The following is a 64,163-nucleotide window of genomic DNA, read 5'->3' as shown; positions in this document are numbered from 1 at the left end:
CTAAAATTTTAAGACTTTCTTTGGCCTTCTGATATTAAACAAATTATTTACAAACTGTGATCAGTAATTCGTGGATATTGGTAAAATGATACAATTTTTTTTGTTGTTGTTAAGGGCTTTCCATTAAAAATTGTAAAACAACTTTGTAAGGCTGTACAGGGCTGTAAACTACTTTGCTAATATACCATGGGATGCAGAGGAAGGAATAATAGACCTTTTTTTTTAAGGCTAAAGTTATCAATATTATAGATGCATTCCTTAAAATACATTATGATTTATACCCAAAGGATCCTTTCCCATTAAATACCACCTGAGTACTACAATTTTCAAAGTAAAAAAATAAACATGAATTCACCATAGTTATTTTAAAATAATTTAACTTACAGAATGTTGAGAAGTGTTACGCAGTAACAGTGCGACAAAAAGAACACACTTTCAAAACAAAATGTTTTCGCTAAATGCAGGGTCTAATTATGAAATTAATGTAAAACATTTACACCCATGGCAGAGTTTTAGGATACTCCCACGTGAAAAAAACTCTTGGTAGTATTTACTATGCAGTTACCACTTCAAGATGTGTGTGACTTCAATTAAATTCAACCTAGTATTTAAAAGACTCCATTACAATATGTTAATACAGCAGGAAGTCTTTAAAGACATTAAAATCTGTCGTATATAATCAAGTATTTATACGTCCCATACAAAAACCATAGTAGCTGCATACTCAGTGAATGCCACAACCTGAAATTCTAAAAAAAGAACATTGGTTAAAACAAACCTAAATCAATCTGAATAGTGTTGCCTGAATATTTAGAATATTCACAAAAATTCATATTGCTTCTTTCTAATGCCAAGAAAGAAGAGTATAAGAACTTCCTCCCAGAAGCCTAGACATTTTAATACATTTTCTATTTCAACTTACAATGAAACTTTAATCCTGAATCTTGATTTATCTAAATCAAAAATCTCACATTACGAACACAAGGAATGCCATAGGTAAGGCCACATCTTAATAAATTTATAATTTTTGGTTGAATATTTATTGAAAAAATCAGTCTAAGGCTTCTAAGAGTCAAGTTGCTTAAAAAAATAAAACAAATACACCAGTGTTTAAACTGAAGTTAAGGTTAAAAAAACTCATACACACACACACACACACACACACAGTAAGAACAGAAAAATAGAATGCTTTGCTACAAAAATCCCACTTAATATATTTTAGCACAAAAATGTCTAATATACACTGGATAAGCGTGCATTTACGTACATACAACTAGGGGAAACATTTACAGAGGGCTACGGGATGCAAATGAACTTAATGAGTAATAAAAACCAGTTGTTATCTGTAAAACAGAGAATCTCAATACTGTATTCTCAGTCAAGAATTAGAACATAAACTTCCTCTTAAGCTGAAGCTTAAAACACAAAATTGGAGGCATTTTAGAAAATACAGAAAATGCAATGATCATTCAGGTATGAAAACCAAAATGTCGAGAGCACTCCAACAGAAAAGTCTTGTAATGCATCTCATTGTATAAAACAGTATGTATTTAGATTGGCACAGTTAAATACATAAGGGAAAGAGAAAGTCTTTGCCCTTTCCACAATTTTCCTTCACTATAAAATATTATACAACATTCATTAAAACCTCCATGTTTATTTTAACAACTGACCTGAAACTAGTAAAAAATAAAGCAATATTCTCCACAGGAGAATTAAATGAAAATAGTATCTTAAGCTACAAGTTATCTGTGTATTCCAAATTGTCATTAACTGCTTAAGAACATTCTAGGTAAAAGGACCATTAAATGGGCTAAACTACGATCAAAAGCCACTGCAACTTACTCCAAACCTTATGAAAATTGACAAAAAAAACACACATCTGCAAATTTACACTGGAATATGCTTTCCACAACATAGTTCCTTTAACCAAAAGCAGCACTTTCAATCCAAAGTGTTGCCTCAGAAGCAGTACCATTCAGGTACTGTATCACTCATCTGTTTAACTTTACTACTGGCTGAAAGGAATGTGACTGTATAGCACTAATAAATGCTATGTTTTAAAATTCAACTCGTTTGTTTTCATATCCACTACAGTTATTAACTAAGGAAAAAATGAAAAGGTCTCTGAGACACTGTTTTTGGTGTCTATGCAAGGATTTATCTCTTTGGATTGTTTTTACAGATTAAAAAAAGGAAGAGTTTTCAAATAACATCAACGCATAAACAACTGAAGGGGGTATGAAGAACAAAACAAGGCTTGCAATTTTCACCTTTACTGCTATACATTCACGTGTTATCAGGTAGAGAAGGACTTTGCAAAATTACTTGGTCAAACCAAGAAGTTATTTCCTTCTGACAACACTTAAAATAACGGATTAGCAGCAAACAAATCTAGTACACTCACACTGTCTGCAACAAAAGTCATGTAATGAGATCAGCCAAGCAAGGAGAAGAGTGATATAGAAGGAGCAATTAAAAGGTTCCATTGATAAAAAATGAAAAGGTAAATAAAAGATTTAATTAGTATAAAATTTCCAGTTTCATTTCAAGCGCAGTTAGATTTTTGTGATTCCATTTTTAAACTGTTCAAAGAAAATTTTATTTTCATGGACATTTTACTTACCTTTTAACCCTTTACTATTAACTAATTTCTCTTGTAATATTTATATGTCCATACTTCTTCGCATTAGGGCATTGTAGTCAAAATATTAAAAAGCCAAGAAATGACAAAACAATATACAGAAAACAGGAAAATTTTGATACAACTCTAAAATAATGTTAAAAAAGCAACCGCATTTTCAACAAAATGCTTTAAAAAATCATTTCTGAAAGCGAACAGTTCTGATAAACATCAACGATCCCACACACAGATACTTCAAACACAAAATATTTTAAAATAAAACTGGCAGTGATATGGGTAATTCAAAACAGCTAATTTTGTCAGAAGTGGTTTGATAGCAGACAAGATGAAAGTGAAGAACAGCAGTGGAAATTTCTGGAGGGTTTCTACAGTTGCACATAACATAGTATCTAGGGTATTTTAACACTTTAAGCATTGTCCTAGAATTTGGGTACTCTGTAACAACCAATGTGTATTAACAGAAGATCTCTCAAAGATAATCAGATCTTAAAAACAAATTAACGTGCTCAAGAATTTTAAGTCAAATTTCTGAAGTAGTGATTTCAAATTACATTCCCATAAAAACACCTAATCAAGTTGACACCCTGCCTCTGCCAATTTTGCAATCAAGAACACATGCTAGTCAGGTGCTTTTAAAGTGGGCCTATATGTAAGGCAGGTTTGAAAAAAATCTTTGATTAAGTAACTATAGCATGAATCAATACGCTGCATGAATATACATAGTATTCCTTAAACTGTGCAGACACGGTTTATCTGTAATTTCCCATTACAAATACTGGGGAATACAACCGAATGTTAACGAACATCACATCCTTCAAAAATTTATACCAATTGGAAAATATAAGGCTCTCTTTACTCACATTTACCTGCTGCAGGGCTGTATTTACACTGACTATGGCTTAAGAAATAAACCATAAGATCAATAAAAACAGCAAGTAATTGTAGCATCAAATCAGAATTGTCAAAATTTCTTCAATGTTAGCGGTTCACAATTAAGTGTTTCGGTACATCTGTGTTGTAATTAACCTGCATTACACATCAAATATGTACAGGTTTTTACTTATGTGTTAAAACCTCTGTTTTTTTGACCCCTTACACATTGACTAGATTGCTATGTCTGTCAAATCTCTATTTTTACAAGTTTACATACCATTCAGCAAAGTCACAAGCTAACTAGGTAAAAACAGCTAGAAAAGCAGAATATATAAATATTAAATATCCATGTAATCACCTATTCTAATATCAAAATCAAGGGCAAAAGACAATTACTATGTTTAATTCACTGAACGCAAGATTAGATTGAGGCATATCCAAAAACGCTATTGCAATGCTTTAAAGGACAGTAAAAATGTTGTCATAGTAACATTATCTTTAGATATTGCTGAACACAAGACTTTCCCTGAGGTGTAAACATCAAATAACTTGAACAGCTTTACACATCAGCCCCATTAAACAGTTTATTACAACACTACATCTATTGTAATCAAAGTGATGCTGTTTACAGACATTATCATATAAACATTTTTAACAAGAACAAACTACTACAAAAACAAGCATTTACTTGACTTTTCTTCCAATTGCTTGCACATCATAATGGCCAAATGTATATAACCAGTAATAAAGTTGCAAAAGCTATAACTTTTTAAATCACACAGGTTTCCTTCAAATAAAACAGTTAAGCAACATAAAAAATAAAAGTAGAGCTACTGGTTACCATTTATGCAGATTTGCTTTATTCAGATCTATTCCTGTTCATTTTATCCATGAATCCTTACAGGTTCAGTTCAATCACAAGAAGCAAACTGCTGGACAAGCGTCATTTTTCCCCCATGAAGACTGTTTTGTCTTGGAAGGTGATCCTCTTCCTTCAGCTGTAATGTGTCAAAATTTGTGATGTAGATTTTGCTATTCCCCAAAATACACAGAAAAACGCTGGCTTAACTATACATACACAAGTCGTGCATCTACTTCACTGTTATGTATTCTAACACAAAATAAGAATTAACTGAAACAGTAGCTGCCTTTGTGGTGGTGAAATGTTCCAATTTACCTGATGATTAAACTGAGACATTCTGATTTCATTCTTCTTAAATATTATTGCCTTATAAATTTAATGACTGAAGCAGTAATGAAAATATAGCAGCTACTGTTTCTGTGATGATGGAAACATTCATAAGTCATTTTCTAAAATATGCATACTACAAAAATAAATGGAAAATGCTTGGATGATTTTAATGTAAATATTTTTCATTCACCCACATATCAAGTCTATAAACTCATTTAACAATTAAATGCTGAACTAAATATAAAATGCAAAATTATTTTACAAATTAATTTATTTAACAGCATACAGGAACTTCTGCAAGTATTATAAATCAAATGGTTTACAAAATTTGTAAGTAAGATTTATAAATAGAGTATGGACATTTAAATTAATGACATCCACGTACAAATCTTTAGACGTAATACAAATTTAAAACATTTACTTTACTTTTACTCTATTCCACCTATATAGAAATACCTAACGTAGTATTATAAACTAACCAAAACAAGCTAAGTGGGAATCTACAATGATAAAGTTCATTTAAAACTCACATAAAAGAAAAAAAATAGAATAAAGTTGATAAACTAAAATTTAAAGAATACATATATATGCAAACTTCAGGTAGAGGTTCACAAGAAACATTCAATTAACTTGGATATAAGTAACCACTGAAACAGTCGGTAATGAAAGTATAAATGACAAGAAACCACTTCAATAATAAAGTGATTTAAGAGTCAAGAGGGCAGAAGGTTTTTTAAAATTTTTTTTCAGTTTGAACATGTTCATAGGGCACAGTTTAGTGATATTTTGAAATAAAAATAACTGAAAAATACTTTTTGCTCTACAATTAAGAGTTACTTCTGCCACTGCTATAAATTTTTCTATTATGTCCTTTCCTAGGTTGTATCTTAAGAGCATCAGTACATATATGCATTCACACTGCCTAGCAGTAATAACTTAAAATTTTAAAACTGCAAAAGAAAAAAAAATACAATCCAGACTTCTCTTTTATATATATAGTTTCTATATGCCTGTATCTTTCAGATAACTTCAGCCATTACTATTGTTATCTTTTATTGCATCTTCATCTTATGTTGATGAAGCTATTTAGTGAAACTATTTAATGGGAAAAAATATAAAATGGCAGCTTTCAAATGTTTTATTTTTATTATCTGCACTACACTATTAAAAAACAGGTTTATGTATTAGAGAGAGACAAGGCATATGTTCTAATCTGAAATAATAATTACTGGGAAATTAATAAATCTAACTGCAAAAGAATGCTATCTCCCTAAATTTTCTGTTGCGCTGGAAGGGATAAAAAGTCATTAAGAGGGAAAAACTATTTAAAGTCATAGCAAAACAAAAATATTCAACTCTTCCATAAAACATATCACATACACTGCATCTTTGTATCATTATCACTCCAGTGGAGAATTATACTATTTTTATATAGAGAATCCCATTTGTAAAATTGCAACACACATCTTTTCCCAGGACTAATGCACTCTTTTGTTTGATTATACTTTATAGATAGATCTTTTCTATTAATGAATCTAATTTTCACCATACAGACATAAAATATGGGGGATAGTCTAGCAGTTTTTATTTCTATTTCTAAACACTTTACATTTTATGCACTTGGAAATACAAATTTTACAGTCTTAAACGAAAGTGAATTTGAAGGCAATACAACCCATTTCCAATAATCCAATTCCATATTATACTCTCAAATGTCTAAGTAGGCAACTACATCAACAAAGATATCAAAAAGAAGCTTAAAAGTGACAAATACATTCAACGTCCATGTTTTCAATGTATCATTTGGTAAAATCTAATGTCAAAGCCACACAATTACTTGCTTTAGCTATTAATTATAAAAGAAAGGCCTATGTAAACAGATGTTAAAACAACTAAGATGATAAATGGAATCTACACCTTTTTAATAAAGTCTGTAAACTAAAGTGAGCACTAAGTAAAATTTCAACACACAGAGAAGTACTTGTATTTTAAGATACTATATCAAGCCATTATTAACAACTCAAATTATAACTGTTTCTGTTAGAAATTTATCTATGCACATTTGTTAGAATTAGTATTTTAAATTCATGGTAAATTCATCTTTTAAGATTTAAATAAATACTTGATAGGGCACTTTTATAGATTTTCACATTAATATACTGAATTAAAAGGATTCTCATAATTTTAGAGATGCACTACTAACTCAACGAAATAAAATTCACTTTTCTCTATCTGAAAATTTCTCCTTAATAAGAGGAATGGAAATGAGGTGGGCAAGAGAAATAATTATCTACATATGAGTTAACTCTAAAATCAAAATTCCTTCTTGTGTTGACTAGAACATATTACATAAAAACAATTCTAGTTATTGTAGATATTTACAAGAAGTTCTTGCTACCAAAACATTTCATATTTTCATCTCTCTACCTCTGTACATAGTACTTACCTCATTTTAAGTAAAGCATTTTATTACTCTATAAAACACATACATAATTGCTCTTACAACCCAGTAAAATAGAAATAAACTTAATCACATTCAAAGAAAAATGAGGTTTGTTCCCAAAAGATTTACAAAATGAACATCTCAAAATAACCTGTTATTTATAATTCATGGAGAGTCAAAACATGCTACCACAAATTCATAAAATTTGGATAGCATAAATGGCACCCTTACCCCTTTTTGGTTGTTAGGTTTCTTTAAACAACGTTAACTAAATATTCATTCAAGACAGAATTTACTCAAAACAATCTATTTTACAAACTAAAACAATGGTAGTAAATTTAACACTGAGATGACGGTGAGAGAGCAAGATGACTCACACTGGCATTGAATTTTTTTTTCAACAGGGAACATTAATCATTTGTAAACAAAACTATATTCTTAAACCACAGTGAGCAAAACACACTATACATCCATTCAAGGGATCACTTCCTACTCCCTCTTGTAACTTCAATTAAGTCAGCTGTGTAGTGAGACAGGTTTTGTGAATACTCAAAGTAAGAAAAATCAGAGCTAAAGCAATGAAAGCTAGCATACATATCCAGATGAAGCAGAGCAGTTAGGATACATGGGAAAACAAGGAAACAGGGCTGGGAGCTATAACGCAGACCTCACATAACCTAACAGCTGCAGAAACAATTTTAAAATCTTATTATAACCAGTATCATTCACCAGGTAATTAAGAGAATTTAATTTTCACATAAGCCTCAAAGCAACACTAAGAAGAAAATGAAACATCTTTAACATGTAAGAATTTTTTTTATTCTTTTGGCTTTTTTTTTTTTTCAAAATTAACACAAAGCTAATAAGCTGAATACGCAATGCAAAGCATCCTAAATCTTGGGCAATAACAAAATCTAAGATCCTAAGATCATGATATTTAAGGTAGGAAAAAAGTAATCAGACTAGACTGGGCACGGTGGCTCACGCCTGTAATCAATCCCAGCACTTTGGGAGGCAGAGATGGGTGGATCACCTGACGTCGGGAGTTCGAGACCAGCCTGACCAACATGGAGAAACCCCATCTCTACTAAAACTACAAAATTAGCCGGGCGTGGTGGCACATGCCTGTAATCCTAGCTACTCCGGAGGCTAAGGCAGGAGAATTGCTTGAACCCAGGAGGTGAAGGTTGTGGTGAGCTGAGATTGTGCCACTGCACTCTAGACTGGGCAACAAGAGCAAGACTGCATCTCAAAAAAAAAAAAAAAAAAAGTAATCAGATAGCAAAGGCAAGTTATTTAATCCAGACCCCATACCCAATGCTTAAAAATTGTCATGGATAATGATTTGAGAATTGTAAAACCTCATAAAATAGAGAGAGGAAAAGCCTGAATAAAGAGTATTTTAAAAAAACACAATTTGGTTTCAGTAAACAAAGAAAAGCTGAATTGTTAACACAAATTTGCTGAGTAGGGATGTTCCAAAGAAGTGACAAGAGGAACGTAACCTTTTAAGTAACTCAACTATGAAACTAAAATTATTTCAGTAAAAAAATGTACAATCGTAAAGCACCGAACTACTTTTATTTTGCTCAGAGTGGTCTGAGAATAGAGGTAGAAATTACAGAATATGAAGCACAACGTATTTACATACTGAAATTTACAATATTGGTATTTTCTCATTAAAATATTATCTATTTGAACTTAGATATTGAATACTTTTAGAAAAACCAATACATTTTAAAATGAGAGAATGCAATTAACATTACCAACAGTTCAAACACAAAAAAAAATTAAGATGGGACAGACATTAACAGCTTGCCAAGATCATTACGTTTCCAGTTAAAAAGTTAAGAACTTGCCCTTTTAGCCATTCGTCATCACTTTAATAGATTACATTAGTATTTTATTTGTATACAGCCTTACTAGTGACATTCACTTTAGCTTTCAAATCACTCAGTCCATTTGGTCCATTTAAGATTTACATGAAAGCTCAAAAGGACTCATATTTTAAAACTTCTAAAAAGGTCAACAGACCTTATTATGATGGTGATCAAATTTGCAGATAGCTTTTGTTTTAAAGTTTTACTTGAATATATTTAATCCCAGTCCCCACCCCTTTATTCAAGTCTACATCCACAATACTGTTTGATATAGCAAACGTACAATAATCCAGGATAACAGAATTTTTTGCACTAGAAATGCTTATGTAAAATTTTTCTTGGATGAAGGCACATACAGTATTACAACTCAATTCTGATTAATGTACAAACAAAACATGGAAATTCTGGTATGGTACATCAGTGATTAAGAAAAATGTCAACAATAGTTTGCACATTAGGAATTTGTAGTTAATGTCTGAATGTAATGAAACTCAAGTCATGATATATTTAGGTGTACCCATTACTAGAATGTAATGTTAGCTAACTCAAATAAGATTAACAATGGACTTTGTTTACTTGGTTGACTATGCTAGTTTTACTAAAACCAGTAGAAACTGTAATTAGTTAACTTTGGGCTTAAATTGGTTTAGAGGCCCCTTGATGGGCACATCCAATTTTGTAGATGAATTCAAGTTTCATTATCATGCCTTTACTAACTAACAAGAAGCTTGCTGATAACTTATAAAGTCCAAAAAAATAGGTAACTTACAGAATCTGTGCCTTTCTATAATGGAAATGACTGACATAGACAAGCATTTCAACTAATAACCCAGTCACAATCCAGTTTAAGCAACTGATGGATATTGAGAATTTTTTCATTAAGATGGGATCAGATGTATTTAACTCAGGGGGAAAAAGTGCTACATCTTTAAAATTTAGTGTTTAGATTTACATAATACAACATTCAATTTTTACATTCAAAAACAATATCAATTTCAATAAGCTTAGTTTTAAAAGTAAAAGATTTTTTTGCCTCACATTAAAAGAATGTTTTGAGATTTATATTAAATTTTGTAATACATGGAAAACTACAAATTAAAGTTTTGATATTCAATCTGCATATTCAAAATGCAAAGTATCAAAACCAGCCTTTTAACTTAAAAAGCCCTTAAAATTGTAAATAGTGTAGGAGCTTATATCTGTGTTCCATAAAAATAGCATGCTTATTTTCTAGGCATTTAAGGACCTCATTTGCATATCTGTTATGGTTAAAGAAATTGGTATTCTGTCACAGAATTACATACACTTGATAAAACCTTTAATTTTGCCCATAACAATTTAAATACTAACAATTACCATGACTGAATTTTCAGTAAGTTTCCCATGATTACTGAAAATAATCACATAAAGAGTATTTACCTATGAGGGGTTTGTTTAGCCTTAATTTAATTTGAATATGCCAACCAACATATAAAGAAAAAATATTTTAATTTACAGAATAACCTTTGTGTCACATGCATAAGCCTTATAGTGCCCTCCCCCAGCTCTTCACATGAATAAATGCTATTAACAAATATAAAAAATAAAATTACATGTGAAAATGAAGCATAAACAGACAACTCTTCCCACTTTATGAAAAATGTACACAAGAAATAGTTTTAAAATACAGAAAAAAAGACAATGATTATGATTTATGAATGAAACATCAAAGAAAATTATTTCAAGGTATTCTAAACTTGGGTATATGGCTTGACACAATTTAAAATTTTTAGATATAAATCAGTGCACCCTAAACCCATTTTAATTGATTAACTTTTACATCTTCTTTGCAAATTAAAGGATACTGTTTCTTTTAAAAACAAAAAGCAGATGTCAGGATAGTGTCTCTTCTAAAAAAAAATTTTTTTTTTTTTTAAAGGAAAAGTCTCTTTGAATGTTGAGAAAACACCCTCCTGTATTATAAACTATTATTGTGTTAGATTTTCTCATAAATTTTTAGGGACAAATAAAACTAGTTCAAAAATAGTAACTTTCCATTTATTTTTAAAAATCCAAACACATAATATATATGTGAAATAACTCCCTGTGTTTTGTATTTTAAATTGCATGCAACCTACGTATGTGATACAAGAATCCCAATTTTTAGATTTTAGAAGTACACAATGAGTCCTCTTGATTATTTCCTTGCTTTGTTAAGACCATTAACTATTTGAAACCTGAAAGTGATAACTCAGCAATAAAATATTCATAAGATAAAGGGTCAAAATTTTTACCTGTCATTACTTACCTATAATTTGTTTCAGATGTTTCCAGAAGAGTAAATTCACAAGTAGTTGGACCATTTAAAATGTAGGTATATACTGCATAAACAGTAGCCTTGGAGTTATAGTTACTGTTAAGAATACACACACATTTAACAGGAACAAGGAATACCCACCTTCTAACGATGACGATATTCGCGCTCTCGGTCACGCTCTCGGTCACGGTCTCGGTCACGATCCCGGTGCCTCTCTCGTTCTCTGCTTCTCTCTCTATAATAATCGTCATGACGGTCTCTACTACGGGATTTATGACGTCGACTCTTTTCTCGTGATCTACTATGGTCCCTCTCTCTTGATCGTTCACGTCTTCTAAAAAAAATTACTGGATTAACGCTCTCCATAATTAAATAGCTTAAAAATATTCAATTTTTTGATGTCTAAAAAAACTTAGGCAGCAAAAATTCTTTGTAAATCTGGTTTAAACTTACTATCCTGAGCTGCCAATAACGACTTACCAACTCACCAGTAAGCATGAATCAGAAATTTCACTATTAAAAACATTAACAAAAAAATCAGCAACCAGACACATCACAGAAATGCATCACATCATCTATTTAAACTAGCAGCCTAAAACAGACGTGTAGTATTTACTGAATGCACAAATACAAAGGTAAAGGGAAAATTTCAAAGCACTCGTGTTTCAAGCTAAAGAACATCTACAATATGGTTTTTTTAGATATAAAAGTCATGAAATCACAACACACAATGGGGCTTAAAAACATGAATATGACAACCTCTTAACATATGGTTCATGAGCAGCATCCAACACAAAGAAACTTTCTAATACGCATGTTATATTCAGGGGAGGAGAAGAGGCATGGGAGAGGGCTAACAATTATGACCAGTAGCAAGAATAGATACAGTATTCACATTGTATTTAATAAGTAGAAATGTTTCATGAACTGCCATTTTTTAAAAACAAATAATTTAACCAAAGCTTACTACCCAAAAGACTTCTATAAATTCTGCTAAATTCACAGTAAGGAAATAATAACTGTCTACGAAATAATATTTATGTCTTGTATTTCTGCACCAGACAGCTAAGCTTAGCAAACATTAGGTGCTAAAATCCTTGATCAAGGCCTAAGTTATTACTTTGTTTTTTCAAGATAGGGTCTCTCTCTCTCTGTCACCCAGGCTGGAGTGCAGGGACATGATCACAGTTCATTTCATCCTCGACCTCTGAGGCTCAAGCAACCCTCCCACCACAGCCTCCCAAGTAGCTGGGACTATAGGCATGCACCACCAGGCCCAGATATTTTTTAAATTTTTTTGTAGAAAAACTCCCTATGTTGCCAAGGCTGGTCTCAAACTCCTGGGGCTCACATGATCCTCCTGCCTTGGTCTCCCAAAGTGTTGGGATTTAAAAATTATTACTTTGGACTTCAAAACTTAAAAATATGATACAAGATAACTATATCTATGACAAATTTGTTTAGACACAAAGATTCTTACACCGGGTCAAAAAGGTAATAATTACAAAACTGGGGACCATGTCAAAGGCAAGCTCTTTTCTCTTAAAGATTACTACCAGATAGAGTACACTAAAGACATATCTAAGAATACCAAGTGAAGATTAAAGGTCTGCCTTTCAAAAATATATAAAATTTCAAAGTTAGCAGCAATGCTAAAAAGAAAAAAAAAGGAACTACCTAAAAGATAGATCACTCATTCATTCAGTCACTCCCTCATTCGAGAAATTTTTATTTAGCACTCATTCTGTACCACACACTCTGTAGGCATTAGAAATATTATAACGAGCATGGCTGAGCACAGTGGCTCATGCCTATCATCCCAACACTTTGGGAGGCCAAGCTGAGAGGATCACTTGAGCCCAGGAGTTCAGGACCAGCCTGGGTAACTTAACAAGACCCATCTCTTAAAAGAAAAGAAATACAGTAAGCAGGATAGATAAATCCCCTGCCATCATTCAACATGTGTTCTAATGAGGAAAAATATGCCTTATAACAAGTAAGAATTGATTATGGTAAGTACTATGGAAGAAATAAAAAGAACAATATGGCAGACTAACTTGGGAGAAGCCCCACCCTAAGAAGTTAGAATGAGACGTGAAGAATAAGGAGCCAGCTATGTGAAGAGACAGGGAAAACTGCTCCCAGCAGAAGGAATATAAAGTGAGGTGGTCAAACATTTGATGTACCTAAAGAAAAGGAGAAATATGGAGAAATACTCACTGGAGAACAGTGAGTAAGGGGAGAGGTACAAAATGAGGCTAAAAAGATAGGCAGGGGCTTTATCACACAGTCCCTCAATCTTTACAGTTTTGCTTTAAGACTGAGTAGGAGCCTTTAAAGGGTTTTAAGCAAGCAACTAACATTTAGAGTTAAAAAAAAAACCACTCCAGCTGCTAAATAATCAGTAGGTAAAAGCAAAGTCCTCCTTTTAAAGTCTCACAGTATTTTTTCCATTTGTAAACTAACAGTTTTTTAAAATGGAAATGAGACAGGAAAGTTTTACCTTGATCCAGAACCATAAGACTTGGACTCAATTCCATGAAGGCAATCTTGCAAAGAACTAATAAGAACTTTGCAACGATCATCAGCGGATACTTTGGATTGTTTAATTAAAGAAATTGCAGTTACCAGTGTCTCAATGGCACTCCCATAATCACCTGTGAGGGAAAGGAAAGGGTTTGAAGTCAAACAAATTTTGTTTTCAAAACACCATCAAACCACTTGGGATAAGAGTGATAAGGCATTTTACAAAAGTACTGTGCTATAAAATAACTATGCAAGACAATGTCTTCTTTCAGTGTTTCACCATTTGCAAAAGCCTTTCATGCTCATGGTATTAACTCAACTTATTATAGGTGTGTGAAGCACATTATCATTTTGCAAATATAAGAATAAATAAGGTGTCATGAGGCCCCTGAACCATTAAATGTCAAGGGTAAGACTTAAATCTATACCAAATAACTTAAAATTTGGATTTTCCCTACTACACTGTGACACACAACTTTTTTCAATGCTTTTTAAATAAATCGTAGGTAATGATTTGGGAATATAAGAAGAACTACTACATGTAAATGACCTATCTTCTAGATTGTACTTACATTTTTAGGTCATTCCTAATAACATAAATAAGAAATATTAATACAAGAAATACACAAACCAGCACTGGCATCAGACACAGCTCTCGAAATAGCACTGCTTGAGATTGCCCTATTTCTATTCATGATTTCTTCAAATTCAGCTTCACTCAATGGCGTTCTTGCAGTATCCATTTCCCTGTAAAACAAAAACATAAACCTTAACTCATACTCAACAGATGTCCTCAGTTAGTCACAACAGTGTAGAGCAATTCATACTAGCTGCTTCTGACATGTGCTTTCGAGATAGTAGTTACTTTTCCATATTGAAGCATGCTACTTTTCCCACAAAGAGAACACATCTAAAAATTCTCCTATACCAGTATCTTTCAGCTAAAACAGGGTAGCAGCTTAAACACCTCATCTTCTTGGAAGGCAGAAATAATATATTTATGTACCTACAATCTAATATTTACAGTCATTGTTCCTATCTTTTATCATCAAGTACTTTCACAGATACACACTAACTTACCTTCCAGGGGGGCCATAGTCACCCCTATCATATGGTGGAGGTCGCCCATATGGATCTGTTGGTGGTGGACCTCGGCTATCTGATGTAGGCATGCCACTGTTAGTTGGTGGAGGAAAGAAAGCTGGGTTCACATGCGGAGCTGGCGGTGGGGCACCTGGAGGTGGTCCAGGAAGATGCGGAGGAGGAGCTAGTGTAAGGGGTGGCCCAAGTGGACCGGGTGGACGAGGTGGAAAGGGGCCTGGAGGTGGAGGTGGTCCCTGTTGTGGAGGTGGTGGGCCAGGAGGGGGGCCGTAGCCTGGAACTGGAGGTGGAGGTCCAGGAGGAAGTGGACCCAATGGAGGCTGCCCAAAAGGTTGTCCAGGAAAAAGAACTGGTGGTGGAGGGCGATCTCCTCGATTAGGAGGCCCAGCTAGAGGAGGAGGCAGAACCTGACCAGGAGGTGGAGGACCTGGTGGACCAGGTGGGCCTGGAGGACCTAAGGGTGGACGTGGTGGAGTCTGTCCAGCTAAAAAACAAAGGAGAAAGAGAGAAAAAAAAAACACTTCACTAATAAGATATTTTAACTTTTATATGCCAAGATTATACTTTAAACGCATAAAGCATACACCAAGTCTTTGTCTTTAAATAAAATCCGTATGGTAAATGTTACACTACCAACTACAATGAAGTATATCCTTACAAATTTAACTAGCTCAATTTATGCTTAAGAAAAATTATTGAAACGAAAACTTTAATAAAAAAATATTACAATGCCTAGAGATATTTTCCATCTTTCCGTGTACACACACTTTTTACAGTGAAATCACCCACCTTATATTCTACTCTGATGCCAAGCTAGAAAGTGAAACAAGGAAAAATGATCTTGAAAGGATTTTTTTAAGAGGTAAGAAAGTAAGACGGATGTAAATATTCTATATATAAGTCAAGCAAGTTTGGAGAAAAATAAAGACCTTTTAGGCCAAAAATGGGTATTTCCTCTATGCTGTGCCCCATATGCCATGGAATCCTAGTTTCCAGGAACAAAGGCCGAGTTCCTTTAACAAGATGCTTGATCAAATTTCCTGGATTCCAAAAATAGCATAACAAGGAGAGTAAGTCACATTAATAATGCATTACTTGAAAAAGAGAGAAAAGGAAAAGAGGTATTAGGTAGACATGTTTTATCCATGGTAATTTAAGAAAAGTTTTACCTGGAAAAGGTGGGGGTGGCCCTCCTGGTCCTGCTGGCCCAGGAAATCTGTCCCCACCAGGAACAGCCCCTGGAAAACGGCCCCGTCCTCTACCACCTTGTGGAAATGCTGCACGGGAACTGCCTCCTGGAGGACCAGCTTTACCTTCCCCAGACATTTGTCCTGATTGTGTAGCTGCAAATATCCAAATACTCATAAATAGCACTTATTAAAAATAGTTTTCTGAAATGTAACCACTATTATTAAAAACAACTCTATTTCTAATATATTAACTTGCAAATGCCTTGTGCCTATGCAAACTACATGAGAAAGTATGGTTTAGGAAAACATTCACATCTATTTGGGCACTTTTAAAGACTCAAAATATCCAGGTTTAAATATATTTTCCATAGGTAATCGTGAGTTACTTTCAAAATACCAGCACCCTGCAGCAGCCAAGACCGAAATTCTTCAACAGATATCTTAATTTCAGTATTACATCATTTAAATTTTGTAACACACTTCTTCAGTTAAGTCTTAAGTGCTAAAACATTAAAAGAAAAGGAACCACTTGAATTTCTGTTAATTACATAATCATCCATCTCATCTCTTTAAAGATAACGTACTTAAATGTATAATGACAAATCTTTTCTATATTCAGTTTACCAAGTGGTGAAAGGTCTTGTTGCCAAGCAGAAAAATCAATGAACATTTTCTGGTTATCAGTGATCTCTCCCCCACCATAATACACATCCACATAGCTCTCCTTTAATCTAAGAATTAGAATGTAGTTTCTTTCTGTATCTAAGATGGAAATAATAGGACAAGAATGGCAGGGCTATAGAACTTGCACATTGTTGTATAGTACTGGGTCTGTTACATCTGGAGAAAAATGGAACAGGAGTAGGTTTCTAGCACACAGGCCCACAGTCATAACCAGTGATTAAATCTAATTCAAAGCATGGACTTTGTGAAATGGAGTTTCTAGTGAGCTAGTATTAAAATGACTTCTCTAGTATAACACCTAACAAATGCACTGGTTAAAATGTACATATTTTAATAAAAGCCTCTGAGGATTGCTTACTTTTCCTGGACTGCATTTCAAATTGACTCAGGAACTGTTTATTGCATGGAGTTACAACAGGATTCTGACCATGAAGTTCTCTTTTAGGCAACAGATCCATTAACTTTTTTGAAGATGCTTCAGATCCAACACCAACAAGGGCAAACCTAAAAAGTGTTTAAGAGGTGAGGATACAAAGTAAAAAGAGATCAATATTATTACTGTTATTCTTCTGTAAAAAGGTCTCAATCTGCTTTTATCTAAAACAACAGCTGGGCACAGTGGCTCATGCCTGCAATCCCAGCTGCTTAGAAGGTTGAGGCACGAGGACTGCTTGAACCCAGGAGTTTGAGGCTACAGTAAACTATAATCACACTACTGCACTCCAGCCTGGGCAACACAGTGAGATCCTGTCTCTAAAAATAAATAATTTTAAAAACTAAAAATATTTCTTAACTATACGAGTACACATTTTTGTTCATCTTGTATAACATACCATAGAATTCAGTCATTCAACATTCAAAATATATAATTCAGTGGTTTTTAGTATTTCACAGTGTTATAACCACCACCATAATCAATTTTAAAACATTTTCATCACCCCAAAAAGAAACTCCATATCCATTAGCCATCGCTCCCATTTCTTCCCATCCCTGTACCCTATGGAACCACTAAACCTAATTTCTGTCTCTGGACTGGCCTATCCTGGACATTTCATCTAAATGGAATCATACAATAGAAGGTCCCTTGTGACCAGCCTTCTTTAACTAGCATGTTTTCAAGCTTCATCCACTGTTACAGCATGCATCACCACTTACTTTTATGGGTGAATAATTTTCCATTATAAATATACAACATTAAAAGAAATGTATTCATCAGTTCATGGACATTTGGGTTGCTTCCACTTTTTGCTATAATAGAAAGATGTACAATATCATTAACTATTGGGGAAGTGCAAATCAAAACCACAAGATACCACCCCATACCCACTAGGGTGGCTATAATCAAAAAGACAAGTATTAAAGATGTGGAGAGGCCGGGTGCAGTGGCTCACGCCTATAATCTCAGCACTTTGGGAGGCCAAGGCAGGAGGATCATGAGGTCAGGAGTTCAAGACCAGCCTGACCAACATGGTGAAACCCCGTCTCTACTAAAAATTCAAAAATTAGCCAGGCATGGTGGCGTGTGCCTGTAGTCCCACGCTGGGAGGCTGAGACAGGAGAATCGCTTGAACCTGGGAGGCAGAGGTTGCAATGAGCCAAGATCGCACCACTGCACTCCAGCCTGGGCGACAGAGTGAGACTCTGTCTCAATAAATAAATAAATAAATATGTGGAGAAACTGGAACCATTGCACGTTGCTGATGAGCACATATTAATAAAATGGCACAATGCCTCTGGCAAATAATCTGGTAATTCCTCAAACATTTAAACATAGAGTTATTATATAACCCAGTAATTCCATTCCTAGGTACACATCCAACAGAACTGAAAATACATGTTCATACAAAATGGGTACACAAATATTCACAGGGGCATTTTCCTTAATAGCCAAAAGTGGAAATAACCTAGACGTCCATCGACTGATAGATTAAAAGAAAAAAGTGCTATATCCATGTAGTGGAATATTACTCAGCCATAAAAAGAAATGCTGATGCATGCTTCAACATGGATGAACCTTAAAATCATTATGCTAAGGAAAAAAGCCAGTCGCATAGGACTACGTATTTTATGATTCCATTTAGATGAAATGTCCAGAACAGGCATATCCAGAGCACGTTAGCGGTTGCCAGCAGATAGGAAGAGAGGAAATGGGAGTGACTGCTAACCGGGTACAAGGTTCCTTCTTGGAGTGATGAAATGTTCTGGAATCAGACAGTGGTAATGGTTGCTAAACTTCATAAATATAATAAATTATCACTGAATTGTACATTTAAAAGCCTGCATTTTATGGCATATGAATTATACCTCAAAAAGAAAAACAAATTTAAAATAATCAGAATGATTACCAATTCGTATAGTTACAGGATATTCTAAATTATTTGAGGGAGGGAGGGTCTTAGTAGCTTAAGAAGCTTAAGCTCTTTTCCCCCAATGTTCAATATGATCTTTTAAATTATACTTCTTATTTTAGTCAACAAGTTCTGCTGTTTGCACCAGGATTATCTTGGGTCACAACATTTAGAAAAAACTAAATTAATTTAACAAATATTTATTAAGCACCACTTCTTATAGGCAAGGTACCATTCTAGAGCTGGAGATGTAATAGAGAACAAAACAAAATCTCTGTTCTCATTAAGCTTAAAGGCTTGGAAGAGGAGACAACAAACGAGTAAAATATATCAGAGCAGAAATAAAGGAAACAGGATAGGAAGGTGCTACTTTGCACAAGATGGTCATGGAAGAAAACTCTTAAACAGTTTGAGTCCTGAGTGAAGTGAAAGAGTAAGCCATGTGGATATTTGAGGGGGAAAAGTAAACCAAGAAGAGAAAACAGCTAAAGGTCCTAGGTAGGAATTGGTCTGGCAAACAGCAAAGAGACTAATGTGGCTGAAAAAGAGTGGTAGGATAGGGTTAGAAAGGTGGTGGGAAAACAGACCAGAAAGTACCTTGTAGACAATGGTAAAGAATGAGACAGACAGGAAACCATGAGAAGATTGAGCAGAATGTCATTTTTTTTTTTAGAACTTCTGTTATGTGGAGTACAGACTGTAGGGGGCAGTCTATACTTCCAGTTAGGAAGCTACTGCCAAAGTTTAAGTGAGAGATGATAGTGGCTTGGACCAAGTGGTATAAGTAAAGTTAGTGAGAAATGTTCAGACTCTGCATACATTTTGAAAATATTCTCAGTTTAGTATAAATTGGTATAATCTTCTAAGATAAGTAAGCAATATAAGAAATAAGCAAATTCTTTATCATTGTGCATCTAACAATTTATCCTTAAAAGAAAATCCAAAATCTGTACCAAAAGACTTACATAAAATGATGTCTGCTGCAACATTATTTACAATAGGCAAAACTGGAAACCACCACGATAACCAAAAATAAGAAAGGTAAATTACAGTAGCATACCAGGTATGATGCAAAAGAATTAGACATTAGAGAGGATGTGTATTTATTTTTATTCCTTATATCAAAAACATATAAAACACATGAATTATAATTCCATTATTTATTTATTTATTTATTTATTTATTTATTTATTTTTAGGGAAAAGCCCAAAAGAATCTTCACTAAAATGTTAAAAGTAAACATCAATGAATGGTAGGACAGTGGTATTTTATTTTCTTACTTTTAGATATCTGTATTTATAATGTTCTCATGCTGAGGCTATCCCACTTGCATAGTTTAGTAGTGAAATAAAGCAAAATATCCATGTAACACATTATTCAGTTGCCCATCTTCTCCCATCTCTTAATCACAGGGAGAGTAATGGTTCTTAAACTGTCATTTCAACAACCATTTCAACCACAGATAGAGAAAACTTGGGAAAAATAGAAAATAAATCTGTCCACATTTCCACTCTACTGGTTTTAGTGTGTTAGGTAATAGGGTACGTAAAATGAAAAGTATCAATCTTTGCCCAAGAACCTCCTTCCAATGTAAACAGTCATGTGTTGTTTGTATACATGTGTACACATGTGTAATTAACATTAACTTAAAGGAAAGTTAACTTGTAAAAACTGTATCACTAGCTACTAAATCAAAAAGAAAGAAAAAAAAACTTACCCCTTTGACTGGCCATTTGCCCGATTTTCAAAAAATTTTATCTCCAAAATATCATTTACTCCCAAAGAATGAACTGCTTCAGTTAAGTCTTCATCTGTTGTCCACTGCAAGATATTTCCCCCTCATTAACCATTAAAATATAACCAAGATTTTTATTATCCCAGTTTAGTTTTTAAGGGGAAATTTGAGACATAAAAGAGAAAATAAATGCTGAGTGCAAATCTAAGTCTAGTTACGGCCAGTCAGGCTCCAATTTTTAAACAGCACAAAAAACATCTGGGAACCTAACTTCATTCCCTGGTAAGTATTTCAGAAACTAGAAGGTATATACCCTTGGGGTTACAATAAGATTTGACTCTCAAGAGTTTCTGGTCCCTTACAGCTTTAAACTGCTATGATTTTAAATTGTGAATAAAACCAATTTCACTTCCTCCCATTAAAGGAAAGTATTTTGAATTTCATCTTGTTTTTGAATTAAAATGCAGGTAAGAAAAAAACTAACATGTATTTAATATCTACCTTATACTTTATGTATCAACTATTTAACTCTTATAACAACCATATAAGCCCTATTATCATCCCCATTTTACACATGATACAATAGAAGTTAAAGAGCTTTAACTCTTTAACAAGGTCACAAAACTAATAATAGATGGTGGAGCTAAGATCCAAATACTTACTTAGCAACCATACTTTCATAACTACACTGCTACTGTCTCCAATTTTATAGAATACTCAGACTGGGTGGTGGGAGATCTGTTATTTAGTTTTAAAAGAAATGTAAATAGGCTGGGCACCATAATCCTAGCACTTTGAAAGCTTGGTTAGGAGGATCACTTGAGGCCAGGAATTTGAGGCCAGCCTGAAGCAATATAGCAAGAAGTCAGCTCTACCAGGCGGAGTGACACTAGCCAGGCGGAGTGACACATGCCTGTGGTCCTAGCTACTTGGAGGCTGACACAGGAGAATCACTTCAGCCCAGGAGTTTGAGGCTTCAGTGAGCTATGATTACACCACTGCACTCCAGCCTGGGTGACAGAGTTTTGCAAATTCTGTCTCCCCCCGAAAAAAAGAAATGTAAATAAAACGTTTAAAAATACAGTGTTATTAAGGAAATGCTGTTTTTTGCATATACAAGTTTTTAACTTTCAAGTATACATATAACTAAGTAGAAATACAAACATTCTATAGGACTATTTTAATGATACTTAAGATGTAATATTAATAAAAAATAAATATACATATGTGCATTTAATGAAGCTCTAAATCAATAATCTTAGCCTCATGACAACCCAAATTAAAATATAATACACACAGCAGTGCTTCTATAAATCAGATTTCAAATTTAAGGGCAGAAATAAAACTCAAATTTGTAACACAAATTAAATAATGGACACTATTTTTAAACCAGGAGTGATACTATGTCTCTTTCCTTTTACACTTGAATCCTGGTTTGAGACCCCATGTGAGCATTATTTTTAGTGAAACTGGGCTATCTGAAGCAAGGTAAAGTGGTAGCATAAAAAAGGTAACTGAAGACAAAACTAATTTAACTATATTTAACTAGTATCTCCACCAAGAAAAGTTGAATGACCACAAAACTCAAAACTAGAAGAATTCGAATTAATGATGTTGCAAAGATATTTGTATTTCCCTCCTCATTGGACAAGCAAACACATATAGAAAAACACAGTAACTTCAAACTTATAAAAATCTGGAGAAAAACATTAATTACTAGAGCAGTTCAAAATCAATTACCAATAATTTAATTCTTACATTAACTTCACTTACCCATGTTAGATTTCCAATATATAATGCAATTCTCTTTCCAGTATACGTATAGACAACATTTGGTGCTGCTCCTTTACCCACATCATCACCAACAGTTGGTGGGAGAGTATCCATGTAATCCCGGTCTTCTGGGGCATCTCCATTATTTGCAGATGGAGATATGACATCGTCATACAAATCTATCTGATCATGCCCACCATATTCAGCTTCCTGAGATACAGAAATAATGCTCTAGATTATACAAAAGTCAAAATACTACTAAAATAGATTTGAATACAAATTCAACTTTTTGTTTTAAAAATCTGATGGAAAAAGGCCAAGGATTTCAGTACAAATCTTTTTCCACTTTATGCAATAGATGTATTCTTGAACAGGTCTAAAAAGTGAATTTCTTGCCGGGAGTGGTGGCTCACACCTGTAATCCCAGCACTTGGGAGGCCGAGGCAGGTGGATCACTTGAGGTCAGGAGTTCGAGACCAGCCTAGCCAACATGGTGAAGCCCTGTCTCTACTAAACATACAAAAATTAGCCAGGCATGGTGGCACACGCCTGTAATCCCAGTTACTCAGGAGGCTGAGGCAGGAGAATCGCTTGAACCTGGGAGGCGGAGGTTGTAGTGAGCCAAGATCGTGCCATTGCACTCCAGCCTGGGCGACAGAGCAAGACTTCATCTCAAAAAAAAAAAACCAAAAAAACAAAAAAAGGGGGTTTCCTTTATTTCTTTTCTTTTCTTTTTTTTTTTTTTTTTGTAGAGACCAGGTCTCGCTACATTGCCCACGCTAGTTTCGAACTCCTGAGTTCAAGCAATCCTCCTGCCTCGGCCTCCCAAATATAGGCTTGAGCCACTGCACCCAGCCTAAAGTTAATTTCTATATAACGAATCCTACTTTTCCACTGATATTTAATATAAAAAATAAGTTCTTTTGGAAAAAGACATGGAAACAAAATAAGTAACATGAAACTTTCCTTGGAAATACTCTTAACTAGAAGTAATAACACACAAATGCAAATAGACAAGTTTTTTTTAAACTGACAGTAGAAAAATCACCCCAAAATCCAAAGCCATTATATCTTTAATATGACCACAGAAAAATAGTTATTATTTTCTATAGTATTCACATCTTGTTTTCCAACCTTGAGGAAGCTACCAGTATTAAAAAAAAGCATAGTGAGCTGAGCCATAAAAGAAAGAAGAAATATGGGTATGTAAATAATTCAAAATGTCATAATAAATGAACAAGGTAAAGAGAAATAAACGAAATACATGTAGAACAATCCAAATTAATTATCTTGCAAGTTGTATCATTCTCAGTGAACAAAGAGCTAATGCTTACCTGAATTCTTAGTTATCTAGTCAAGCAAATTAGCAAGAGAAAAGCAACAGACAACAAAAAGAGTATAGTAAAGCTTTGGCACTGTCACCAGCAGAATTAAAGCAATGCTACTGGGTGTCACTTACATGCCTAAATGATAATCAGGGAAAAGGAAAACTAAAATGAAACAGTAACAGGAGCAGGAAAAAAAATAGAAGAGGGTTCAATTTGTAACTAAGTACATGAAAAATGAAATGTAGGTAAAAGCAGAACACTCAACACTATTTAATTGCCTTTGATAACCATTACTAGACCATAAGCTTGACTAAGCCTGTAGCACAGGAAAATCTCCATTTTTATCTTCTACTCTCCCTTTCCACAACTAAGTACTTGTATTGGTGTGAACCATTTTATTCTTATGACATAGAACATCTGACATAAGGAAAAAGACAATTATAAGACAACCTGAAAGTTCAGACATAACTTACAGATTCTCCCATTAATACAATTTACTAAAGAACTATACAAATGGCACACATGGAGGAGCTAATGGTTTTAGGGACTATTAGCCAAAATAGTCCCTAAATGGATAGAGAATGACCCAGAGAAAAGCATTTGTTATATGATGGTAAACAGAGCAACAAGATATTATGGGCCCGGGCTACTGTTTTGCTATTTAAAAGAGAGCCAGAATAAGATCTTTTTTTATTTATTTTGTATTTTTTTTATTTTAATTTTTATTTATTTATTTTTTCGAGACGGAGTCTCGCTCTGTCGCCCAGGCTGGAGTGCAGTGGCGCAATCTTGGCTCACTGCAAGCTCCGCCTCCTGGGTTCACGCCATTCTCCTGCCTCAGCCTCCCGAGTAGCTGGGACTACAGGCGCCCGCTACCTCGCCCAGCTAATTTTTTGTATTTTTTGTAGAGATGGGGTTTCACCGTGTTAGGCAGGATGGGTTAGCCAGGACGGTCTGGATCTCCTGACCTCGTGATCCGCCCGCCTCGGCCTCCCAAAGTGCTGGGATTACAAGTGTGAGCCACCACACCCGGCCCAGAATAAGATCTTTTTAAAAGAAAAAGAAAAAAGCCTAGAAGGGGAAATATCATTTATATACCTAAATAAAGGGACCTCAAGTAATCATCAGGTAATCGTTTATGTAATTAATGACTTATCCAATTTACTAGTTACAGAATCTTTACATACCAATTTTACTTGTTATGAGGTAGAATGTCTATAAGACTTATTTAATAAGGGGTCTGGGATCTCAAGGTTAAATCAGAGAACAAAGCTAAATTTAACAAAGGGCAGAAACTAAGACCACAAGTCACCGAATAATGCCATAATTTTATTCTGTTTGTACAGCAATACTAAAATAATCTTTAAGAAATGAGTTTTTGTTAAACAAAGTAACATGCTCAAATTGCAATGACCACAGAAATTAGGAAAAAAGAGGGTAAGTTTTGTTATGAAGTTTCAGTGTAGCTGAAGCTTCAGGCGGTGTGGCTGCAGCAGTAGTTCCATGCACTTAAGATACTAAAAAGTTTCCCACAAGGGGTGTTGGGCACTTTAAACTCTCTTGCAATCCGGTTCTGAACATCAAATAGAATTACTAATATTATTCAAAGGGAGTTGAGTTTCCATCCTCCTCAGCAGAAACTATAATCACAATATATGGTCTGAGGGAAAGTAAAAAAGAATGGAAGGGTTATTAACAGCAGGACTAAATGTATTTTTAAATTTACACTTTCACTTACGTAAATAGGTGAACAGATTCTTTGTTTTCTTCTATTAGCTACAAACCTGTGAAAATGTTTACATAAGTAGACAAAAAATTTACAAGCATAATTGCAGCTACACTAACCTGGTATATCACAATCACTTACTATTTTTGTCCATCCATGAATTCCTATGTTGACACAAACCAATTTTCCACATTGATATGATTCTACCAATATTTAGGATCAGCCATTTTGTCTGGTAGTTGTACTGCTTCCAAGTGGTTGTAGTACGATCCTAATTAAGACCATGGTCCTGAGGTTTGATCTCCATGTGGACTAGTTAGCTTCTCTCTGTTCCAAGGCCACAGCCTGTACACTTAGCCCCAATGGTATACATTTAAACTTTGTGAAAAAACATAATGAATCTGAATACATTTGCTGCCATTACTAAAAATGAAACTCAAAGCACACTCTCTTGTAGTTATCAGTAACCTTCCTTTTAATCAGCTTCATATCACATCAATCCTCCAGCGTAAAAAAAAATACAGAACATACTGAACTTTGTTCTTACTTCATAAAGTGAGAAAATATGCATGATGTTTGCATGAGAAATTATGCAAAATGTCTATCACAGGTAATATATAAATAAAGCTCTGTGAGCCTACTGAACAAACTAAAAAAAGGTTTCCAGTTTGTCAAAGAAATATTTCACAGTATCATTTTTTATTACATGAAGGGTCTTTTCAATTATTACTTTTAATTTTAATGGCATTCAAAAAACAAGAAAATATCAACATCATTCCTCTAATTATCTTTGATACCAAATGTTGCCCAATTTTATCTGCTGTTCATAGTAGCTAGCCAGCTACGTTACATAAAGCTTGGAATAAACAACAGCTCTTAGGGTTTGTTAAAAAAAAAAAAAAAACTCACTAATTTTTTTCATTCCCTACCATTCTAAATCACTACAATCATTCTTCAGACAAGGTATTCTCTCGACATTTTATACAACAAGATTATGTTCCACATGATATACAAATATCTGTTGCCAAGCCAGAGAAAATGGATGGTAAAATGACTAAAATCCTATTAGTTCCCTTAAAGTATGGCTTCTCAACCTTTTCATTATCCCTGTCTCCTCCCTCCCTTCAAGAAGTTGCTTTTAGACATTTTTTCCCTAATTACCCCTCTTACAATTTTAATATCACAGATACACGATACATACTGTATACCACTATTGGGATGAACTTGTTGGCTGTCAAAATATTCATCATTCTCCCTGACAGGCCTGACATTTTTTTGATGGTTCTAAAATTACAGTAATATCATTCGAGGCTAGGCATGGTGGTTCATGCCTGTTAATCCCACCACTTTGGGAGGCCAAGGCAAGAGGATCCCTTGAGCCCAGGAGTCTAAGACCAGCCTGGGCAACTTAGGAAGATCCCATCTCTACCATAAAAATATATAAATACATACAAAATTCGTGCATTATATGATACTATCAGTAAATGCACAGCAAAGGCCACTTGTTTCAAAGCCTATTTTAAATTATTTCCGTTTAGAGAAATATATGAAGCGGGGAAGTTACATTTTGCATTTACAAAATATATCCTATACCTCGGAAAAGAAATACTAGTATGCAAAATCCAATAGCAGATAACCTAATGCATACATTTTTAAAGAAAATATATCATTTTCTGGTTTTATCTAATTATGTTCTCAGTAGTTATTAAAACTGGCTAGTAATCCCTGTAAAAATCCCTTCCTTATATAATGGTAAGGAATTTGGTACTAAAAATATGCCACATAAACCATAGTGGACAATTCACAGGCAACTAAATTAACTGCACCCATAAATAACAAAATAGAGAAGAGTTCTAGCTTCCCTGAACATTTCTATCCATTTTTCTGAATCAATTCTACCTAGCTCATTCTCAACCTGACAGCTTTATTTCAGATGGTTTTCTAGTCAACATAAATAAATCATAAACAATGTTTCTCTGATATTTGTCCAAAAAACTTATTTTCATTAATTGGCTCAACAATTGGCTAGAATACATACATAATGACTGAATGTAAAGCAAAATGATTCATGACATAAAAACTGACTTATCCGATGTCCAGGTCCGTAACTCCTAAGTGAATTCTTTGTTCCAACTACCGCCTCTATACACCTCCATTCTTTTAAAAGTAATTAATCTATTTTTGTGTGTGACAAAGTCTCGTTCTGTCACTCAGGCTGGAGTACAGTGGCCTGATCTCAGCTCACTGCAGCCTCTGCTTCCCAGGTTTAAGCAATTCTCCTGCCTCAGCCTCTGAAGTAGCTGGAATTACAGGTGTGCACTATCATACCTGGCTAAATTTTGTATTTTTAGTAAAGACAGGGGTTTCGCCATGTTGGCCAGGCAGGTCTCAAACTCCTGACCTCAAGTGATCCGCCTACTTCAGCCTCCCAAACTGCTGGAATTATAGGCATGAGCCACCGCACCTGGCCTACACTTCCATTTTAAAGCTGGGTGGTCAGATTACTAAATTTGTGCTATCGGTGATGGCCTGACAGAGCAGAAACTAAATTCCACATTAAGAGTTTCTGACTCCCAAACAAGCAACAAAACACACTACTTCAATGCAAGCAGTGTAAGTTTCCCTAAAGTTCACAGAATTTTTTTGACTTTCCTCTCCAGATCAACAAAACTTTACACATAAAACATAAAAGAATGGTAACTACAATATAGGACCTGTCAGTGTGCTATAATTATAGTAGTCCCCTCTTATCTGAGAGGGATATGTTCCAAGACCCCCAGTGGATGCCTAAAGCCACGGAAAGCAAGGAACCCTATATATACTATGTTTTTCTTTATACATACCTATGATAAAGTTTAATTTATAAAGTAGGCACTGTAAAAAATAACTAATAAAAGAGAACAATTTAGTCATGCATGACAATGTTTTGGTCCAGGTGGTCAGATTATAATGGAGCTGAAAAATTACTATTGTTTAGTGATCTTAGCCCAATGCATTCCTCACATGTTTGGGCTGGTAATGCTGGTGTAAACAAACCTACTGTGCTCTCAGTCATATAAAAGAATAGCACATACAATTATGTACAGTACACAATACTTGACAATAAGCGACTGTGTTACTGGTTTATGTATTTATTATACTATACTTTTTTGTTTTTACACTTTTTTTTTTTAAAATAGAGACGGAGTTTCGACATGTTGGCCAAGCTGGTCTCGAACTCCTGGCCTCAAGCAATCTGCCGCCTCAGGCTCCCAAAGCACTGGGATTACAGGTGTGAACCACCATACCAAGGCCAACTATACCATACTTTTAATCATTATGTTAGAGTGTACTCTTCCTACTTCAAAAAGTTAACTGTAAAACAGCCTCAGGCAAGTCAGTCCTTCACGACGTATTACAGAAGAAGGCAGTTATCCTAGGAGATGACAGCCCATGCATCTTACTGCCCCTGAAGACCTTTCCAGTGGGACAAGATGCAGAGATGGAAGACAGTGATATTGATAATCCTGACCTGTGCAGGCCTAGGTTAATGTGTGTGTATCTTAGTTTTTAACAAAAGCTTAAAAAAAAAAAAAAAAGACCAGGTTCAGTCATTCATGCCTGTAATTCCAGCCTCCTTTGGGAGGCTGAGGCAAGAGGATCACATGAGGCCAGGAGTTTGAGACCTGTGCAACACAGTAAGACCTTGTCTCTTCTAAAATAAAATTAATTTTAAAAGTTAAAAAAAAAATTTAATAGAAAAAAGTTTAGGCCCGGTGTGGTGGCTCATGCCTGTAATCCCAGCGCTTTGGGAAGCCAAGGCAAGAGGATCACTTGAGGTCAGGAGTTCGAGACCAGCCTGGCCAACATGTGAAACCTCGTCTCTTACTAAAAATACAATAATTAGGCAGGCATGGTGGTGAGTGCCTGTAATCCCAGCTGAGGCAGGAGAACTGCTTGAACCCAGGAGGCAGAGGTTGCAGTGAGCCAAGATCGCGCCACTGCACTTCAGCCTGGGCGACAAAGCGAGACTCCATCTCAAAACAAAACAAAACAAAAAAAAGAAGTAAGTTTACAGAATAAGGATATAAAGAAAATATTTTATATAGTTACACAATGTGTTTGTATTTTAAACTGTTATTATTGAAGAGTCCAAGTTTATAAAGTAAAAACAGGCCAGTCACAGTGGCTCACGCCTGTAATCCCAACACTTTGGTAGGTCAAAGCAGGAAGACAGCTTGAGCCCAGGAGCTGGAGACTAGCTGGGACCTCATCCCTACAAAAAAATTTGAAATTAGCCAGGCATGGTGGCACATGCCTGTAGTCTCAGCTGCTCTGGAGGCTAAGACAGGAGGACTGCTTGAGCCTGGGAGATAAAGGCTGCAGTGAGCCACAACTGCACCACCGCACTCCAGACTGGATGATAGTGAGAAAATGTCTCAATCAATCAAGTGAAAACATTACAGTAAGCTAATGTATTATTGAAGAAAAAAGTTTAAATAAATTTAGTGTAGCCTGAGTGTACTGTACAGTGTTTATGAAGTCTACAGCAGCATAATGTCCCAGATCTTCACATTCACCCACCACTCACTTGCTGACTCTCCCAGAGCAACTTCCAGTCATGCAGGTTCCTTTCATGAATGCCCTACACAAGTGTGCCACTTTTTATCTTTTATATCAAGATTTTCACTTACCTTTTCTGTTTAGATATATTAGATACACAAATACCACCGTGTTACAACTGCCTACAGTATTCAGTACGGTAATATGTTGTACAAGTTTGTAGCCTAGGAGCAACAGGCTACACCATATAGCCTACATGTGTAGTAGGCTGTACCTTCCAGGTTTGAAATGCAAAAGCACTCTATGATCACAAATGACAAAAGCACCTAAGATGGACTTCTCAGAACATACCGCCATCGTGAAGCGACACATGATTGTAGAACAGTTTACTGTCATAAAAGTTAGCTAAATATAGTATCTCTCAAACTACCTTACTGTATGTAATATTTTCAGACCTCAGAACCACGGGTAACTGAAACCACAGAAAGTGGAACTGTGGATACGTGTGCACTACTGTATGTAGGTATCTCTCAGCTCCCCTACAGTGTACTCTAAGGGTAGAGACTACCTAAACTTTGTATCCCTCGTTGTTGGCACATAACAGACACTCAACAAATGTATTTTGAACAATTCAATTTTTTTTTTTTTTTGAGACAGGGTCTTGCTGGAGTGCAGTGGCCCGATCTTGGCTCACTGCGACCTCTGCCTCCCAGGTTCAAGCGATTCTCCTGCTTAGCTTACTGATTAGCTGGGATTACAGGCAGGCACCACCATACTCGGCCAATTTTTGTATTTTGATAGAGATGGGGTTTCACCATGTTGGCCAGGCTGGTCTGCAACTCCTGACCTCAAGCGATCTGCCCACCTCGGCCTCCCAAAGTGCTGGGATTACAGGCATGAGCCTCCACACTCGCCCTAAACAATTCAACTTTTAAATTATTTAGTTTTGGCCAGAATTTTAAAATCTACAATTACTAAATATTGGGCTAGTAATTACTACACTTGAGTATAAATCCAGTTTAAACTGAATTGATACGCTACTGTGAGACAGAATCACTTTCTTCTCAACTTCAAGTAATAGGGAGGTTTGGAAGATGTTCAAATTCCCCTTCCAGCTGTTCTCAGCTTGGTGACATCCAAAGACCTCTAAGAACAAAAGGGAACCCATAAGGAGTAGCCAGTCCCTTGTGCCTCCTCCCCCTTCATTCTCCATTCTTAAGTTCACCTGGTGAAGAAAGGCACTCTATTAGAGCTTCACTAATTTATTATTCTCAATCTATCCCCAAATTAGTTTCTGCTAGGACTGTTGAATGCCTCACTTTTTTATACTTCAATAGATGCAAATCACTTTTTGAAATAATACTGTGCCTTACCAAAATACAAAAAAGCTTCATAAAAGTATGACATTTAAAATAGAAGACTCAGCAGGATACAGACAAAAAATAGTAGAAAATGGAAATAAAGACTATCCCGAATTTCAAAGTATACAAATCCAATGAGAACTGCAGTTTACACGGGAAAACAAAGATTTTTTTAATGTTTACAACAGCTTTGAAGCCAAAGTAAGTCAAAACTGGCTACTACTTAGTATTTCACTCAACGACAATAAAACAAGAGTTCTAGTCTACTATAGCAACTAGTAGAAATAAGGTCACCAGCTAGTAAAGATTAAATCAGTTGTAAATTATTTTGTGGTTGCCTCTAATTCTGGTAAGATTTTGGAAAAATATTTCAATGACAGTAACATATTTTTAAAAACAGGATAAGCTCTGAAAATAACCAACTATCCTTTTGTGACCTTTTTTTTTTTTTGGTACAGAAACTACCACAGCAAGAAGCGGTAGTGTAAAAGGATATACAAATCAATCAATCATTGATTGGCCAATGACATGCAAAGTAGCAAAAACAATGCCTCTATTTATCCTCGCCATTAATCTATTCAAACGTATAAAGATTTTACTGGTAAAATTATACAACTGTGTTAGAAGTAATGCGGTAGGTACCTTATACAAATCATTGAAAAGTTACATTTAAAAGGAGTCCCTCATTGGGTCCACAAAACTAATCTTTTTACCTCCTGCCCAGTCAGCACTTGCTACTGCACAGGGATAAGAATCCACCCAGCTATCCGGATAAGGGAGATGTCCCTCTCAAATTAAGTATGCAAAAGCCTAAAAATACTTCATTAAGAGGTACTGAAAAAAGCTTAACTTCTAAAATTGAGACCCAATTCTTCCTTTATTGTGCATAGAAAGGTGAACCAATGTATTATCTTGTAAGTAAAGCTAATAAAGGCAGTCTTGAACACTTAATCGTTGTTCCTTGCAGTTACAGCCCTCTTTTAAACGCATTGTTATATTCATTTGATAAATAAAAGGAAAAAAATTTCCTAGAGGTCTTATAAGCGTTAGAACCTGTGTTGCACTCGAGGAATGTATCTGATTTGTAATGGACACAACTCAAGTATTATTATTTAAAACATAAGCACAATTTTAAAAACACAAAGATTTAAAAACTTAAACCTTTGATTACAATGTATTATATTTAAACAAATCCAGTCTTTAACTGAATAGCAAACATTTAAAGCCAACTGGTATTTTTCTGTTTTCTAATATCTAAACCAGAGGCACAAAGTCATTCCTGAAAAATAAAACAGTAAAGATCTCTTGAGTTTCCTTGTTTTTTAAAAAGCCTGAGCAACTAGTCACGAATATGATGGTTAATGGAGGGAGGAAAACCACATTAGCCAGTAATATTTCATTAAGCTTCTCATAGGGACCTGGGAAATACAAAAAAATAAGGCTTTTAGGAACATTGCAGTTAAGCACAATTTAATTGTTTTAAATGTGTTACTACATAAAATGCAGTAGATACGAACAGCAGGTTCAAACCTTAAACGTCACTACTCTAGCAACAAACGACATCTTTTGCAAGGATGCCCATTAACAGACATCACAGCCCCGCGTTACCTCTAAGCAACGTCGTTCAGGAAAACCTTGCATTCTCACTTTCGCTCAACCTTTCAAAAGGTAACACAGAGCCCCGGGGTGGGGGTGGGGGGATTTAACACTTTGTTTTCGAAAATAGGGTCTTATCTATAACTCTTTATTTTTAAACCACATCATAAGGATTTGGGGTGAACGTTCTTTCATTTTAATCACTATGAGATCTGTGGGTGAGCTAACATCTTTTTGTTCCATCCAACCATCGCGCTTCCAATTCTTCCTTTTGGTCCCCGGCCACTCATCTTCACAGGTATTTTCATCACAAAGGCCAACAACGACTGGGCTTCAAAGCACTGCAAGCCCTGGATTAATGAGGCAGGACCAGCGCACCGACTTTTATCTGGGGCTCCAAAAGTCAAAGGACTTGTTGCAAATGAGCCCGCACCTCAGTCGCCTTCAGAAAGTGTGAGGGGAGGAGGAAGGCGCCACGCCGAAACCTGTCGCAAACCCGAGAAGGAGAGCCCCGGGGACTGGGCGCGCGGGATACAAAGGGCCGTGAACGCGGCCTTCCATGAGGCGACAGTGCGCGGGCAGGGAGACAAAATGGAGCGATGGGAGGAATCGGAGCCCGAGCGGCAGCGGCGGGGAAGGGGCGGCGGCGGCTGGCACGCGCCCCGCCAGGGCTTCCTCCTCCGACCAGCGACGGGGGAGGGGGCGCGGCGGCGGCCAGTTCTCTCCGCCGCTTACACGCGGCCCCACCGCCCGGGCCTAGCGCGGCGGGAAGCGCCAGCCGGGTGCCGCCAACAATAGGGAGCGAGGCAGCGCCGGCGAGGGAGGAGCCGGCGGCAGCTGCACAGCGGCCTGCGTCCGCGCTCCGGGCCCCGCGGCGGCTCGCCGCGCCCGCGGCCCGTGAAACGACGCGGTAGAACGAGGGGCGGGGGGGCGCCACGCCAGGGGTCGGCGGCGCGGCCCAGAGGCGGCAAGGGCGCACAGTCTGCAGTCGCTTCGGCTCGCGGCCGCAGCGGGCCCCGGGTCAGCTTCCCGGCCGCAGCGCCGCCCGCGTCGGCGGCGGGGACCTGGGCTCTCACGTACCTGGTTGAACTCTTCGCCGACATCCGCGTAAATGTCTATGTGGTCCACGCCGTCCGCCATCTTCCTTCAGCCTCGGCCGCCGCCGCCGCCGCCGCCTCCTGCAGGTCAGCCCGCCGCGGCAGCAGCAGCGGATCTAGCGGCGGTGGGGGGGCGCTTGCGTCACTTCCGAGGCCCGAGGGATGGAGGCGCGGGCGACAGGGGCCGGCCGGGGGCGGGGACTCTGCAGCCCAGCCGCTCTGCTGGCTGAGGAAAGGCTGCGCCTCTGAGGGCAGAGGACGTTTCTTTTGTGTCTGGGTGAGGCCCGGGAGTGGGGGCCAATTTTTTTGTCCTACTCGCGCATCCAGCTTAGCAGTGGGTCCCACCTGTTTCCACACACCGTCTTTTCACGTGGCCTCTGGCATACTCAGACGTTTTGTTAATATTTTCATTTATCCGTTGTTCTTATCTTTCTCACATCCAGGACTTTTAAAGGTGGAAGTTATATGTCCGTGCTTAAATGCAAAGTGTAACCCCCGGGCATTCTGTGAACGGCTTAAGACCAAAAACAATGTCTTGTTTTTGCATCCTCAGAGACCAGCAGAGTTTTATTTGCATCGTAAACGCTAGATACCCGTCAGTGGTTATCTTTGCATGCTGTTTATGTTGCCATTTTCATCTCTAATCTTCGTGGGCTTCTTTCCCCCCACCTTCCTCTCGCATTCATTGCCATTCATTTTTTTCTTCCTTAGATCTACAGTAGGTTGTCTCTGGCATAGTTCAGATGCTTCTAACATGAATGCAGTCATCTTAGAGCACACCCAAGAGAGTGGAGGTATCTTGAGGCCAGGGGGGCTTCTCTCTCAGAATCCTAGAATGTCCCAACGGGAAGGGAACTGGAAAGGTGTCCTTAGGTCTAAACATCTCATTTTACAGAAGAGAAGACTGAGGCCTAATAGAACCTAAGTGATTTAACCAGGTCACATGGTCAATAAAGATAGGAACATTCAGCCACGATACTTTACTCAAAGATGTCTCTCCAGTTTGAAACTTTCCCCTCCATTCTTAATTTCTTTTTCACTCATTAAAAAATATACTATAGTAGAGCGTGTTTCCTGAGAAACTGGCCAGAAATCATTCATAGAATAACCCAAACAACATCTGTAAGGTTGGGCATCTCTAATCCAAAAATTTGAAATGCTCCAAAATCTGAAACTTTTTGCGCACTGACAGGATGCCACAAGTGGAAAATTCCACAACTGATCTTATTTGCCAGGTCGCAGTCAAAAATGCAATCAAAACTTTTTTTCGTGCACAAAATAACTAAAAGTATTGTATGAAATAATCTTCAGGCTGTGTGTATAAGGTATATGTGAAACATAAATGAATTTCGTTTAGGCTTGGGTCTCATCTCCTGGATAATTTATGTATATGCAAATATTCCAAAATCCCCTCAAATCCAAGCATTTTTGCATAAAAAAGACTCAATCTGCACTTGGTATGGTGGAAAAAGCATGGTTGCAGTCCTGGAGACCAGTCTGGTGATTTGGGTACCCATTTCTAATCAGACATTTTATCAGCTAGATGACCTCAGTCAAGTTTTCAACTCTCATATTCAATCTCAGAATCTTTAAAATCCAAGCAATAATATCTACCTCACCAAGGTTGAAGGTTGGTGATACTTTAAATGAGTTAATATGAGTTAATATGCAAAGTGTCCTGTCCTGTTCCAAGAATCAGTATTTAAATACTGATTCACTTTCTTTCATGGGGCATTATAGAAGAAAAGAGACACTGACGTTTAAAGGTGAGAGTATTTTCTAGATTGGTGGTGTGGTAGAATAATGGCCCACCATAGATGTTCATATTCTGATCCCTGAAATCTGTGAATATGTTACCCTTGCAGATATGATTAAGTTAAGGATCTTGAGGTAGGGATAGGGATACCTTGATTGTCCGGTAGGCTCAAAGTAATTTGCAAGTGTCTTTAGAAGTGAAAGAGGGAAGCAATAGAATCAGAGAAGATGCAAGGATTTCTATTGCAGTTTATCTTCTTTCAATACAATTAAAAACCATTCCAGCCAGCATGGTGGCTCATGCCTGTAATCTCAGAACTTTGGGATGCTGAGGAGGGAAAATTGCTTGAGCCCAGGAGTTTGAGACCAGCCTGGGCAACATAGGGATACCTTGTCTCTACAAAAAAATTAAAAAATTAGCCAGGCATAATGGCGTGCACATGTAGTCCCAGCTACTCAAGAGGCTGAGGTGGGAGGATCACTTGAGACTGGGAGGTTGAGGCTGCAGTGAGCCATAATTGCACCACTGCACTCCAGCCTGGGTGACAGAGTGAGACCCTGACCCTCCAAAAAAAACAAAAATTATTTCAAGGCTCTGACTTCTATCGTTGTCTTTAAAAAGTCAGCTGTCAATTGACTATTGCCTCTTTGAAGTTAATTGGTCCTTTTTTTTCTGGTTGCTAAGATTTTTCTTAGATTTTAGTTCTCTGTTATCTTACCATGTGTGCTTGCAAGTGTATTTCTTGTTATTTGTGATGCTTGGGATTCACTGAACCTCTTGAATATATAGATTGATGTGTTTCATGAGTTCTGGAAAATTCTCAACCATTACCTCTTCAAATATCGTTTCTGCCTCCACTCTCTTCTCTCCTTCCCTGACTCCAATTAAATATATGTGGCCGGGCACAGTGGCTCATGCCTATAATCTCAGCACTTTGGGAGGCTGAGGCAGGTGGATTGCCTGAGGTCAGGAGTTCAAGACCAGCCTGACCAACATGGTGAAACCCCATCTCTACTAAAAATACAAAATTAGCCGGGCATGGTGGCATGTGCTTGTAATCCCAGCTACTCAGGAAGCTGAAGCAGGAGAATCGCTTGAACCTGAGAGGCAGAGGTTGCAATGAGCCAAGATCGCACCATTGCACTCCAGCCTGGGCAATAAGAGCAAAGCTCCGTCTCAAAAAAAAAAAAAAAAAAGTATATATATATGCTATATATATTTTAATATATAATATATATGCTATATATATTTTAATATATAATATATATGCTATATATATTTTAATATATAATATATATGCTATATATATTTTAATATATAATATATATGCTATATATATTTTAATATATAATATATATGCTATATATATTTTAATATATAATATATATGCTATATATATTTTAATATATAATATATATGCTATATATATTTTAATATATAATATATATGCTATATATATTTTAATATATAATATATATGCTATATATATTTTAATATATAATATATATGCTATATATTTTTTAATATATTATATATGCTATATATATTTTAATATATAATATATGCTATATATATTTTAATATATTATATATGCTATATATATTTTAATATATAATATATATGCTATATATATTTTAGTATAAAATGTACCTATACATATGTATGTGTGTGTATTTTAGATCTTTTTATTCTATCCACTATTTCTCTTACCCTCTTTGTAAAAGTTTTCCATCCTTTCCTCTCTCCATGCTTCATTGTAGGTAGCTTTTTTTCTGATATATTTTCTAGTTTACTAATTCTCCCTCCTATGGTGTTAATCTCATCTACTGAGACATTAATTTTGTGTTTTTTGTAATTTTAGATTCTAGAATTTCTACTTGATTCTTTTAAAAATCTCTTAGGTTCGTTTTTATGGCATCTAATTATTTCCCAAAATTGTCAGTTTTGGCTTTTATCTCTTTGAATATAGTAGGCATCATTGGTTTACAATCTGGGGTCTTTGATAATTCCCATATCTGGAATTCCATTGGGATTGTTATGTGTTATATATTCTGGCTGTGGCCCACTTCCAGCAATTAAAATAATGTAAACTCAAATATTTAAGATGAGCAGGAAAGAGGTTGGAAAGCAGTAATGTTCTAAGGTTCTCTGTATGTCTGCTTTTTCTCTGTACAGAAGAGCTTTCTCTCCTTTTCCATGCGCATGGCAATGCAACAATGCAACCTCAATGCAAGTTCCAGGGTTCAAACAACCACCATTTAAGCAAATATTCAGCAGTCTTAGTTTCAATTACAAAATCTAAGGAATGCCAAAGTAAGGTTTTCTGTGCTGGAAGAAAAAATCTAAGGAAAAAGGAACTGTTTAACCCAATTTTTATGAGATTCTACTCCCATGCCAATCAAGGTTTTTAAAGGGAATGGAGTCCAGAGTAAAAACATGGCTGACAAATCTTCTACCCTGTAAGTCAGGAAATGGTGGAGAATTCTCAGTGAAAGATGGTAGCTTTGAGCTAGACAGACATCTCAAAGAATGTCTGACATATTCTACTTATTAGACGACCATATATAAAGTCATCATGGTTAGGGAAGACAAATGCAAATCCATAAATATTTTACACTTGCTATCATTCCAGTTTACGCCAATAAGTCAATGCCATAATATCCACAGGAACATGATTTGCATTCCAATATGCTACAGGCCATAGTTTAGCCCAGTGGTCCCAAACTTTAAAAAATACTCACTACTAGTCAGGCACAGTGGTTTGCACCTGTGGTCTCAGCTGCTCTGGAGGCTGAGACAGGAGGATCTCTTGAACCCAGGAGTTTGAGGCTGTAGTGAGCTATGATTACACAATTGCACTCCAGCCTGGGTGACAAAGTGAGACCTCTTCTCTAAAAACAGAAAAGAAAATTAAAAAAAAAATTTAATTGGCCAGGTGCAGTGGCTCACGCCTGTAATCCCAGCACTTTGGGAGGCTGAGGCAGGCGGATCACGAGGTCAGGAGTTCGAGACAAGCCTGACCAACATGGTAAAACCCCATCTCTACTAAAAGTACAAAAATTAGCCAGGCATGGTGGCATGCGTCTATAATCCCAGCTGCTCCGGAGGCTGAGGCAGGAGAATCACTTGAACCTGGGAGGCAGAGGTTACAGTGAGCTGAGATCGTGCCACAGCACTCCAGCTTGGGTGACAGAGCAAGACTCCATCTCAAAAAAAAAAAAAGAAAAATTTTAATTAAAATACCTGTATCAGTATAACATTTGAAAACATGCAGCCATAATATATGTAAATTTAAACATTATTTTATTGAAACTTATGTTGACACTATGAACACAATACAAACATACAATTTTAAACCATGAAATGAGTTTTTTAATATCTTGCCATGCATAAAGGCCTTATATTATTATTAGTGGATTTAATCCATATTTCAAAGTCTTCATTTTGATTTTTTAACATTTTAACATTTTTAATTTTTGTGTGTACATAGTAGGTGTATATATTTATGGGGTACATGAGATGTTTTGATGTAGACATGCAATATGTGAAATAATCACATCATGGAGAGAATGGATATCCATTCCTTCAAGTGTTCATGCTGTGTGTTAAAAAAATCTGATTACATTCTTTTAGCTATTTATAAATATACAATTATTATTGACTATATAGTCACCCTAGTCAAATAGTAGGTCTTATTCATTCTTTCTATGTTTTTGTACCCATTAACTTATCCACTTTTGACCCCCAAACTCTCATTACCCTTCCCAGCCTCTGGTTACCATCCTTCTATTCTGTATGTCCATGAGTTCAATTGTTTTGATTTTTAGATCCCATAAATAAATGAGCACATGCAATGTTTGTCTTTCATTCTGTACCTGGGTTATTTCACCTAACATAATGATCTCCAGTTCCATGCATATTGTTGCAAATGACAGGATCTCATTTTTTTTTTTTTTGTAGCTGAATAGTACTTCATTGTATATATGTATTACATTTTCTTCATCCATTCATCTATTGATGGACACTTAGGTTGCTTCTAAATTTTAGCTATTGTAAATAGTGCTGTAACAAAAATAGGAGTGCCGATATCTCTTTGATAAACTAATTTCCTTTCTTTTGGGTATATACCCAGCAATGGGATTGTTGGATCATATGATAGCTCAATTTTTAGTTTTCTGAGGAACCTCCAAACTGTTGACCATAGTGGTTTTACTAATTTATATTCCTACCAACAGTGTACAAGTGTCCCCTTTCTCTACATCCTTGCCAACATGTTATCTCCCGTCTGAGATAAAAGCCATTTTAACAGGGGTGAGATGATGTCTCATTGTAGTTTTGATTTGCATTTTTCTGATGATCAGTGATGTTGAGCAATTTTTCATATACCTTTTTGTCATTTGTATGTCTTGAGAAATGTCTAGTCAGACTTTTTGCCCATTTTTTAATCAGATTATTAGATTTTTTCTTTGGTTGTTTGAGCTCCTTATATATTCTGTTTATTAATCCTTGGATAATAAAGATGGGTAGTTTGCAAATATTTTCTCCCATTCTGTGTGTTGTTATATAAGTCCATTCTCATATAGTCTCATATAAAGAACTACCTGAGACTGGGTAATTTGTGAAAAAAAGAGGTTTAATTGACTCACAGTTCCACAGGCTGTACAGGAGGCATTGCTGGGGAGGCCTCAGGAAACTTACAGTCATGGCAGAAAGGCGGAGGGAAAGCAAGCAGGTCTTCACATGGTGGCAGGAGAGAGCAAGTGAGGGGGGAAGTGCCACATTTTTAAACAACCAGATCTTATGAGAACTCACTCACTATCATGAGAACATCAAGGGGGAAATCTGCCCCAGCAATGATTCAGTCACCTCCCATTAGATCCTTCCCCCAACATTGGGGATTACAATTCAGCATGAGATTTGGGTAAGGACACAGTCACAAACCATATTATTCCACCCCTGGCCCCTCCCAAATCTCATGTCTTTCTCATATTTCACAACCAATCATGCCTTCCCAATAGTACCCCAGAGTCTTAACTCATTCAAGCATTAACTCAAAATTCAAGTCCAAAGTCTTGTCTGACACAAGGCAACTCCCTTCCACCTATGAGTCTGTAAAATAAAAATAAGTTAATTACTTCCAAGATACAAAGGTGGTACAGGCATTGGGTAAATGCTCCAATTCCAAGAGGGAGAGATTGGCCAAAACAAAGGGGCCCCATGCAAGTCCAAAACCCAGCAGGGCAGTCATTAAATATTAAAGCTCAAAAATAATCTTGTTTGATTTCATGTTTCACATCCAGGTCACACTGATGCAAGGGGTGCCCAAGGCCTTGGGCAGCTCTGCCCCTGTGGCTGCTTTCATGGGCTGGTGTTGAGTGTCTATAGCTTTTCCAGGTGTATGGTGCAAGCTGTTGGTGGATCTACCTTTCTGGGGACTGGAGGACAGTAGCCCTCTTCTCACAGCTCCACTAGGCAGTGCCCAGTGGGGACTCTGTTTAGGGGCTCCAACCCCACATTTCTCCTCTGCACTGCCCTTGTAGAGTTTCTCCATGAGGGCTCTGCCCCTCCAGCAGACTTCTATCTGGACATCCAGGCATTTCCATACATCCTCTGAAATCTAGGCAGAGGCTCCCAAACCTCAGCTCTTGGCATCTGCATACCCACAAGCCCAACACCACATGGAAGCTGCCAAGGCTTGGGGCTTGCACCATCTGAAGCAATGGCCTGAGCTGTATCTTGACCCCTTTTAGCCATGGCTGGAGATAGAGCAGCTGGGACACAGGATGCCATGTCCTGAGGCTGCACGGAGCCGTGGGGCCCTGGGCCTGGCCTGCAAAACCATTTTTCCCTCCTAGGCCTTCAGACCTGTGAAGGGAGGGACTGCTGTGAAGGTCTCTGAAATGCCCTGGAAACATGTCCCCCATTGTCTTGACTATTAAAATTTGGCTTCTCTTTACTTATACAGATTTCTGCAGCCTTGAATTCCTCTCCAGAAAATGTTGTTGTTGTTGTTGTTTTTCTTACCACATGGTCAGGCTGCAAGTTTTTCAAACTTTTATGCTCTACTTCCCTTTTAAATATAAGTTCTAATTTTAGACCATTTCTTTGTGAACACATATGAGCATATGCTGTTAGAAGCAGCCAGGTGGAAACTTGAATGCTTTGTTGCTTAGAAGTTTCTTCCACCACATACCCTAAATTATCTCTCTCAAGCTCAAAGTTCAACAGATCCCTAGGGCAAGGGCACAATGCCATCCATCTCTTTGCTAAAGCACAGCAAAAGCAACTTTTACTCCAGTTCCTAATAAGTTATTCATGTCCATCTGAGACATCCTCAGACTGAACTTCACTGTCCATATCACTATCAGTATTTTGGTCGCAGCCATTCAGCAAGTCTCTAGGAAGTTCAAAACTTTCCCTCATCTTCCTGTCTTCTGAGCCCTACAAACTATTCCAACCTCTGCCCATTACCCAGTTCCAAAGTTGCTCCCACATTTTCAGGTATCTTTATAGCAATGCCCCACTTATCTGGTACCAATTTTCCATATTAGTCTGTTCTCACACTGTTAGAAAGAACTACCTGGTACTGGGTAATTTATGAAGAAAAGAGGTTTAATTGACTCACAGTTCTTCAGGCTGTGCAGGAGGCATGGCTTGGAAAGCCTCAGGAAACTTACTATCACGGCAGAAAGGCAAAGGGGAAGCAAACGTGTCTTCACATGGTGGCAAGAGACAAAGAGAGTAAAGTGGGAAGTGCTACACACTTTTAAACAACCAGCTCTTGTGAGAACTCACAACTACAGGAACAGCAAGGGGAAATCTGCCCCCATGATCCAATCACCTCTGATATGGTTTGGCTCTGTGTCCCCACCAAATCTCATTCAAATTGTAATCCCCACGTGTCAGGGGAGGGGCCTGGTGGAAGGTGATTGAATCATGGGTGGCATAATTCCCGAAACAGGAGGCAAGTCTGGGAAGGCCTCAGGAAACTTATCATTCATGGTGGAAAGATGAAGGGAAGCAAGAGACATATTACATGGCAGCAGGAGAGAGAAAGAGTGTAAAGGGGGAAGTACCACACACTTTCAAACAGATCTCATGAGAATTCACTTGCTTGGTAGTATGGACATTTTAACAATATTGATTCTGCCAATCCATGAACATCAAATATTTTTCCATATTTTTGGTGTCTTCTTTAATTTTTTTATCAGTGTTTTATAGTTTTTATAGTTTTATTTAATTAAATACCCAGGAATTAACTTAACCAAAGAAATGAAAGATCTATAGAGATGTTTCTATATTTTATGTGTGGCTATTATAAATGGAATTACTTTTTATTTCTTTTTCAGATTGTTCACTGTTGGCATAAAAAATGCTACTGATTTTTGCATGTTGATTTTGTATCCTGCAAATTACTGAATTTGTTTATCAATTCTAATACTTTTTTGGTGGAATCTTTAGATTTTTCCAAATATAAGATCACACCATCTGCAAACAAGGATAGTTTGACTTCTTCCTTGCCAATTTGGATGCCCTTTATTTCTTTTGACAGATTGCTCTAGCCAGGACTTCCAGTACTATGTTGAATAACAGTGGCAAAAGTGGGCATCCTTGTTGTGTCCCATATCTTAGAAAAAAGGCTTTCAGATTTTCTCCATTCTATATAATAGTAGCTGTGAGCCTGTTATATATGGCCTTTATTATGTTGAGGTATGTTTCCTCTACACACAGTTTTTTTAGGGTTTTTATCGTAAAGGGATGTTTAATTTTAACAAATGCTTTTCCTGCAATTATTGAAATGATTATGTTTTTTGTCCTTCATTCTGTTGATATGATATATCACATTGATTGATTTGTGTATGTTGAACCATCTTTGCATCACAGGGATAAATCCCACTTGGTCATGATGAATGATCTTTTTAATGTATTATTGAATTTGGTTTGCTACTATTCTACTGAGGATTTTTGAATCAATATTCATCAAAGGCTGGGCAAAGTGGCTGAAGCCAGTAATCCCAGCACTTTGGGAGGCTGAGGTGGACAGATCACTTGAGGTCAGGAGTTTGAGAGCAGCCTGGCCAACATGATGAAACCCCTTATCTACTAAAAATGCAAAAATTAGCTGGGCTTTGTGGTGGGCGCCTGTAATCCCAGCTACTTGGGAGGCTGAGGAAGGAGAATCACTTGAACTCAGGAGGTGGAGTTTGCAGTAAGCTGAGATTGCACCACTGCACTCCAGCCTGGGCAACAGAGCGAGACTCTGTCTCAAAACAAAACAAAACAAAATATATATGTGTGTATATGTGTATATATATATTTTATATATTATATGTACATATATTTTATATATGTATATATTTTATATGTATACATTATATATGTACATATTATATACATATATTATATATGTACATATTATATAATATATTATATAATATGTACATATATGTATATATAATATATGTATATGTACATATATGTATATATGTACATATTATATAATATATGTATATATTATGTACATATTATATATATATGTATATATTATGTACATATTATATCATATATGTATATATTATGTACATATTATATAATATATGTACATATTATATCATATATGTATATATTATATACATATATGATATAATATGTACATATATGTATATATGCACATATTATATAATATATGTATATATGCACAGATTATATACATATATGTATCTATTATATACATATATGTATATATGCACATATTATATACATATATGTATCTATTATATACATATATGTATATATGCACATATTATATAATATATGTATCTATTATATACATATATGTATATATGCACATATTATATAATATATGTATCTATTATATACATATATGTATATATGCACATATTGTATAATATATGTATCTATTATATACATATATGTATATATGCACATATTATATAATATATGTATCTATTATATACATATATGTATATATGCACATATTGTATAATATATGTATCTATTATATACATATATGTATATATGCACATATTATATAATATGTGTATCTGTTATATACATATATGTATACATGTACATATTATATAATATATGTATATATTTATAAAATATATATGTGTGTATATATTATATATAAATATATATTATATATAAATATATATATCCATCAGAGACATTGGCCTATAGTTTTCTTTTTCTTTTTTTTTTTTTTTTGATGTTTACCTGGTTTTGGTATCAAGGTAATATTGGCCTCATAGAATGAGTTTGGAAGCATTTCCTCTGCCTTTATTTTTTGGAATAATTTGAATAAGATTGTTATTAGTTCTTCTTCAAATGTTTGGTGGAATTCAGCAATGAAGCCTTCAGGTCTTGGGCTTTTCATTACTGGGAGCTTTTTATTGTAGCTTCAATCTTGTTATTTGTTATTGGTATGTTCTGGTTTTACATTTCTTCCTGGTTCAATCTTGCTAGGTTGTATGTATCTAGGCATTTGTCTATTTCTTCTAGATTTTCAAATTTATTGGCATAGAGTTGCTCATAGTAGCCACTGATAATCCTTTGAACTTCTGCAGTATCAGCTCTAATATCTCCTTTTTCATTTCGGATTTTATTTATTTGTATCTTCTTTCTTTCTTAGTCTAGCTAAAGGTTTGTCAATTTTGTTTAACTTTTCAAAATGCCAGCTTTTTGTTTCATTGATCTTTTGTATTGTTTTCATTTCAATTTTATTTATTTATGTTCTGATCTTTCTTTTTTTCCTACTAATTTTGGGTTTAGCTTGCTCTTGCTTTTCTAGTTCTTCAAGATGCATTGTTAGATTGTTTATTTGAAGGTTTTCCTCTTTCTTGATGTAGGTGCTTATAGCTGTAAACTTCCTTCTTAGTTTGACCTTTTGTATTGTTTCCATTTCAATTTTATTTGTTTTTGTTCTGATCTTTATTTCTTTTTTTTCCTACTAATTTTGGGTTTAGCTTGCTCTTGCTTTTCTAACTCTTCAAGATGCATTGTTAGATTGTTTATTTGAAGGTCTTCCTCTTTCTTGATGTAGGCACTTATAGCTGTAAACTTCCTTCTTAGTACTGTTTTGCTGTACCCCATATATTTTGGTATGTTGTTTTTGTTGAAATTTTTTTCAAGAAATTTTTCAATTTCCCATTTAATTTCTTCATTGACCCACTGGTTATTCAGGAGGATATAGGTTAATTTTTATGTATTTGAATAGTTTCTAAAATTCCTCTTATTAATTTCTAGTTTTATTCCATTATGGTCAGAGAAGGTGCTGGATATTATTGGAATTTTTGTAATATTTTAATACTTATTTGTGACCTAACATATTGTCTATCCTTGAGAATGATCCATATGCTGAGGAAAGGAATATTTATTCTACAGCTATTGGGTGAAATGTTCTGGAAGTATCTATTAGATCCATCTGGTCTCTAGTGCAGATTAAGTCCAATGTTTCTTTGGTGATTTTCTGTCTAGAATATCTGTCCAATGCTGAAAGCGGGGTGTTGAAGTCTCCAACTGTTATTGTATTGGGGCCTACCTCTCTCTTTAGCTCTAATAATATTTGCTTTACGTATCTTGGTGCTCCAGTGTTGGATGCATATCCATTTAAAATGAGTATATCCTCTTGCTGAACTTACCCCTTTATATACCCCATTATACAGTGATATGGTTTGGACTTGTGTCCCCACCCAAATCTCATGTCAATTTATAATCCCCAATGTTGGAGGTAGGGCCTGGTGTGAGGTGATTGGATCATGGGGGTGGATTTCCCCCTTGCTGTTATCATAATAAGTGAGTTCTCATGAGATCTGGTTGTTTAAAAGTATGTGGTACCTCCTCCCTTGCTCTCTTCCTCCTGCTCTGGCCATATCAGACATGCCTGCTTCCCCTTTGCCTTCTGCCATGATTGTAAGTTTCCTGAGGCCTCCCCAGAAGCAGAAGCCTGTACAGCCTGCAGAACCATAAGCCAATTAAACCTCTTTTCTTATAAATTATCCATTTTCAGGCATTTCTTTATAGCAGTGCGAGAACAGACTAATACATATAGTGACCTTGTCTCTTATAGTTTTTGTCTTAAAATCTATTTTGTCTGATATTAGTATAGCTACTCCTGCTCTTTTTTGGTTTCCATTTGCATGGAATATCTTTTTCCATCTCTTTATTTTCAGTCTATGTGTATCTTTACAGATGAAGTGTGTCTCTTTTAGGCAACAGATCAATGGGTCTTGTTTTTTATACATTCAGCCACTCTATCAAATAGTCAAAATTTTGATGTTTTGGGACCAAATCTTGTTAAATCTGATTACATTATCACTTTGATCTCATTATGCAGATGATAAAAATTCATACCAGCAATAGCACAAGCGTTGGCCATGCCATTTTTTTGTCTTTCACCTGTGCTTTCATTATTGGTATTAGCTATGAACCATGGTTTTTTAGGAATCTGTATAAGATACTTGGGCATGGGCACTTTGTGATGGTTAATTTAGGTAATCTAGAAAATATGGTCTGTAAGTCTAAATATGTGGGCTCTCATAAACTGCCATGTATCATACTACACTGCAAGTGAGATGTATTATGTGCCTGGTTGAGGGAATCACCTTAGAATCCTTTGCTTTGTGGAACTTCTCTTCCCTTGGAATTGCACAAATACCAGAGGAGGGATTACTGGGCAGCTAAAGTAGTTAATGATTCAAAACTCCTCACTTTCATGGGTACTTTCCACAGTTTATTTAAGACCACTCTTTCCTTTCACTCTACTTTCCTCTCTGTCATAAATCCCCTCACGTAGGGTAGAGTTGGAGGGGCAGCAGCATCTTTTTGGATCTAAGTGGAATTTGAATAAGGGATACATTTACTTTGGGTTTAATAGGAAATATCTGTGTAAGTTATTGTTAGCCATCTTGGTATAGTAATAATTCCCAGAAATATTTTTACTGCCACTGTGCTGACTCACACAGCTTCCGTAATATAAAGATACAAGGCCAGGGATCCTATTGTGATCTGAGTATGCCCAACCATGGTAGACTCTAGAAGTATGTGTGCAGTTGAGGAGAAACTGTTTAAAATGTCTAGAGCCAGATGCTACTAGGTGGAAAAGTAGTTTAATCATGAGACATGCAAAATTGTAAGTGGAAGATATGGTTTTCATTAATGCCCAGTCAAAATGGAAATCTCTAGTGGAAGGAGTACACTAAATAATGGGGCACATAAAATGATCACTTTTTTCTCTTTGTGATAAAATCACATGAAATTTCTGTTTTTTCTTGTTAAATAACTATTTATGTTCATACCTTATTTTGTATTCATTTAAAAAATTCTTTTTCTTTAAGAAAGCCCCCAAAGGATAGAAATATTAGGCCCCATAAAACCTAGATTAATATCTGCCTCATCCCTTAGTGATGTGAAACCATTTGACATCAGTGAGTGAGGACATCAGTGTCAATTCATATATTAAACTGAATTTTTTAATTTTTAAAATAAAAATATAAAAGTATATAATCGAGTAACTTTCAATATCCTGATGAATAGATTTGTATACCTCACTTCAGAGACAATTGATTAAACCAATTATTTTACTATGGCTAAATTTAAAAAACATTCTAAGCTCGGAGAAGTGTATCACATGTTCTACTGACCCTCCTTGATTCAGTCAATCCCACATTTCAAGCACTACAATTCCTGTTACCAAATTCTGTTAGGTTGAACCATATGAGAGAGCAGTTTTTGTTTGTTTGTTTGTTTGTTTTGAGACAGAGTCTCACTCTGTCACCCAGGCTGGAGTGCAGTGGTGCTATCTCAGCTCACTGCAAGCTCCGCCTCCCGGGTTCACATCATCTTCCTGCCTCAGCCTCCCGAGTAGCTGGGACTACAGGCGCCCACCACCACACCTGGCTAATTTTGTTTTTGTATTTTTAGTAGAAATGGGGTTTCACCGTGTTAGCCAGGATGGTCTCAATCTCCTGACCTCGTGATCCGCCCGCCTTGGCTGCCCAAAGTGCTGGGATTACAGGCATGAGCCACTGCGCTCAGCCGAGACAGCTGTTTTTATAGCTAAAAATGGTCTAACATTGGCAAATCCAGAAGTTTACACTGATATATTATTTAACATGCATTCAGCTGCAAGTAAAAGAAACAAGACTCAAACCGATATAAACAGTAAGGCGATTTATTGTGAGACTATCAGTGAACTCACAAAATTGACTAAGCAGCTTGAGAACCAAGCTTAGAAAAGAGGCAGAAACTAAATGAGGCATAATAGAGTCAAGATCATGCCACAGAGATAAACTGCTTAGAAAGCTACTACTTGTGTCATGTCACTGGACTCTTGATGTCACTTTATTGTTCTCCACCACTTGTGGTCACTCACTGATAGACTGCTGCAACTTTGACAGCTGTAGCCACTTCATATAACTCTGAATTTGGTTCCTTCACATATTCCCTCCAGATTCTAAGTTGGAGGCTGCACATTAAGCCCATATCACATGCTCTTGTACATACTACCAGGGTGATCAGATACTGGCCAAAAGAAAAGTTTATCTCATAAAGAAAATATTGAATTAAAATACATCCAAATGTTACTATTAGTTTTGGGCAGTGTGATTATAGGTATTTTATTTTCTTATTATTTTTATTTTTAAAAAATTCTTTCTAGAGACAAGATCTGGCTCTGTTACCCAGGCTGGAGTGCAGTGGTATGATCATAACTCAGGGCAGCCTCAAACTCCTGGGCTCAAGGGATCCTCCCACCTCAGCCTCCCAAGTAGCTGGAACTACAGGTTCTCGCCACCACACTCAACTAATTTTTTGTAGAGACAGGGTCTCACTATATTGCCCAGGCTGGTCTCCAACTTCTGGCCTCAAGGCATCTCCTGACTCAGCTTCCCAAAGTGCTGGGATTACAGGCATGAGCCACCATATCTGGCCTTATTTTTGTATTTATTTACACATTTCTATGCTTTCAGTATTGTTACAATATATATTTATTGACTTTATAATTTAAACATTTTGTAACTTTATTTTTTAAAATAAAAAAGCATAGACTTGGTATATTATTATGCATTATAACCATACATTTGGACTCAAGATGGAGTTTGGCATTTAAAACTTGTAATCATAAGTCACACACCCGATTTAAAAAATAAAATCATCTGAAAGCTACTCTGTACTTTACCATAAGATACTTTTTCAGCACTTGTATGAACATGTGTTTGAAAAATAAACAGTTCTTAACATGACTTTAAAGTGTGTTGCTTATTACAAGTGGTCTTTTTTTGTGCTTTGTAAAATTATACTTGTCTTTGTGGTTTTAATGATTTGTTTCTGGAAATTACTGAAGGTGAAATTGAAATGTAAAGTCCAAGTGAAGGGCTGCATATCAGCAAACACAGTAACATCAATAGGAGTGGGACTATTTTTCAACATCACCAATTGACTTTTATGAGCTAATGAGATTCAAAACTAGTAATCATACTGTTTATTTTTTCCCTCAACATATATAGTAACTAAATAAATGTGTAACTGATGACAGAATGTATTCATTCCACTATTCAACAAATATTTTTAATGTGCTGCTCTGTGGGGGCCATTTTAGGAGGCAGTGCTGAGGGAAACAAATGTAAGTAAGATTCCATCATGATGTGGTGAGAAGTGGTGTGATAAGGTTCCATGTGATAGATACTGGTTTCAGATCCAACTCTGTCACTTCCTGTGCATTTTGAGCAAGCGTTACTTAACCTCAATGGGACCTATTTAAAAAAAAAATAGGGATAATAATACCTACCTCAGCTGAGTGCCATGGCTCCCACCTGTAATCCCAGCACTTTGGGAGACTGAGGCAGGAGGATCGCTTGAGCCAAGGAATTGGAGACCAGTCTGGGCAACATGGCGAGACCCCATCTCTATGAAAAATTTAAAAATACAAATAAACACCCTAAATTGTGTATTAGGTTGGGGATGACAGGAACGGAAAGGAGGTAACAATTTTTGAGTCTATAGTAATATCTAGTAGCCCCTGAGATAAGTGCCTCATAAGCACCTACTCAAATTACAAACTCTATGTACAGTGTGGGAGATGAGGGAGCTGGTGATCCTTGGAAGCACAGATGCTACTTTGAAATTCCCTGGGAAAATGTATCAGTCAGAGCCTGGCAGGAGCCAGATGGCACACAGAAGAGGGAAAATGGAGAATTTGGTGGAGTAACCATTTATGAGGATGGGGGCAGGATTAAGAGAAAATAATAAGGGAGGATAAGGCTCTGTAGGGTAAGCAACAGCCAGGAGCCTAAAGAGACAAAGGGAGGAATCGGTCACCAAAACCCAGAGGGAGAACTGTAATCATAGGAGAGGGATGCCTGACTCAACCTCAGCCTTCAGTAGAGCCCCACAGTTGGGAGAACCTGGGGGGTAAATACCTGATATTACTTCCTCTTGACCTTAGATCTCCTGATAGGCATTCCCCTTGGTTGAACCCAAATCAGAAGGGACAAGGTAACCATTGATAGAGTTTATAAAGATCACCCCGTGGGGCAAAGAGTAGGCTGGAGAAGCTTGGGAAATGAATCTGGAGAGGCAGAGCAGAATATCTGGCACAGAAAATAGAAATGAGAAAATGTTACCTCCCATGTATGTTCACTTGTGGGATCAAAGAGCTTTAATCCACTTTTGGAGACTAGGAAGTTCAGAGAAGGTTCCAGACTGGGCTTCACCTCAGTACCTGCCCTGTTCTAAATTCTAACTCAGGAGTGATGAGATTAAAGTGTTTTATTCAACTTTGGTTAAACCTTCAACATGGCCTATTTAGTTATTAAAATGTTCAATAAATAGGGAACACTTATGCAAGTTTAAACAAAAAGTCTCTTCCTCACTCAGAACCAAGAAATGTTTCATCTCAAGAGCTTGCTTGGTAAGCCATTGTGAAGCATGGGTTCTAACTAACAGGCTATTGCATCCCCTATTCCATTGCATTTTCATGGGCTCTATTAAAATGAAGCCAGTCTTGCCGCTCCTTTTTTGTATACTGTCTCTCTTCTTCCAAAAAACTCTTAACCTCAATTACGTGGAGGCGGAAATGGAAATAGCTAGGGTCAAATTACAAAATATCTGTGCACTAGGCTCTAATAATGTTCAGATAGGCTTTGGAAGTGAGCACGCCTGAACATAGTTGATGATGATGTTGATAAAGCTTTAAATCATAATTATTATATTGTAAACTCTTGAGGTCAGAGTACAAATCCTATCCATCTTTATACACCCATAGCATCTGGAAGAATGCCTTAGGTGTATAAAGTATTTCATAAATGTTGGCTGAATTGAATTGTTAAAAAGAATCAACAAACTTCAGAGCTAAAAAGGACATATAATCCCAGCTTCCTTTTTTTTTTCACAGAAGAGGAAACTGAATCCTAAAAAGGTTGATGGTAAAGCACTGCTGGTTCTACCACACAAATCTTAGAATAAATGGGCAAAAGCAATTGGAACTTAGATATAGGTATTGACTAGGTAGTGTTGCAAAAAGTGGAAAGGAAAAGTACAAATTATTGAAAAGCCTGGTCTCATTCAGTTTACATTGAATTTTCCTTTCAATATTTCTCAAATACGTTCTATTCTGCTATTATTATTCTGATCCAGGCCCTCATTACCATACATCACCAGCAAAGATAATCTAATCCAATGTGTTAATTTTACAAGGAAGGGAGGTGACTTGCTGCAAGACCTTAGAAGGGATGCATTTTGTTCCATCTTCAGGCACCATTTTCAAGTTTTGCTCAGTGGGAATGGAATTCTAATATACTGGCAAACACTTTCATTGCCTTGCCTTTCCTAGCCTCTTTTGCAGTTAGGGTAGCCATTTGATTCGGTTCTGACCAATGCAACCTAGTTGGAATTCCACTTGTAGCATATAAGGACATTTTTGCTTTCATAATCGATGGGATGGATATAACTTTTATCCTTTCTTCTCCTTTTTTCTGCCTTGAATGTAAACTTGATACCTAAAGGAGTTACGGCCTCCATATTGTAACTGTGAGGCAATAAACATCTAGGTAAAAGCGACCCAGCTAAAGAAGGTGAAACAGAAATAGTCTGTGCTAAGGTTCTGTTCTGGAGTATGATAGAACTATCGAATAATGTCAGACATCGTTTAAAAATATAAAGTTAAATATGTTCTTTAAAACTTAAAGGTAACATGCAAAACCAGAGATATAATCTATAGCTTTTGACATCCGTGACAAAAAAAAAAAAAAAAAAAAGTGGGCTAATAGAAATCTTTTGTTAACCTAACAGGAACCAGGAAAGGAGGAAAAAAGAGAAATACAAAAATGTGAATAGAAAACACAAAATAAGATGGTAGTGTGTCAGAAAACATTGGCACATGGCAAACACATATCAAGCTAAACTCAACAATTAAAAGACAGAGATGATCAGAATCAATGTGATCTTGAAATTACATGACACATACCTAAACAAAGTCTCACAGAGGGGTTAAAAATAAAGGGTGTAAGAAGCAAATATCAGACAAAATGAAGGTGATGTAGGCATAATAATATCATATAAATGAAAATTTAAGGAGTAATTATTAATAAAAATATATTTAAGATAACATTTTTATTAATATTTCTTTTCTTTTTTAAACCATATTTACATTGAAGGACTAAATATATCTCCTTTAAAGAAATATTGGACAGGCACAGTAGCTCACACCTGTAATCTCAGCATTTTGGGAGGCCTAGGTGGGAAGAGCATTCGAGTCCAAGAGTGTGAGATCAGCCTGGGCAGTATGCAAAACCCCATCTCTACAAAATATACAAAAATTAACCCGGCATGGTGGTGTCCACCTGTAGTCCCAGCTACTTGAGAGGCTGAGGTGGGAGGATCACTTGAGCCCAGGAGGTCAAGCCATGATTGTACCACTGCACTCCAGCCTAGGCAACAGAGCAAGACCCTTCCTCAAAAAGAAAGAAGGAAAGAAATGCTGGCATGAATAACATAAAAGTATAAGGTAAAAGAAAATAAATTACTGTATAGAGGCAACCACTGTTAACATGTTGGGTATTTTGTTTCAATATTTTCTTTTTTTTCCCCTGACTGGAAATAACTATATATTTTTAAAATTCTGTAGAAAACTAATCTATTAATATATGACAATCATAAAGAAGTTTAGACAATGCTGAAAGCAAAAAGAAATGAAAATTAGCCTTATGCCTGGAAATAATCCTATAAATCTTTCATGTATATCCTTTCAGATATTTTGATGCACATGTACACATATAACTTGTTTTTTAAAAATAGCATCATAGGTAGGGTGCCGTGGCTCCCTCCTGTAATCCCAACAGGTAGATTGGTCGAGCCCAGGATTTTGAGACCAGCCTGGGCAACATGGCTAAACCCTGTCTCTACTAAAAGTACAAAAAATTAGCCGGGTGTGGTGGTGTGCATCTGTAGTTCCAGCTACTCAGGAGGCTGAAGTGGGACTAACCTCAGCCTCGTAAGTCAAGGCCACAGTAAGCCACTGCATTCCAGCCTGGGCGACAGGAGTGAGACCCTGTCTCAAAAAAAAAAATAGCATCATAATATATGTCCCTTTTTCTCTCAATGATGCAATGTAGATATCTTCCTATATCAACATTTATTATAGAAATATTAATACATATATTAATGTATATATATTATCCATTCTGTGGTTTACCCTAATATTTCTCAATGTATTTTTTTTTTTAGACACAAGGTCTTAGTTCATCCTGCAAACTGTAGTGCAGTGATGCCATCATAGCTCACTGCAGTCTTGAACTTTTGGCCTCAAGTGATACTCTTGCTGGGATTACAGGCACAAACCACCGCGTAGGCTAATTTTTAAATTTTCATTAGAAACAGGGTCTCTCCACATTGCTTAGACTAGTCTTGAGCTCCTAGCCTCAAGCAAACCTCCCACCTCAGCCTCCTGAGTAGTTGGAATTAACAGGCACAAGCTACAGTGTCTAACTCTCAATGCATAATTTTTCAAAGTTGAGATAATGCTGTGTATCATTTTCCATCTTGCTTTCTTCATTTATTATAAAACACTTTTTAAGTTAAGATTTTTTTTAAAGATAAATTTGAATGATCAAATACTTTATTTTATGTCTATGCAAATTTACTTAGCCATTGTTCTATTGTTGGATATTTAGGTTGTTCACAATTTTTCACTTACAGGTGCTGTCTTTGCATTTTGCTGCTATAACAGAATATCACAGCCTGGGTCCAAAGCATGATGCTGACATCTGGCAAGGGTCATCCCATGGTTGCACCCATTATTTTATCAGGAGCCCAGCCACAAAATAACCTACTCCCATGGACACTGGCATTAATTTCTTCATGGGGTCAGAGCCCTTCAAAGGCCCCACCTCCAATTACCTTTACATCGACAAATTTCAGCATGAGTTGTGTTGGGGACATTAAACCATAACAGATACTACAACAATAATTGTTTTTGAGAATAACTTTTAATAAAACTTGGGTCCCCTAGATTTTCCTCAAAATTAAATACAAGAAAGCCACCAGCAAAGCATTAATTGAATGTCTAACTAGTAATCAATATTTATATACTTAGCATATTTGGCTTAAGTCAAATTTATGAATTAGTAATGTTGATTATATCCAGTAATGGGCTGATTATATCCTTTTTTTTTTTTTTTGAGACAGGGTCTTGCTCTGTTGCCTACGCTGCAGTGTAGTGGCATGATCATGGCTCATTGCAGCTTCAATCTCCTGGGCTTAAGTGATCCTCCCACCGCAGAGTAGCTGGGACTACAGGTATGTGACACCATGTACAGCTAATTTCTTAATATATTTGTAGAGATGGAGTCTCATTACATTGCCCAGGTTGGTCTCGAACTCCTGGTCGCAAGCAATCCTCCTGCCTTAGCCTCCCAATGACTGCATTTTTTTTTTTTTTTTTTTTTGAGACAAGATCTCACACTGTCACTCAGGCTTGAGTGCAGTGGTGTGATCATGGCTCAACCATAGCCTCAACTTCTTGGGCTCAAGTGATCCTTCTGCCTCAGCCTCTCAAGTAGCTGGAACTACGAGCTCAACATCACACGCAGCTAATTTTTGTAGAGACGGGGTTTCCCCATGTTGCCCAGGCTGGTCTTGAATTCCTGAGCTCAAGCAATCCTCCCATCTCAGCCCCCCAAAATGCTGGGATTACAGGTGTGAGCCACTGTGCCCCTGCCTGACTATATTCTTTATGGTATAGTCAGTCTCAGGAAATCTATGCAGATAGGCATTTATTTATGTTTTATAAGGCTTGAGCAGCATATTACAATTTTTACTTGTCATAGACTTTTACAGTTATTTATGTGCTTTTTGGATATTTCATGGGTCAAATCTACGTTTTCCTGCTAAATCCTTGGTAACACAATACCCTAATCAGTGCATCATTTTCCCCTAAATTTCTGCTTCCTTTAGTCCTAAGGACCAGCCAGGCTGGTGGGAGTTCTGTAGCACCAAGGCTGGTGAGGGAGAAGGTCTGTTGCCTGAAGCTGTAAATGTCACAGAAATCAAGGGAACATGCCAAACACAGTTATATAGAGAGCTGAGCTGAGTGAGAAGAGAAATCTGGATCTTTGCAGCCTGAGGGCAAGTGGCAGCGGCAGATATTACGGTGGCTCACACCTATAATCCCGGTGCTTTGGGAGGCCGAGGTGGGAGGATGGATTAAGGCCAGGAGTTCCAGATCAGCCTGGGCAACATAACAAGACCCTGTCTCTAACATCAACAACAACAACAAAAAATAGCCAGGTGCAGTGGTGCACCTGTAGTCCCAGCTACTTAGGAGGCTGAGTTAGGAGTATCAACTGAGCCCAGGAGTTTGAGGCTGCAGTGAGCTGTGGTAGTGGCACTGCACTCCAGCCTGTGCAACAACATGACACTCATCTCTTAAAACAAATAAAGTTAGAAATTAGAGAGTTGTTTCAGGAATTTAAAAGCCAGGAATCAGGCTGGGCACAGTAGGTCATACCTGTAATCCCAGCACTCTGGGAGGCCAAGGCAGGAGGATTGCTTGAGCCCAGGAGTTTAAGACCAGCCCTAGCAACATAGCGAGACACTGTCTTTAAAAAAAAAAAAAATTTAGTTGGGCATGGTGGCACACAGCTGTAGTCTCAGCTACGCGGGAAGCTGAGGTGGGAGAATCACTTGAGCCTGGGATATCCAGGATTTGGTGAACTATGGTCGTGCTACTGCACTCCAGCCTGGGTGACAGAGTGAGACCCTGTCTCAAAACACACACACACACACGCGCACACACACACACACACACACACGCCAGAGATCTAAAAGTGGAGAAAAATAAATAGATGCAGTGAGGAGTCCAGAGTCTCGGCCTGTCCAAATTGTACTTGGTGGGAGGTTGTTACTGCTGGATTTATTGTGCTGGTCTCTGTATGGCACAAGAAGGTGTGCTCAAAGAGCCAGGGCGGAGGCCAGGCATGGTGGTTCATACCTATAATCCCAACACTTTGGGAGCCTGAGGAGGAAGATCATTTGAGCCCAGGAGTTCTAGACCAGCCTAAGCAATATAGTGAGATCCCATCTCTACAAATAATTAAAAAATTAGCCTGGCATGGTGGTGCACACGTGTGGTCCTTGCTACTCAGGAGGCTGAGGTGGGAGAATTGCTTGAACACAGGAGGTTGAGGCTACAGTAAGCTGTGATCGCACCACTGCACTCAGCCTGGGAGACAGTGTGAGACCCAGCCCCCGCTCCCCGCCCACCAAAAAAAAAAAAAAAAAAGAGCCAGGGCAGAGCTGTCACAAACATGCCTCTTCTCATCTCTCCAACTCACCTCTTACAGGTTTGGTAGTATCACAGCTCCGTGTGTTAACTAATAGAAGGCTCTTGTATCAGTTTCCTATAACTGCTGTAACAAATTACTACAAGCCAAATGGCTTTTTTTTTTTTTTTTTTTTTTTAAGATGGGGTCTGTGTTGCTCAGGCTGGAGTGTAGTAGTGTAATCTTGGCTCACTGCAACCTCTGCCTCCCAGGCTCAAGTGATCCTCCTGCCTCAGCCTCCCTAGTAGCTGGGACCACAAGCGCGTGCTACTATGCCCAGCGAACTTTTTGTATTTTTGGTAGAGACGGGCCTCTACCATGTTGCTAAGGCTGATGTCCAACTCCTGAGCTCAAGCTATCCACCTGCCTTGGCCTCCCAAAGTACTGGGATTATAGGCATGAGCCACTGTGCCCAGCCACCTAATAGCTTAACACAACACAAACTTATTACAGTTCTACAGGTCAGAAGTCTGCAATGGAGCTCACTGGCCTAAAATCAAGGCATTGGCAGGACTGCATTCCTTCAGAGAATCTGTTTCCATGTCTTTTCCATAAAAGATCAGTCTTCTGACTTAAGGAATGTGTAGTATACCTATGTACCCACAAAAATAAAAAATAATGTTAAGAAGTTTTTTAAATGTTTAGGGGAAACCTTTGGCTGTGTGATTAGTTGCATGAAGACCCCCAAACCTGTACCACAGAAGCCTCTTTTGAAAACTGGGCAGCCCCAAGTAGGGTATATTCTACAAAGCATACTTCAGATACAGCCATAGAGAGGAATGGAGAAAAGGAACTTCTCATAGGACAAACCTGGGGCCATGAAAAGGAAAGGACAAGGATTCATTGGAGAAGTCTAAGCTTCCCCCATTCACCACCGCCCAGGGAGCAGGAAGAACAAGTGCCAGGTGGGATTATCTAGTGACTTCCTCTGCTACCAGGGCAGGAATCTTTGTGATTACTGCTCTGTGGGGTTTGATGATTGCTATGAACCTGAGGCTGCTGTGTGTTTCCCATTCTTCTCTTTTTCAAAGAATTAAAAAAAAATAATAGCTATCCCATTCCTACTCCATAATTTATAAAAGTAAGGTGTGAGGCAGGTAACTCATGTTTTAGTTTACAGGCTACCAAACCATGAGGAATTGCATACAGACATTAGAAAGAGGACAGAATTAACCAGAGACTGTGAACTTTGAGCTGGATACAGACACTGGCCGGTTTGGCAGTTTCTGACACAAGAGAGGAAATAAATGTGTGGAAAGAAGGTATACATACATATTTGGGTGACTAAAAGGGCAGAATAGGCCAGAGACTGTTAGTTGCCTCTCAATATCCCTTCTCTTCCTAGTATTAGAAGTCTTTAGCTTGGCATGTGTCTACCTAGAAAAACAATATATTTCCCAGCCTTCCTTGCAGCTAGATTATTCACATGATTAAGTTCTGGGCAATAGGATCTGAGTGGAAGTAATGTTTGCAACTTCTGGGTTGTGCTCTTAAAAAGAGTGGCAGGCTGGGCACGGTGGCTCACGCCTGTAATCCCAGCACTTTGGGAGGCCGAGGCAGGCAGATCATGAGGTCAAGAGATTGAGACCACTCTGGCCAACATGGTGAAACCCCATCTCTACTAAAACTACAAAAATTAGCTGAGCATGGTGGCATGCGCCTGTAGTCGCAACTACTCAGGAGGCTGAGGCAGGAGAATTGCTTGAACCCAGCAGGTGGAGGTTGTGGTGAGCTGAGATCGTGCCATTGCACTCCAGCCTGGGCAAAAAGAGTGAGACTCCATCTCAAAAAAAAAAAAAAAAAAAAAAAAAGAGTGGCATACCCACTTTGTGTTTTCCTTCTTGCTGGTCAAAATGTGATATGATGTTGATTGATGTGGGACCATGAAGAGCAAAGGAATAGTGGAGCAACAAGATAGAAGGAACTTGGGCCCCTGACCCTGGAGAGTCCTATGCTAGACTTTTACATGAGAGAAAAAGATCTTTTCTCCTCTAAAACTATGTTGTATTGTTTTAGGTCTCTTTTCATGTGGCTGAAACTGTATCTTTTTTTTCTTTTTCTTCTTCTTTTTTTTTTTTTTTTTGAGATAGAATTTTGCTTTTGTTGCCCAGGCTGGAGTATAGTGGCACAATTTTGGCTCACCGCAACCTCCACCTCTTGGATTCAGGCAATTCTCCTGCCTCAGACTCCCAAGTTGCTAGAATTACAGGCATCTGCCACCACGTCCAGCTAATTTGTGTTATTTTTAGTAGAGATGGGATTTCACCGTGTTGGCCAGGCTGGTCTCCAACTCCTGACGTCAGGTAATCCACCTGCCTTGGCCTCCCAAAATGCTGGGATTACAAGTGTGAGCCATCGCGACCGGCTGAATCTATACCTTAACTTGCACAAACATGTTGAGTTCAAAGTGCCTTTAAAAAGGTTTCTCATGAAAAGTGTCAAATATACACAAAAGTGCAAAGAACAGTATAATAACGTCATGCGTACTCACCTTCAGCTTCAACCATTCATCTAATGGTTCAGCCATCCTGACACTACTTGCTCTCCTTCCACTGAAATATTCTGAAGCAAATCCCAAATATCATATCATTTCTTCTGTAAAGATTTTACCATCTACCTCTAAAATATAAGGCTTCTTTTTTAAAAAGAATACTTTGGTGGCTGGATGTGGTGGCTGACGCCTGTAATCCCAACATTTGGGGAGGCCAAGGCAGGCAGACTGTTTGAGCCCAGGAGTTCAAGGCCAGCTTAGAAAACATGGTGAAATCTTGTCTCAACCAAAAAATTAAGCTGGCATGGTGGCACATGCCTGTAGTCCCAGCTACTCAGGAGGCTGAGGTGGGAGGATCACTTGAGCCCAGGAGGCTGAGGCTGCAGTGAGCCAAAATCGTGCCACTGCACTCCAGCAAGAGTGAGACTCTGTCTCAAAAAGAAAACAAACAAAACCCCACAATAGTTTGAAATGCTTTTGAGAAAAACAAATGTGGATATCTAGTAGATGGTTGAGAACATCTTTTTTTACATTCAGGAGAAAGGTCTGGACTGAAAGGATTTCTTTAAAGAGGCATGTCACCTGGATGGTATTTAAGACCTTGGCAGTAGATAAGGTAACCTAGTGAAAGTGGTCCCCTGAGTTAAAAACAGCAAAATTACATCAGTTTAGATGAGCAAGGGTTTCTCAGGTAGAGCAGGGAATTGTGGAAAACAGGGTAAATGTACACAGGGTAGGAAGATTTGATAGACATTGTTTCCACTGCCCCAGATTCATTCCTTATGTTGATTTTCTTTGGGGACAGCTACCCTCAGCTCCAACTTCATTTCCTAGATACCAGTTATTTGTTTAGGGATGGTCATGTTCAATAGAGCTGATGAAGCTCAAGGAAATGTCTGCCTAGGCTTCTAGAAAAGCCTCTCAGTTCTTCAGAAACTACATGCATCTGTCTGGACGGTGTGCTGTGATGGAATGTGCTGGAACTTCTGCAGCCATTTTGTTATCAAGAAAATTCTAGAACCACACAAGGGCTGTAGCGTGGAAACGGAGGATGAAGCCAACACTGAGTGGAGAGAGAGAGAAATCTGGCCCTTGGTGACACGGTTTGTACTGCAGGCTCAAGCCTCTTTTTAGAACCAGTTCTCAATCTTAGCCTGTGAGTTTCATGAGCCAAAAATTTGCCTTTGTTATTTAAATCATTTAAAGATGGATTTTCTGGCTGGGCATGGTAGCCCATGCTTGTAATCCCATTACTATGGGAGGCTGAGGTGGGCAGATCACTTGAGGTCAGGAATTCAAGACCAGCCTGGCCAACATGGTGAAACCACGTCTCTACTACAAACACAAAAATTAGCCAGGCGTGGTGGCAGGTGCCTGTAATCCCAGCTACTCGGGAGGCTGAGGCATAAGAATTGCTTGAACCCAGGAGATAGAGGTTGCAGTGAGCCGAGATTATGCCACTGTACTCCAGCATGGGTGACAGAATGAGACCCTGTCTTAAAAAAAAAAAAAAGTGATGGATTTTCTGTCACTTGCAATACAAAGTGTTCTGACTGACAGAGTAGGCCATGAAGTCAGTATTTTTTTAAGACCTTGAAGTACCCCAGTGCCGGTCATCTCAGTTTTATCATGGGTGATTATGTTTGCATAAGAAAAATAACTAGATGTTTCCCACTTGAATATATTTTCTTAGTGCTCAGTAGCAATTAACACATATTGCTCTTTGCCCAGAGGATTTCCTGCAGGCTTTCTCTAATGACGTATGGCTTCTATTGGTAATGGCCAGTTGCTGAGGTAATAGGAGTGCTTAAAGATACAGGGGAAAAAGCAGATGTGGAACCAGTTTCTATGAAAAAGAATGTTCTGGTTAAAGAAATAAGTGAGTTGTATATAAAATCTGCTTTGGTTATGGGATAGACCTAATTATTCTCTGTAGAAGCACAGCATGGAGGTTTTGCTCTAAGATTTTCTTAATACCACCAACTGGGAGGACAAGAAGATACAAATTATGTTTTTGAACCAAATCCTTCAAAACAGCAGTGAAAGTCATTTAGATAGTTCTTACAGGTGGATATTTATTTGACAAAATGTTAGGGGAAGGGAGGGTGGATGGTATTAATGAAACGCTAGAGCAGATGAAATGTACTATATTGGAGAGGGATATCCTCAACCTTTGGGGTTGTGTTGAGTCATGGGGCCATCATCACCTGAATGTGGTTTTATTCTGCAGCACTGACACTTCGAGCAATCACTGAGCATAGAATGCTCAGTGGCAGATGATGTGGGTGTGTCAAAGAACAGTTGCTAAAGTCACCTCTAAATGATTTTCCTGTATATGAGAAGGGGAAACGCTTTCTTTTTATGTTACATTTAGAAAAATGACAGCCATGGGGATTATTTGCCAAGAAGAATATTCAACTTTTTGACAAATTATTTGCCAGGGAAATTAGCTGAGGTCACATATCTCTTATTAGGTCGATGGAAGATAGCATATTAATATTTCAAAAAAGCAATGTAGACCTATGTAAATTTAGCTCAGAGTACTATAGTTTATTAAAAGCCCATAGACAAGGGCCTACAGAAGGGCAGGCTTATTTGCATTTTTGTTACAAATGCCTGGAACCCAGCATTTAGAGAAGCCAGAAGGGATTATTTATTTACAAAGCATTTATGAATATTTACATTAGCAAATAAAGCATCTGCTTTGGAATCTAGATTCTAGAATAATGGAATTAATAACCACATTTTCCAGGAATGTTGCAGAGTGGGTAAGGAAAAGCTCTCTTAGAAAAAGGGCAAAATATCTTAAGTAACAGGAAGAGCTTTAAAAGACAAGAGTACAGAGCTCAAAGGACAGTAGAAACTTTCACAGAAACACTGTCAGCAATAATGACATGGGCCAGAACTCCAAGGCTTAAGGTTGACAAGGAAGATTAGATTTATTGTCACCATTGGCAAGAGGAGAAGCTGAGAGTTCCCAGGTTTGGAGGACACCTTGGTGCGTCCTAAGAGACAGACGTAAAAGTTTACCTAATTGATACAAATGAAGACTATAGAAGACCTGCGTAGGAATCAAAGAATCAGTATGGAAGTAGAACTAGCAGCCAGGTCACAAACCAGAGAGTTACAAGTGTTGGCCTCACAGAGGATAAACAAATTGGTCAGCGTAGAAGTAGTGATCCAGGTCTAAGGGACAACTTAAACAATTTCTCTAAAACTGGGAGGAATTTTTGAGATGGTAGCCTCTGGAAGTTTCTGGCCAGGAACCTAAAGATCATGTTCATCTAATGTCTGCTCCCTACTTTCTTCCCCCGGCTTATTTATGAGAGAGATTAAGAGATCTGGTTTTATGATGTCTATGGGACCTCAAAGATGTCACCATTTGAAATCATTAGCTGCTGCTACTGAGCGCTAAATGTCTGGACTACCCTCAGACATTCTGTTTCCCTGAAAGCAAAAACTGTGTGTTTTAAAAAAAAATCTTTTCAGCTGTGACTCTCCCTAATATAATGCCTGATTGAAAGTAGATGCTTAATCCACAATTTTTTTTTTTTTTGATGGAGTTTTGCTCTCGTTGCTGCCCAGGCTGGAGTGCAGTGGCACAATCTTGACTCACTGCAAGCTCCGCCTCCTGGGTTCAAGTGATTCTCCTGCCTCAGCCTCCTGAGTAGCTGGGATTACAGGCCGCTGCCACCATACCCAGCTAATTTTTTGTATTTTTAGTAGAGATGGGGTTTCATCA

General features: G+C 37.2%; 1 protein-coding gene across 4 annotated transcripts; it reads right to left on the bottom strand.

The window, feature by feature from the left end:
• Positions 1-4,087: 4,087 nt before the first annotated feature.
• CPSF6 (cleavage and polyadenylation specific factor 6) lies at positions 4,088-36,486 on the bottom strand. 4 transcript variants are annotated; one of them, XM_034936213.3, is made up of 11 exons: positions 34,319-34,492; positions 22,686-22,895; positions 20,895-20,998; positions 17,188-17,333; positions 16,125-16,298; positions 15,885-15,995; positions 14,935-15,439; positions 14,486-14,601; positions 13,832-13,985; positions 11,470-11,662; positions 4,088-4,515 (listed from the first exon to the last, which is right to left on the bottom strand). In XM_034936213.3, the coding sequence occupies exons 1-10, from the start codon at positions 34,376-34,378 to the stop codon at positions 11,473-11,475; spliced, it is 1,770 nt and encodes a 589-aa protein (XP_034792104.1). In that variant the 5' UTR covers positions 34,379-34,492; the 3' UTR covers positions 4,088-4,515; positions 11,470-11,472. The 4 variants fall into 4 exon arrangements, with proteins under 4 accessions (XP_034792104.1, XP_034792105.1, XP_034792107.1 ...); XM_034936214.3 differs by having other exon boundaries at positions 11,470-11,659; XM_034936216.3 differs by lacking the exon at positions 15,885-15,995 and having other exon boundaries at positions 11,470-11,659; positions 34,319-36,486.
• Between the last annotated feature and the right edge of the window lie 27,677 nt (positions 36,487-64,163).

This window comes from Pan paniscus, chromosome 10 (genome assembly GCF_029289425.2).
Source record: "Pan paniscus chromosome 10, NHGRI_mPanPan1-v2.0_pri, whole genome shotgun sequence".
NCBI lineage: Eukaryota > Metazoa > Chordata > Mammalia > Primates > Hominidae > Pan > Pan paniscus.
The sequence above is the reverse complement of the archived record's forward strand: the minus strand, read 5'-3'. Positions and strand labels throughout refer to the sequence as shown.

Coding starts and splice junctions, on each gene's coding strand:
- CPSF6 (XM_034936213.3), bottom strand. CDS start 34,378: ATGGCGGACGGCGTGGACCACATAGACATTTACGCGGATGTCGGCGAA. Junction 17,334..20,894: donor GCAAATGGCCAGTCAAAGGG/GTAAGTTTTTTT, acceptor AACACTTTTTAG/GTTTGCCCTTGTTGGTGTTG. Junction 14,602..14,934: donor GACTATGGCCCCCCTGGAAG/GTAAGTTAGTGT, acceptor TTTGTTTTACAG/GGAAATGGATACTGCAAGAA.